The sequence below is a fragment of the Myxocyprinus asiaticus genome, chromosome 41, assembly GCF_019703515.2.
Source record: "Myxocyprinus asiaticus isolate MX2 ecotype Aquarium Trade chromosome 41, UBuf_Myxa_2, whole genome shotgun sequence".
Taxonomy (NCBI): Eukaryota; Metazoa; Chordata; class Actinopteri; order Cypriniformes; family Catostomidae; genus Myxocyprinus; species Myxocyprinus asiaticus.
In genome coordinates this window covers 13,259,447-13,331,535 of record NC_059384.1, presented here as the reverse complement: position 1 = coordinate 13,331,535, position 72,089 = coordinate 13,259,447, and the positions used below count along the sequence as shown (strand labels likewise).

The window sequence follows — 72,089 nt, the reverse complement described above, 5'->3', positions numbered from 1 at the left end:
ACATCTGGGGCTAAAGTGATCTCAGGCCGGTCATCCTGGTATTGCAAGTAATCTTTCCTACTTGTATCACTCTTCATTCTTCGACTCTTTTGATTGCTTACAAGTAAGCAAATAAAAAAAATTCAACTCTAATCAATATTTAATGTCCAATTTATTTATCTGGCAAGTCGTTGTGTAATAAGCGGGATAATGAGCAGTCACACCAACAGAACTGCAAACTGGAGGTGGAATTCAGCTGTTTCTGGAGAACTTTTCCTTCACATAATTATGTAATTTCAACTCAGATCATTATTACAGTCCATTTAATTACTTATTAGGTAAATAGCTGTGAAATAAGCAGGAAAATCTACGGTCATCTGGTCATTATTGAAAAATAAACCCTGACAGGTTGATACAAGACCCTGACCACCCTGTCGGAATTTATTTTGTGATAATGACCGGCTGACTAGTTTATCCCTTAAATAATATAGTAATACCCTGATCACACTGCAAGTACTACATCCAGACTTTCTTTTCATTTCTCTCCAGAAGCAGATGTTTCAGGAACGAAGTGGTCGAATGATCCAGGCTTTATCTCCGCACGGCTCACCCAGCAGTAGCCCTCCAAGGGACTTTTCTCCATCCCGTTCCCCATCGCCCCCCTCCCGCTGGGCCATGCCCAGGACCTCTCCACCCTCATCCCCGAAGGGAGCGTCCGCCTCCATCAGCAGCATGAGTGAAGGCGATGAGGACGAAAAGTGAGGAATGGACCATCACATGCTCACTCTCACTCACACATACACACTAACACACACTGGCAGCAATTATAGGTGCAAACAACTACCCTAATGGGAAAATGTAATGTACTGTACTCAGCGCAGGGCTCTTGAAATCCTGTTTAGTAATGCTGGTATTGCAGCAAATATCTGAAAGCCATTGCAGACCCTTTTATGATGAGAACAGATTTAACAGACATAGTTTTAATGGAGCTTCTCAGTCAGAGTGTAGGAAAACCTGGAAGACTAAATCTACATAGGTTCCCTCTGGACTTTCAAATGGGTTCTTAGAATAGAGGATTTTAAATTATACACTACGTAGCAGACAAGCCTCTTGTTCATCGGAAAGGGAACCGAGTTATCCACCAAAACACAACATAAAACTGCTTTTCAGCATAACCAAAACACACATCGATCGACACACACACACAGTTCCATGTGTCTCCCTCTTTCTCTCTCTCTCTCTGGCATCTCCAGCTCCTTATCGCTCTCTCTCCCACTGATTGGGGCAACTCAGCATCAGGCGTGCATCCTCATGGCCCGGCCACGCCCTGCTCCTCGTCACATACCCCCACTGCCCGATTCAGGCTGGGGAACCAACAGGCCTGACCTACTCCCTCCCCCCCTTCCTGGAGGGGCGGAGTTGCCCCTTCAGCTGTTCCACCACTGGCTGGTCTTCCCCACATGGGGAGGAAGAGGGGAGAGAGATAGAGAAAGGGAGAGGTAAAAAACACTCCAGTTCCCGACCATGTTGGCATACGGTCCTCAGACAGCTGTGCAGCTGTCCTCCATGACGCCGGGCGATGGCACTGGACTTCGCCTCCTGGCGGACGGCAGCGGGCTCCTCCGCCTCCTGGCGGACGGCAGCGGGCTCCTTTGCCTCCTACCGGATGGCAGCGGGCTCCTCCGCCTCCTGGCAAACCACTCCAGTACCACCGGATCATGGATCTTCAGTGACACGATCCTCCATCAGCGGCGAGGACTCTCAGACGGCACGTCTTCCTCCAGTCCCGGGTTTCGGCACCACTGTGGCAGACAAGTCTCTTGTTCATCGGAAAGGAGGAAGCGGGAACCGGGTTATCAACCAAAAAGACTTTTAATAAACAAAACGTAATATAAAACTGCTTTTCAGCATAACCAAAACACACATCAATCGACACACACACAGCTGTGTGTGTGTGTGCTCTCTCTCTCTCTCTCTCTCTCTCTCTCTGGCGTCTCCAGCTCCTCCTTACCTCTCTCTCTCCCACTGATTGGGGCAACTCAGCACCAGGCGTGCATGCTCACAGCCCGGCCGCACCCTCATCTTCGTCACACACTAAAACAGTAAAATAAAGAGTAAAATAAGGTCTGTGGATAAAAAAAATTGAAAAGACTTAGAGGTCAGCAGTATGAGTTCAAGGTATGAAAAAGTCTCTTTAAGCAATGTTATCAAGCACTCTTTATTTTACTCCTAAATTGAAACCCGCTATTCTAAAAACCCATTAGAAATTCCAGAGGAATCATAAATGCTAATTCTCTTCTTGGTTTTAGGACAACAAACTGAACAGCTCTATAGAGGATGAGGACTGTACGAATGATTTTGTCCTCTATTGCTCAGGTCTGACTGGAATATAGGGACTGCCCTACTGTAACATACATTATATCCCTGTCCATTGTTTTCACATTGTAATGTCTGATCCACCTCATGAATATGTATCAATGCAAATGGAGCACATAGGGAGACTGCTAGCATTCGCTGAGCTGTTTGTGCATGAATGTGTTTAGTTCTCATTAATAATCATTAACCTGTTTCAGTGTCTTGTATGTTATTGCAGCCTTAAAGGAACAGTTCTCCCCAAAATGAAAATTTTCATGTCTTTCGAAAACTGTATGGCTTTATTTCTTGCATGGAACACAAAGAGGGTTATTTATAGCAGAATATAAATAAACTATAAAATAAAAAGTGCTCTACGGCTAGATTTTCAGTGAATTACAACTTAAATTTTAGTCTGTTTCTCACACAAAGCTATTGTATGGCTTCAGGAAAGCAGCATTTAAGTCATATGGACTACTTTTATGATAAAAGTTGAGCTTGACAATCCCTGGCCCCCATCTATGTTCATTGTATGGAAGAGAGCAGCTCAGAAATTCTGCTTAGTTTCTCTTTTGATGTTCAATGGAAGAAAGTCATACAGATTTGGAAATTTTTATTTTTTGGGTTGAACTATTTCTTTAACCTCAAAATAAAGCTCTTTCTTTGCAAATTTATGTCACAATCAAAAACTTGTCCAATATGGTACATCAAATTGTCTTCAGGCAAGCTACACCCTAAAAAAATTTCATTAAAGAGATTTAAGTCTGGTTGCTTTTAGATAAAGGTAATAAAATGGACTCAAACTGAGGGAACAGTAGGTCTAAGCTGCTCACTCTACCTTACTCCTACATTGTGTAATCCAGCCTGTCTTGTCTAGTTATGTCATTATACTGTAATCCAGTCTGTCTTGTCTAGTTATGTCATTATACTGTATGTATGCACATGACAGTCACAAAAGTCATACATGTAATCAGCATGATGTTCCAAACCCGTATTACTTTTTTCTTCTTCTGTGGAACACAAAAGGAGATGTTTGGCTGAATGTTAGTCTCAGTCACCATTCACTTTTATTCTATGGAAAAAAGATGCAATGAAAATGAATGGTGATTAAAAATGAAAATAAGCATACGGGTTTAGAACATCATGAGGATGAGTGAATGATAACAGAATTTTCAATTTTTGGGTGAACTATCCCTTTAAGTGTTATGACATGAACCTAGGATCGGAAAGTAACTTCAAATAACACAAATGGATGGTAATACTAGAAGATCTCTTTATTGTTCTTTTTTGAATAGGTACTTCAGATGGAATGCCAATAGATCAATATCTTCATTGCAATAAATGATTTATGTGTGTATAGAGTGTCAGGTTCCAAACTATATCAGCATCACACAAAATCATCTAACACTTGGTTGAAACATTGTTTCAAAACGAAAATTTATCTACAAGCAGTGGTGTTTTGTTCGTCAAGAACAAGAAAAGACAAAAAAAAAAAAGTATCACGAAAACACACAAACAATGTCTGTTCCACCTGAAAAGTTTGTTTCTCGTAGATTTTTGCATGAACCACTAAAATACTAGCTCATATAAAACTGTAAGTAAACAGATTTTCCCAATGTGTTTTTACATTACCAGACTGCATGCATGCACAAACAAGAGTATACTGGCAAAATCAACTATATTTAAGCTTGTGACAAAGACACACACGTCTAAGAAGAAGGCTTGGTTTCACAGGAATATATGCTTGCATACTTCAGTCTGCTCTTCAGAACACATTAGGAGTTCAAGGCATCAAAGTGCTTTCTTAGTTGACAAATTAAACAAAACCAAAACCATTCTACAAATCTTTTAAATAAATACTAAAATATATACAGTACTTCAATAACGTATTACAAAAAGTAAGGTACTATACTCTGATCATCACCAAAAATGTTCCCTTGAAGTCTCAAAAAGACCCTCAAACACCACAAACCAGCATTCAGACAAACAGAAACTTATGGGAAAATGTTGAAATGTGGAAAACTAACAGAACATAAGTTATACTATGTATCTGTTTAAAACAATAGCATGCCTGCTATTTTTGAGGGGGAATGTTACAAAGAAATGTCCAGGTCATATTTCACCCCAAAATCTACAGACAAAATCAAATTCTATTCATGTCTCATTCCCATTAGGATTTTTTGCATAACATTATATTTTCACATTACAGTAATAAAAACTGAGGATGCTTAATTGTCATGAGGGATGTTGCAATTATACAGTTTTACTGTATACAGTTTACTTAAATAACCAGGATTAAAAATGGCATGGTTGTTTAACCGTATTAATTTAGAGTCTACGGTTAAAAAACGTAAAATATTTTATATAATATACAGTATATAAATTAGGGCCGTCAACCGATTAAAAGTTTTAATCCAATTAATCACGTGGTGTGCCGATTAATTAATCAAATTGCCTATAATGCTGAAGTTTCGCTTACTGCCCCCTGAAGAAAACAGGTGGTACTTCAAGCTTGAATTGCTCAGAAATATTCCTCATTACAGTCTGGGGACATGAATAATTGCATTAATTTTTTTAACACGTTATTTTTATATAATTATTCGCACTGAATTACCGTGTTAAATCAACAGCCCTAATATAAATATATACAGTACTGTTCAAAAGTTTTATGCATTTGTGAAAAATGTTGCATAGTGAGGCTGTTTTAAAAAATAATGCCATAAATAGTTTTCATTAATCAATTAACGTCATACAAAGTCCAGTAAACATAAAAAAAGCTAAATCAATATTTGGTGTGACCACCTTTGTCTTCAAAACAGCACCAATTTTTCAAGGAACACCTGGACACAGTTTGTTTTGGTTGATGGCAGATAGGATGTTCCAAGATTCTTGGAGAATTTGCCACAGTTCTTCTATCGATTTAGGCTGTCTCAAGTGCTTTTGTCTCTTCATGTAATCCCAGACTCGATGTTCAGTGGGGGACTCTGTGGGGGCCATGCCATCTTTTCTATTCTATTTGCAGAAGGAAAGTTTGGGAGTCTAAAATGTATATTTCCTATTGACACACTAAAACTGAAGATAAAAAAAAAAAATAAAAAAAATAAAAACAAGACAAATGTTTTTTTGAAACATCTTATGTGCCTAAGACTTTTGCACAGTACTGTGTGTATGTGTATGTGTGTGTGTGTGTGTGTGTGTGTGTATATATATATATATATATATATATATATATATATATATATATATATATATATATATATACACACACACACACACACACACAGGCTGCCAAAAGTTTGGGATAATGTACAGATTTTACTCTTATGGAAACAAATTGGTACTTTTATTCACCAAAGTGGCATTCAACTGGGGCCGGTTGCACCAGCTATATGTAAGTTACGACTTAACCTAGTTGTGGCATAAATGGGCACTTAGTCACAATTTATGCACTACTAAATATTTGAGCGTTGCACCATTAAACTTAGGTAACCCTACGTATGAACTAAATATTTACGGAAGCCTCCGACCAGGAGTAACGGAATAAAAAAGAAGACTGATATTTTGACATCAGTGAGCTCATGTTCTGCATGACAGACTTCAATCCTTTAGACATACAGTATATGGTAATATTTATATTTACACTCGTTTACATTTACGAGATTTACGAATTCATGTAAAAAAAAACAACAACAAAAAAAAACAGCTTGCTTCTTAGAGGCTCTTCAGCATGAAACTTATCTAATGGTGTACTTTCTGGGGTGCGTCGCCTGGTATCAAGTTTCATCACATAAAAAATATATAGGATATTCAAAAATGAACAAATGTAAATTTTTCCAGTGTGTTGTATCAGTATTTATTTATTGCCCCTTATAAATTTTAGACACAGTTCCTGAATAATATTGTCTACATAGGCTATATACTATGAATTAAATCTACTTTTATAACGTGTCGTATTCAACTTGGAATATAATTTATTACAGCTGACATGAGCAAACAAGGTTTGAACATCAACTGTAACAAGATAAAAATAAAATGCATGGCTTTTTAACACTTCTGTGTACAAATTTGAAGGCTGCTTATTGGATCAATACAGGTAAACATCATATTATGCGACTGCGCATCACTTCACAGAGAGCTTATGACTTACTAGCTAAGTCTTGCCTTAAGAACAGGTGGTGCAACCAAATTAAGCACTGACTTAGTTACAAACTTACTAGTAGTTTCTAAGCCCTTAGTGTGAACTTTACATCCCAACTTAAGTGAGACCTTACGGAAAGCTGGTGCAACCCTACCCTGATCACAATGTATAGTCAGGACATTAATAACATGAAAAATTACTATTACAATTTGAAAAAAAAATTAAACTACAAAGATTTCTCATCAAAAAATCCTCCACGTGCAGCAATGACAGCTTTGCAGATCCTTGGCTGTCAGTTTGTCCAGATACTCAGGTGGTATTTCACTGTAGCACTTGCCATAGATGTGGCTGTCTTGTCGGGCACTTCTCACGCACCTTACAGTCTAGCTGATCCCACAAAAGCTCAATGGGGTTAAGATTCATAACACTCTTTTCCAATTATCTGTTGTCCAATGTCTGTTTCTTTGCCCACTCCAACCTTTTATTTTTGTTTTTCTGTTTCAAAAGTGGCTTTTTCTTTGCAATTCTTCCCATAAGGCCTGCACCCCTGAGTCTTCTCTTTACTGTTGTACATGAAACTGGTGTTGAGCAGGTAGAATTCAATGAAGCTGTCAGCTGAGGACATGTGAGGCGTCTATTTCTCAAACTAGATACTCTGATGTACTTATCCTCTTGTTTAGTTGTACACTACCGTTAAAATATTTAGGGTCACTTATTCTTTCTTAAAAAGGTTTTCCACATTTTAGAATAATAGCAAAGTCATCACAACTATGGAATAATAGAAATGGAAATATGGGAATTAAATTGTGACTAAAAAAATCCAAAATAAATCAAAACTATGTTATATTTCAGCATCTTCAAAGTGGCCACACTTTGCCTAGATTTAGCAGAAATGTACTCTTGGCATTTTCTCAACCAACTTCTTGAGGTATCCCCCTGGGATGCTTTTTAAACAGTATTGAAGAAGTTCCCATCTATATGCTGAGAACTTAGTGGCGACTTTTCTTAATTATTCGGTCCAAGTCATCATTTTTTTTAAATACAATTTTAGTTTTGTAATTAAATAAATTAATATTTTGCCACAATTATATTTTTGTCTACAAAACTAATTTCAAACTTTTAAGCATATGCCTTCAGATCAAAAGGTTTTCAAGATCATGAGAAATATTTCAGGCAAGTGACCCCGGACTTTTCCACATCTCTTTCTGTCCTTGTTAGAGCCAGTTGTCCTTTGTCTTTGAAGACTGTAGTGTACACCTTTGTATGAAATCTTCAGTTTTTTGGCAATTTCAAGCATTGTATAGCCTTCATTCCTCAACACAATGATTGACTGATGAGTTTCTAGAGAGTTTCTAGTTTCTTTTTTTGCCATTTTTGACCTAATATTGACCTTAAGACATGCCAGTTTATTGCATACTGTGGCAACTCAAAAACAAACACAAAGACAATGTTAAGCTTCATTTAACAAACCAAATAGCTTTCAACTGTGTTTGATATAATTGCAAGTGATTTTCTAGTACCAAATTAGCAATTTAGCATGATTAATCAAGGATAAGGTGTTGGAGTGATGGCTTCTGGAAATGGGGCCTGTCTAGATTTGATCAAAAATGACTTTTTTCAAATAGTGAAGGTGCTGTTTTTTACATCAGTAATGTCCTGACTATACTTTGTGATCAGTTGAATGCCACTTTGGTGAATTAAAGTACCAAATTTCCTTCCGAAACAGCAAAATCTGTACATTATTCCAAATTTTGGCCGCCTGTGTGTGTGTGTGTGTGTGTGTGTGTGTGTGTGTGTGTATTCACAGATCAGCCACATTAAAACCACCTGCCTATTATTGTGTTGGTCCCCCTCGTGCTGCCAAAACAGCTCCAACCTGCATCATGCCATGCAATTATCTAATCAGCCAATCATGTGGCAGCAGTGCAGTGCATAAAATCATGCAGATACGGGTCAGGAGCTTCATTTAATTGCACATCAACCATCAGAATGGGGAAAAAATTTGATCTCAGTGATTTGGACTGTGGCATGACTGTTGGTGCCAGATGGGCTGGTTTGAGTATTTCTGTAACTGCTGATTACAGATTACAAAATTTTCAGGTCGGGAAAATGTTGTTTTTTAAACATAATCTGAGGTAAAGAAGCACAATTTCCGATTCCAGTGATGTCAGATTCTACTGCTGATTTTAAATATGTTCTTTGATCGTAATTTTGGAGATTTCGGTCTTTCCTCATTCAAGTAGATCGGAGCTGCACTGTCATGACTGGAAATAGCTTCCCAAGAGCGTTCCAAAGATGGCCACAAGTGGACTGACTTACTAGAAAGACTTTGCATGTAGTTACTATCAGCATGGCAGACTTCAAGAAGTTGTGTCTTAAATCGTTCTCATTATTTTAAGCATTGCTTGTGTATGAATTCATGCCATTCAACAATAAATTTCAATTTTAGTAATTTTTGGACTTTAAATTGTGTGTTGTTAGCAATGTTCCTGTTATTATGCATACTCTACAGGATTATTTGTGAGGTGTTGTGAAGAGTTTTGTTTTTTAATGAAGTCTGTTGCCGTTTTTGTGTGGTGGGGTGTCTGACAGACAACGGATTGCTTTTAATAAACTGTTGCAGAAGAAAAAACTGTTAGATGTTGTGAACTACATGTTTCACACCCACAACAATCTTAGGCTATGTTCACACAGGCAGAAAAAATCTGATTTTTTGGATGCTGTCACTCAAATCCGTTTAGGTTTCTGTAGTCTGAACAGGACAAAAACACATTAAATCTGATTTTTGCAAGCCTCATCCAAATTCGTAGGTAGTTTGGAATCCGATTAAAATCTGATTTTTCTTAATGCGTCTCAGTCTGAACGGTCAGATCGGATTTCATGTAGGGTTTTTTTTCCGTCATTTGCTGTGCGTGACGGTTGTTATACATCAGGTTTTGCGGCATAATTAATGCCTTCTCAAGGGACTTCGAATTTAATACAATAATGGTGGCCACGCAGTAGGATCGTTACAAACAGAATTTTCAATAAAAAATTACTTAAAGTGAGTTCAGCCTGTTTTATTACACATTTCAGCCCTACAAAACACTCACAGTGGAAGGTAAACAGGGCATAGAGATAATCACTTCTGAATGAAACACACCCATATGTAATTTATATGTTACAGGGCACGTAAAGCACTGCAAACCTCTTATAATAATACAGACATTGGCTTAACTTACTCAAACAAATATGCTAAGGTGCAGTAACCCATGCCGGTTGCGAGAAACCACAACGTGATAAAGTATTGAATGTCACGTGAATATGACCTTTTTATGATTTAATACAGGACACAAAGCCTTCAATATGGGATGTTTCACTCTCTGCTAAAATACAGGACCCCAAGATAAAAGGCATCCCGTATGGGATGTCGTAGCCTAATTTCGGCCAAAATACAGGACGTCCCCACTAAAATGGGCAGCAACAACACTAGCAGCAACAAAAAAATGCAACAAAATTGCATATGCCACCTCGCTCATTTTTTAAACTGTTGTCTGTGAAGAACGTTCATATTTGGATACTGCCCTCATGAAAAGCATAATCAATGGTAAAAAATAAATAAAAAGAACATCGCTAAAATTTCATGCATGGTGAATATACGCAAATTTGCTGCTTTACTATGACAACTAATGTGGACATGATAGCATAAGCGACTGTAGTGTGAACATAAAAAATTTGATCTGGCCACATATAACTTGCAGTTTGAACAGTCACTCAAAAAAATTGGATTTGAGGAACAATCTGATTTTTCCCTGCAGTGTGAACAAAGCCTTACAGTTATGCACTTTTGAAGTGACTCCAAGCACTCTGGTTACACTGAAGTGCATCATTCCGAGGATGCGTCTAAGCAGTGTTGAGCCCTTTGTTGGAGTGTTTCTTATTATATTCCTCCTATTTATTTGTTGTGTATTTATCATTTTTCCTATTGTAGGGCTGTGCTTAGCATCCATATATCCCTAAGAACTAACGTCCACTAACACGTTCAATCGTTACATATGATTTTATTTTTTTTGCCCTCGGTGCTGTTGCATAATAGGAAAATGTGCAAATAATCGTAGAACCGGTTAACCGCGATTTTTTCTCAAATGGTAATTTAACCGTGGCATCTCTGATGTAAAAACGAACAAACTTGAATGGCCCTAAAAATAGGTTTTTTTTTGTGCAAAATATGATTTCTTATTTTTGTGTTTTGATTTTGGGGTGAAATATGACCTAGACACGTTCTTGACAGGTTTTGTGAGATTAACTCAATTCCTTATGAGGAATTATTTTAAGGTGTTCTGGAAAACATTCTCTCAGGAAATAAGAGTCCTTTCATTAAAAGGAAAGTCTGAGAAGTAGTGGTATGAAAAAGAGAGAATAAAAATCTGAATTCCTAAATCAGTATAAAGCTCATGAAAATCCAGTCTATTCATGACTGCCTCCATTCTTACAGTAATGCACAGTTAACAACACTGATTGCGGACAGTGACCTCATCTAGTGAAATTACTTATATGAGTTTATATCTAGCTATGCATTTATTCTCAAACATACGTTGCTGTTACATTCTTTTCCAACAACGTCTGCTAGCAAATATCTTTCAAATATCGAATGTCACCATGCAGGGGCCAAAATGTTGTAAAAGCAGTATATCGTCACTGTCTGATTAAAAAAATCTCCAAAAAGCGAATTTTTCAAGAGCATGGAAAAACTCTTTTTCACATAAACAATCTTACAAGATACTTGTTAAACAGACAGCCTGATTAAACGTCTTTTCATTGGTCATTTCAATGCACAACTCAAACAGTAGGAAGAGGTCATTTAGCACATTATGTCTACAGTAAAAAAGTCAAAGTTGCCAAAAGTGGAGATACGTGTTTTTCATCGGACAGTGACAATATGCTTTTATCAGAAAAAATAAATAAATTAATCACTATAGCACTGATAGGCTGTTGTGGTGTACGCATTGTTCTTTTACAGTTTTATCACCTTGTCCCTTCATTTAGGATAACAGGAAACTCTGAATTGCTGACCTATAAATTAAATGTAGGAGATGTATTTCTGTCAATTCTCTGCTACCTGCCCTTAAATATGACTGCAGCCCAGCTGAGTTTCTAACATTGCAGAAATGACATTAGTACACCCCTACACAAATGCAAATAAGTCAAAGTAATTTGGGGTAAAATAAATAAAATAAAATAAATACATTTGTATTAGAATCCATTAAGATTTTGTTTAAAAGTGCATTTCTCCATACTTGGAAACATCTGTCATGCATATTTACTAAATTTTGTCAAGTATATTTGGTGAACTTCATGAATGAATGTCCGGGTCATATATCACCCCAAAATTGAAAGAAAACAAAAATTATAAAATTTTGAAAACAAAGATTCGTTTTAGGACCATTAAGATTTCTCATCATTGTGACATTACAATTAAGCACTAAATTCTATTCAATTCTTAATACAATTAATGGGAAAAAATTTCATTTCCATTACTGATCCTGTCCAGACACAAATTATTTTAAAATCAAATATAATTAAAATCAGCATAAATTAAATTCATACTCTTCCATCACTTCCATAAATAATTGAAACTGTGTATATATATATATATATATATATATATATATATATATATAATAATAATATATTTATTATATTTTTTTTCACATTACAATAATTGGAGTTTAACTTTAATTTACTGAAAATGATCCTGTCCAGACACAAATGATTTTAAAATCAAAGGTCAATTAAAACCAGCATAAATCAAATTTAAATACTACCATAAATACTTAGTATAAATTGTGTGTGTATATTAATGTTTACATACATATGCACTGTATTTACTGTAGATATTTTTTTCACATTACAATAATTGGGAGTTTAACTTTAACGTAATAGTTTTAAGATAAAGTCACAATGCAGAAAATCTTAAATAAACTTCATTTTTATAAGGCAAAATATGATTTCTTAATTTTTCCTTTTGATTTTGAGAAGAAATATGACCTGGACATGTTCTTGACAGGTTTTGTGAGATTCACCCTCTTTCTAACAAAATATTTTCATTTCTCCTGAGTCTTTTCAAAATTGTTTCTTCATTCGGCTATTTTGCCAAGAAAATAGCAGTTGTAGTCATGGCAACAGTGGGCAATGGGGTCTCTATTGCCTTCGAATTTCTGAATGGCAGTAATAGAAATGCTCTTTGTTTTGATCATCTCAAACTCCAGGCTTTCTTCTCTGGCTGTTTCAGGAATTCCAACAGGGGCTCTACTGTGTGGCACAATTAAAGGAGAACCAAAGTATCTCACACTCTGGGCACAAAAGTTTCACCCTTTTCCCTAGACTGCCCCGGAAGACACTAAAAGGAGCTCTGTATCTTACGTCTGTAGCTGCACAAAGGAGGAATGAGTAGAGATTTAATGCCGCTTACATCATCTGCTCTGGAAATGCTAACAAGTTAATGCATTAATGTGATGTTGCCATGGAAACAGAAGCTAGACTGAAACGTAGAAGGTCTGTAAATGGGTGCAGAGTGACATTTTGGATGAAGTGCAATTATCTTTTGGCCTTGTATTTGGAGGCATCTCTGGGCTCCTTGCTGGGGTTGCTCCAGTCATCCGCTCCTGGGCCGCCTTGATAGTGCCGCCAAGCAGATTTGTTAAAGACAGGCAGACGCTCGAATGATTCACTGGAGAGTGCCTAATCGGAGAATAATTCAGGGATGGATGTAATTCGAAATCCATTAATAAAACAAAGAGAGCATTAAAATAAAGGCAGCTTCTGCAAAAGAACAAAATCAGAGCTGCTCTTACCTTCAGATAGATGACAGCATCTGTTCCTACTCCTTCCATTGAGTACAGTTTCAGGTCCCCTTGAAAGTAGCGTGCGTACAGTCTCGATATTGGCAAACCATGTCCAAAACCAGCCTATAGGACATGGAGATTAGATTACAAAAAAACAATTCTACAAGAGTTCCTTCAGCTCAACTGGTAGAGCATGGTGCTAGCAATGCTAAAATCATGGGTTCGATTCCCATGTAACACACAAACTGATATGATATATACCTAGAATGCACTGTAAGACGCTTTGGATAAAAGAGTCTGCCAAATGCATAAATGTAAATCTACATTTAAAGTTGTAGGCTGGATAAAGGTTAGTTAAGCCAAAAATGAAAATCCTGTCAGTATTTACTCACCCTTATGTCATTCAAACTTGTATGAATACTTCTTTTATGGAAGAACACAAAAAAAGAAGTTTAACAGGATGTTAATTTTCCATACAATGAAAGCATACAGTGTCAAGCTCCAAAGAGAACTCATAAATGAGACACATATGAATATGAGAGCTATGGCAGTGCAGAAGATTATCAACCCATAACAGCTTAATGTCGTGCGACCCAGCATACACATGCGTGGATGTTGTATTTTGGCTTCACTATACGCAACGCATAATTTAAATTAATTTAAACTGACTGATCTCAGTTCAGGGGACTCTGTGCTGTCAGTTAAGGTTTAAACTTTCAACACACCTATTTTGTTCCTTACAATTCCTATATTTACAGTGCATTATCACAGAATCTGACAAATTTTGCTTTAAGAGGCTTTATATAGGGTTAGGATAAAAAATAAGGTGCATTTTGACCTGTTCTGAGACCTGTGCAGACAAACACTGGAGGTCGATTCATTCACTAAATAGGGAGCAAGGAAGCATTCTATAGCTCTCTATGCAGCTAAGTACATTCACTCCTAAAATCGGACCAAAAGTTCAGTTTCAGGCTGCAGATGATGTTTGGACCACTCAACATGTTTGGCAGACATGGGACAATGGTCTGAGATGTCTGTAACATCTCAAAAACATCAATAACCATGACTCCAGCCAGGTCTCCTAAGCAACCAAATTGGCCCGGTTGCTAAGGAGGGTAGAGTCACATGGGGTAATCTCCTCGTGGTCGCTATAATGTGGTTCGTTCTCGGTGGGGCGCGTGGTGAGTTGAGCGTGGGTGCCGCGGTGGATGGCGTGAAGCCTCCACATGCGCTATGTATCTGTGGCAACGCGTTCAACAAGCCACATGATAAGATGCGCAGGTTGGCGGACTCAGACACGGAGGCAGCTGGGATTCGTCCTCCACCACCCAGATTGAGGCGAATCACTACGTGACCACGAGGACTTTAAAAAAGCGCATTGGGAATTGGGCATTCCAAATTGGGGGAAAAAGGGGAAAAATCCCCCCCCCCCCCCAAAAAAAAACATGAATAACCAACACTCCTGGAAACATAATAAAAAATTTGATTTAAAAAAATCTGACTTTATATAGCTTGGTATTATTTAAAATGTCACAACTTAGTCCCACTGTCCACATACGTGGACATCAATTTTTAGGAAAACTATTTGCTCTAGAATTTTTGTTTTGCATGTTTATTAGGTGCTACTAGTTACATTTTCCATTACCAAAAAGGGTAATGGAAAATGCACACAGCAGTCGTACTCGTGTCTCAGGAGGTTTATGTTGTTCACTCAAAACATACGAGGGCTTTAGAAGATTTGGAATCCTTTTTGGAGCTTGACAGCCTGTGGACTGTATGTTTTTGTGGTATGGAAAAAAGTTACGTCAACATTATGCTAACATCTCCTTATGTGTTCCTCGGAAGAAAGTCAGTCATAGGGGTTTGGAATGAAACAAGTGTGAGTAAATGCTGACAGAATTTTCATTTCTGGGTGAACTATTCCTTTTTTTGTTTTTTTTTGCTCTAAGATTACAGTTATCACACTTTTCTTTACCAATGGCACTTGTTTAGAATCCAGGCTGGGTGTTGGTGCAGTAGAGTAAGTGTAGTTGAACAGCCTGTCAATCTTCCGTAAAGCCACACCCCCTCCCCTGTCACTGATCTAGATGAAATGCACAAGAAGATAAGGGTCAAGGCATGCCATGTGTATATGTTTGCAAAGAAAACGTATCTGCAAAGAAACAGACCTTCACAGACAGATCTTCCTTCCCCAGGGTTACTTTTGCTTTTATAGGGAGCAGACCCTCCTTGCTGCCCTCATGAAGCTCAACCGTGGCACGCATTGCATTCTAAAAACACAAACACAAGTAACATGTCAGGGCCATGAGAAAGAAAACACAGATATGCACCAATAAAACGTCAACTGCATACGATACACATTAAGAATGACCTCATACTGGTGCTTGAATGTATCTAATTCAATGTGTATGTAAAGTTTTTGAAACTTACCTTGAACAATTCAAACAGCATATGGAACAGGTGGGAGGGCACATACACAGCTTGGATGGGTTTTTTAGGAGCCTTGGCTACACAAGTGTAAAATATTGACATTATTTTTGAGTTAGCAGTTAGTTAGTTGAGTTATTAAATTATAATTAGGACATAAATTAACCCTAAAACATATTGCACATTCAGTTCTGTGAGCACAAAAGTAACCTTACATACAAATGCATTAACAAACATGCACAATAAAGGCTAGCTAAGAACATGTACCATTGAATTCTTCTATCTTCAGCTCTGGGGCAGCTAGATAATATTGCTCACACACCATCTTAGCGGTCTCGTATGCATCTGAAAACAAGATTAAGTTGCAGAATCAGTGGAGCACAAAATCCACCCCCCCCAAAGATAAGGATAGTTTTTCTTTAAGAAAAACAGCTCTGTAACAGAGGGCAACAATGAACTTACCGGTCATCACCTCGGCCACACCGCAGTTGGGATCAATACTGCCAATGTGTTTGGGATGGGCTGGGTTGATATCATTGCCAAAGAGGAGAGCTGTAATGAAGAGAAAAGTGATTACAGCACAAAAGAAACACTTGATATTGGCTGTGGTCCAATATGTGGTGTTTTTCTCTGTGACATACTGTGCTGGTTGATGAGCATGCGAAAGGAGATTCGATTGGTGTAGAAGCGGTCCAAAAAGTACTGGATGTTGGAGCTGACAAACGGGTCGAAACCAAACTTCTCCTTATATTCGATCACGCCCTGGGCCATGGTCGGGACGACGTCATTGTGTCTATTTCTGATCTCAATAAGAGTCTCCAGGAAACTACAAAGAAATAGGTTGATAGATATTTGAAGGAATGGTTCACCCAAATTGAAAATTCTGTTATTATTTACTCACCCTCATGTTGTCGTCCTTACTGGTACTTGCACATCAAATCACGTTTGGAGCTTTTGGGAGCTTTTTTAAGCTTAAAAGTGAGTCATTATCAACTGCTGTTGTTAAGAAATCAGGAATTGCAACATTCTTTAAAGGTGCACTCAGAAATGTTTTCCTCATTAAAAAAAGTTTAACTCTTAAAGACATGAATTGTAACTTTGCAATATATGTAGGAAATCATGACCACTCACATTACAATGAAGACTCAAGTCATATCAGTAACCTTATAAAAGCTGTTTTATTCAACATGGAGAGGGTCCGCACATGGAGGCTGCCATGTTAGAATCACATGACCAGTTGAACACTACCCACTTATTCTCAGTAACCACCCTGTTATTTGACACTTTCACTAAAGTTATCATGGCTCACTGAATACTAAATTTCTACAATGGCATCTGAAACTGAAAACTATTGACTTTAAATGATGCCGCATCCAAGTCGCTAGGTGTCAGTGTAAGTCCAAGTTTACACAAAGACAAAAGTTACTTTCAGACCTGTGAGAGAGTGCACCTTTACAATGGGTGCTTCTCAATCAGAAGGCTGCAGCCTCATTAGGCTGGATATCTCGGCTGCCATGTCATCAAGCACCGTCGAAGGCTGTCTCAATTGTGAGGTCACTTGGAAGGCAGCCTCATTTCGCAGCTTTCGCTTGCAATATTTTGGAGGATGCATCGGGTGTATCCTTCGTGGCCTTGAATCACCCACAATCCTTTGCGCATGTCCCAAATTATTTCAAAAAAGGCCGAAAAAGGAGTCGTGTGACCGCGGAGGTGGAAACCTTTCTGACGCAGCCATGCGCACTTACTTTTTTCCTCTCTCTTCAAGTTTTTATTCGCATTTGCAGCAATGAAAATATACAGAAATATAAAAGATGCAAGTAGTTTAGACAATACAACAAATGAGAAGATACAAAGCACAAAAATATAAATAAATGAACTTAATAAAAGTTTTATAGTTTTTACAAGTCTAGGGTTCAGTTTTTTTCATATTTGAAAGAGTTAAATACAAATTCTTTATATTTAAATTTTTTGAGTGTCTAGCTTTGTGAATAAAACATTTTGCTAAAATAATAAAGGGATTAAGGACATATTTCTAATTTTCTGATGTATATGGATTTTCTAAACAAAGTAAAATATCACATGGTTTTAAGCTTATGGTTCGCCATGCGCACTTACTAGACCGTCTCATTGTTAATCTAGCCTACAGCCTATGAAGGACTGGTCTAGGAAGGACACTGTTTGAAAAGCACCCATAAAATAATTTTATGTTCCACAGAAGAAAGTAAGTGATATGTGTTTGAAATGATATGAGGGTAAGTAAATAATGACAGAATTTCATTTTGGGTGAACTATGCCTTTAAAAAAGGTTAATATGAAGGTGTTAACTCCTTAATAAATCATTACACTGTATCTACTAACCTACTGCTGTCACAGAAGACAGTAAGAGAAACCTGCAAGTAAACCAAAATCCTTTTTGATCATTTATAGTATTATTATTTATTTATTTATTTATTTTTGCATAATAATATGCCATATCGAAATTGCATGTGGGGAGGATTCTTTCTCTGGTTTCCAAATTAAAAATATAGCATATGCAATAAATATTTTTAATAGTAGTTTCAAAACAAAAAACTAAATAGTCCAACTCACTCATTGAGGGCATGAGGATCTTCTGGCTTCCTGTTTTCAAACTCTAGCAGTTCGAAGAAACTTTGCATGTACCTGCGGAGAGATTTGGCACATATGCATCGGTATTGGCTTCAATGTAGTGTATACCTGCCATCTTTCATTTGATTAGTTTTAATTAATCTATACTCACCATTTCTGCACCAGTTTGACTGACGGTTGACTAAGCAGTTTATCAGGCAGTAGATTCACCTCTCTCATGGTGTTTGCCAGACGCACCGGCAGCTCCTTACGAAGGAACATGTAAGATGTCTTCTCACATGCATTATCCCTACCTACAAAACCAGAACATGCAGTTAAAAACAAGATATGGGCAGGAGGAGGAGTGTCTGTTCACAAAGGGTTAAGTGATGAAAAATACCTCATCATCCACATCTGAAAACTAATAGCCAGCAATGAGCTTAACAATTATCATGGGGGTTTGAACCAAACAATATCCCTATAAAACAATGAACATAACTAAGGGATCTTTGGAGAAGACATCTGTAGATCAGCACTTCTCTGTAATTCATCATCAAAACGTAATTATTGCATTTTGGCAACTATATTAGATATAACTGCACGTTTAAAATAGGAGCTGTTTTATAATTCCTGAGGTAATTTTAGTACGATCTTTTCTCTCTTTTTGACGGAAACTTTACAACTCATATTAATCCGAGTGACGTATAATTTGTATTTGGAGCGCAACCTCTAACTGGCGACACTCTAAAATTTGTATTTTTTACAGGCATGAAATTTTAACCAGTATATCAGTGGATAAACTTAATCCTGGAACAGCGAACAAACATAGTGACCAATAAGGGGACAGCTTGCTCAAATGTGACTTTTATTGACATAGTTTTGGTCCGTTTTGAAATGTTGCCTTGTGAAAGCGAACCGAACCAAGAACAAATGCAAAATTGTAACAATTTATTCACCATTTCGGAACAAAAAAAAAAAACGGCGTACAGTTCTGAAAACGCCCTAAAACATTGTATGACTGTCCCTAATGTGCCATTAGTGTATTTGCTCAGTGGGCCTTAAAAATTGAATGTGATTAATGGTTGACTGTGAGGTATATAATCCCATTTGGCCTAAATTATAAACAGATTTCATAGAATAAATTCAGTGCAAATTGTCTCTGCCTATTATTAAAGTGTTTAGAATTAATTTTAAAAATGGACTGTAAATGTTTTGAGGGGCTGCTTGACATGATGCAAATGAGTAGCCTATATGACGTCAGCAAAGACTGAAAAATTATGACGCTGCGTCTGAATGACCAACAAGCTTCTCTTTTCCACACATACAGGATACAATTGGCATCGACTGTATGGCTCCTCTACTTCTGCAATCTACGAATGTAAACATATTATGTTTTGCATAGGGGTCCAATCAAAATATAAGACTATAATCATGTTAACACTTTAAAAAATGAATATTAATACAAGTGCCTGTGATTGTTTACATCCCCAAATGAACAGAGGCTCATACGTTGAACATAACGTTTAATAATTTTTATCAGGACAGATTTTTAACACAAAACTTAAGCAAAAACAAACAAACAAAAAACACTATGTTATAAAATTATTATTTTCTAAAGGCGAACAACATAGCTACGTAACAAGTGCTGGTGTCAGTGACCGTCAACACTCGTGAAGGATGCGCGCGCACTTACCAAATTCCAGAAACTGCTTGATTGACAGGGGCGATGGTGAAAACCTCGAATAAAATTCTATCTTTGGTAAATTGTTCGTCAGAAGAAATGCGTACAGTCTCATTGTGGGGAGAAAAATTGAAAGCGACCCAGGCCGGCCTGTTTATGTAAATTTATCTCTAGAATGGGATTATGGCAATGGGATCCTCCATCGGTTACGGCAGACCTTCGTATCCGAACATACAGCTCCGTTTGAGATTATCGATATATTGGGCCACTGCATTAAAAACGAGTGTGTATATGTTTTCCAGCAGGGCCACTGAATAACATTGTTGCGCTAAACAGCACGTACACAACAGCGCGCACACAACCGACCATGATTTCAACAGAGGGCACTGTGATTGGCTGACGACAACCCGGAAAAATAGCGAGTGTTCTGCGATTGGTCAAATCCTTTACCTGAAAACAACGCCTGTCATATGGTTTCAGTTAGGTTGCTGAAGCCAGCGTGCAGAAGTTTTTTAATTGACATAATTTACATTTTATGTATATGCACATTAGAATGATATAATGAACCATTCCATTTTAAACCTTCAGCAAAAGCAAATGGAATATAACGAAGCTCAACATAGCCAACAACTGAAGCTCAAAAAGAGTAAAAAAAAAAAAAAAACTGTAGTAATTTACAAAGTGAAAAAGAAATGTAAATGTAAAAAAAATCTCACTCGTCAACATAATATATTTTATTGAGCTTTTTACAAATCTATATAGAAAATAATTTAATGCATTAGTATTTAGCCCCTTAAATAACACCAGAAGATTTTTTATTTTATTTTATTTTTATTTTTTATTGCTTGAGTGAAAATACAAAGCCACAGTAAACGTAAAACGTAATGCATTCCATCAAAACTAAATAGCAGCACAAAAAAAAAAAAAAAAAAAAAAAAAAAAAAAATAATAAGACCAAAAGAATATTGAATAATATAAGGGGGTTAATCAATAAATTATATCTCCAAAAGTTTACGCAATTTAAGGGCTTTTTTATTATGCATACATTTTAAGGATTTGAGGAAGATCGCCAATTCCTTCTGGAAATGCAAGAGGATGGGAGGATTCTTTAAAAATCTAGATTTATGTATAAAGTAATTGGCCAAAACCACAATATTATTAACCAAAAAATCAACATCACCACTGAGGAAAAAGACCCCAGGTAAGTCAGGTATTACATATTTCAAACTTAACCAAACATGAAGGTCATCCCAGAGTAAAATAAATGTTCCAATGACACAGTGGATAATATGGACTTCCAATGCAGTCCATATTAAATCTATGTCTGAGGAACTCATTACAAGGATAGATGTCATTAATAATTTTAAACTGAACCTCTTTAGCCTTCGGTAGAAGAGGGAAAGAAAGAAACCTTGTTCTAATTTGGACCACTTTCTCCTTACAAAAATCAAAAACAAGGGGTCTCTTTCTGACATGTAAAGGGAAAGTCTGTGCATTTATAGATGTTCTTAATACCTTATTATTACAACTCTCCTCGATAAAATTGAAACTAGAAATGATTAAAGTACTCAGTCTTGGTATCACAGGTGAATAACACAATGCACCTTTAACCAATTGAGCCAAGCCCGCAGGAAAAGCTTTTAACAAAGACATATACAATCTCTGAGTACACGTGATATTGTGCTTTCCACAAAAATCATAATAACTGAGAAAATTCCCTTCCCCTTCCATAATGTGTACAATAAGACACCTTTATCCATCCAATCACGAAAAAACACAGATTTTCTATTAATGGGGATACACCTATTACTCCACAAACAGCAACTATGTGGGGAAAAACTGTGTTTGTATAACATCTTCCAATATAATAATACCTGACTATGAAAAGACGATAGTTTGCATTTTAATTTTGAAGGCTCAAAATCACACCTCAAAAGGAAATCAAGGCCCCCAAAAAATTCAAAAATGTTTGAAGAAAAACAAGACCAAACTGACTGATCATTTCTAAGGAAAGTTTGGAGCCACTTCAGTTTGAGAGTCCCATTCATAACACCAGAAGTTATTTAAGAAGACATTTTTTTTGTCAAGCCACATACACATTACTTGATTGGACTATAACCTGGGCTGAGGTTTTGACACGTCACTAAGGTAACACCATCCTGCAGTGATTCAATGTGTTTGCTTTTTAAAATCTTTATCTTACAGGAACTGTAAAACTCATAAAAATGGAGTTGGAAAATGGATGTTGTTAAGTACCGAAAAGTCCTGGAGGAAAATGTACTGCAATCCTCAACTGAGTTGGGACTTCTTCTTCTTTAATATCCATTCACTCCTTAGGAGTATTACCGCCACCTACTTTACATTTGCATTGCAATAGTTTTGTGAGGATGCGATAACCTCCTGCCAGAGCCCAGGCTTTAGCTGGCACTGCGTGTTCAGCTCCTCCAGCTTTCACACTGGGCTTCTCAAACTCCAGAGCAGGGCAAAGCACTACCATCCATACATATTGTATACTACACCCTAATGCTGTGTTCTGTAAAAATGAAAAAAAGTGCCATATATACGTATCCCTCATGCCTGTTCCCAAAATATCCAAAACCTTCACTGGTCTTCTCTTTATACTACTAAACAGACTACTTCGATATACCTCATATTTATTGCATACAAAAAATACATGTTCTACAGTTTCCGGAACACCAGATTCTCCACACAACCTATTCTCATGCTTACCCATTATTGCCAGAGTAGAATTCAATGCTGTATGCCCCAGTCTTAATCTAGACAATATTACCTCTTCCCTTCTGTTCCCTCCAATACATTGTGTCTTCCCCACTGAATGTACAATACTACAAAACCACCTACCTGTATTACTGCTTTCCCACCTTCCTTACCATGCATTTATTAATTTTCCTTTTATTACAGATTTTGCCTCACTCCTCTCCATCCACCAGATTTTTATCTTATGCTTTTTAGCTAGCTTATGAGCAACTTCATTCCCTAATACCCCAACGTGTGCTGGCATCTAACAGAAATACACCATTACACCAACTTCCTTCAATCTACATTATAATGAATAGACTTCTATCAACAGATCCTCTCTGTCTGATCTTGCAAACAGGATGCTTTTAAGAGCCGAAGAAGAATCTGAGCATATTACGACCTTACCTGGTTTAACCTGTTCAACCCATTGCAACCCTACTATTAAAGCAGTTAATTCTGCAGAATATACAGACAGTTTCTTAGTTAATTTCAAGCTTATCTATATTTTACATTTAGGGACAAACACACCTATTCCAACCTTTTGACTGATTGGTTCTTTAGAACCATCTGTGAACACCTGTAAGACTGAATACAGTTTCTCTCTCAGAAAAGCACTTACTTCACCTCCAGTATTGTATCCTTCTTCCGACTTTTTCCGGGCCTCTAATAAACTCAGCTCAACAACAGGTTCTGGAACCTTCCACAGTGGAGTACAAGGCAAAGGCAAATTAGGACAAAAGATTAAATTATCAAGGCCACATTCCTTGACCCATGCACTGTTCACACTTCCACCCAAAATTGGTACCTTACTTTTATATTCTTAACAGTCCTCCATAACTATGCGAGGACAGTGACTGTTCACCGCTCCTTGAAGATTTACCCAGCATGTTACAGCTAACTTTTTCCTTCTCAAGTCTAGTGGCATCTCTCCTATTTCTACCCTGATTGCGTCTAAAGGGGATGATCTTATTGCTCCACAGCATATCTTTAATGCTCTAGACTGTATAAGATCCAGTTTCTTCAAAACTGACTTAGCTGCAGCCCCAAATACAATGCACCCATAGTCTATACTAGAGCGTATTAGAGCTTGGTGTACATGTAGCCCCCCAGTCATAACTGGCTATTGTATACATCCAATTAATGACATTTTTACACTTCTTTTCAATTTAATTAATGTGCCGTTGCCAGGTCAGTTTCTCATCAAAGCACAGACCAAAATATTTGAATTCTTTCACTCTTTATAGTGGTTGACCATATCTGCCAAATGCATAAATGTAAATGTAAATGTAAATAACTTCAGGGTCATTTGATCCATACTCTTTTCCTTGTAAAGATATTGAGTCTTTGGTACCAAAAACTTTAACCCCAATTCAAAGACGATTCCTCAAACTCTCTTATTGCCTCCTGTACCCTTTTAATTACATTTATTAGATTCCTGCCTCTTTTCTATATTGCTCTTACATCCGCATATAGAGCCATTCCCATATCTTGTTTAACTCAAACACATCAGTACTCATTCAATTAAACAAAATTGGGATAATTACACTGTCCCATTTAAAATATTATATGAAGCTGATAGTTCCTCTCCAATTCTTAATTCGATATGTACACTCAAATAAAAAATCTAGTACCCAATTATAAATTTCCCCCCCATTCCAATTTTTTCAATTTAATCAAAAGTCCCTCCCTCCATTAAGTATCATATGCCTTTTCAGTTTCAAAAAAATACTGCAATTAGATATTAGATATTTCATTATAAGAGCTTTTTTGACTTAATTCTCAAATAATACCAAGGTATCTATTGTAGATCTCCTTTTTCTAAAAACCACTCTGGACCTGTGAGAATATTTCCTTTTCCAAGCTTTAGGTAGGATACCTTCATTCCATATAATTATTGTATAAATTCAGTAACTCTTTTATTGCTATCTTTGGTCAATTCTTTAGCATGTCATAGCTAACCATGTCTTTCCCTGGCATTGTATTTCTTGAATTATTGATAGCAATCATTCATTCAAAATAATTAAACTCATCATCCATTAGATTAGATCTATTAGATTCCTGTTTTTTCCTGCAAATATTATTGTGTGTATTTATTACTTCTTGTCGTCTTTTTAAAAATGTATCATCTACATTTTCAATGCTGTGGGCTTTAGCAAATGTTTGAGCCAGTATTTCTGCATTCTCCTTATTTGTGATAGCCACCACTCCATTTTCTTCAATGACAGGAGTATTTTTGAATCTATCAGTACCATTCATTTTCCTGATCATGCGCCAGACCACATCCATTTCAGTATCCCTCCCAATTGTACTGCAGAAACTTTTTGCATTTTTAATTACCTTTCTTACAACTGTCCTTTTTCTTTGATAATCTATAATTGTACCTTGGGCTAGTGTTCTTTTTCAAACTTGACATGCCTTATTTCTTTCTCTAGTTGCTGTTGAGCATTCCTCTGACCGCCACGGTACATTTTTCTTTCCCCCCCATGCCTTTCAACAACGGAATTGACTGACACTTGGAATTTCTCCCAGGTTGCCTTTTTATACCCCCATCTTACACCATGATTGAAATTTTTATGTTGTACTGTATTTTGGATTTCGCAAATCATCAGAAAGTGATCACTACCCATATTATTTTCAAGTGTTAACCATGTGCACTTACCAGCTTGTGCCGCTGAAGCTATTGTGAGACCCAAGCATGATGTTCCACCTCTTGTTATATCCATCCTTGTTGGCTTTCCATCATTTAAACATACCAGTGAATGTTCTTCCATAAATTCATCTACTATTTTTCCATTATTGCCTGTGTCTTTACTACCCTATAAACTATTATGTGCATTAAAATCACAACATATAATAATTTTATTCGATATATCAACCACAGCCTCTTTTAGAATATCATTATTTAACTCTCTACATGGATTATAGAGACTTACCATTTTAACCATCCCCTGCATTTCTATACTTACACTTATATCATTTTCTCTATATACTCTTCTATATATTAAATTTTCTATGATAAATGTAGCACATCCTCCACCTCTTCCATTTTCTCTGTCTTTCCTAACTACTTCACAGCCAGTTATCTTAAAATTTAAGGAGTTGTTTTGCCATGTTTCCTGAACACAAATAACATCTGGAGACTTATCCATTTCCATGATGTATTTCTTAAATTCTTGCCCATTCACTATCAGACTCCTGGCATTCCAATGAAGCTATAAGAAAGACACGACAATGTTATATATCATTACTTTGAGATGCATCAGAGACAGCAGTTTTGCTTCCTTCATTTAGCCCTTCTTTCGATTTTAAAATCTCATGGACCTGTTCAGCTGATATTCCTGCTAAGTTTAGGAATTTATTGGCACATCCAACCACTATCCTCAGTTTGTCAGATTTCTTTTCTACTTGTGATGTGGCATTTATCACTGCACAATTAAATGCCACAAAATCAATTTTGCTTATCATAAGATTGTCTGCTCGCTCAGTCCTTGAAGGGCCTAACTGTCTCATTGATTTGTTTTTGTTTGTTTTTTGGTGAGAAGGTTCCGTATTAGGTTCTTGACCTTTATGCACCTTTGCTTCTGTTTCCGATATACATTTTACTTTGTGTGCGGCTTTTGCGTATGTCAAATTCTGAGCTGTCTTTACCTTTTGTATTTCTCAAGCTTGTTGTTGTATTGGACAATCTGCATACCCTGCACTATTTTCACCCCCACAATTGCAGCATTTTATCTCTGTTCCCTCTTCACATTTCCCATAATCACGTTCTCTGCATTTTGCAAACTGCATTTACCCTGTGCAGACAGCTGCAGTATGTCCCATATGCTGACATCTAATGCAGCACATAGGTGGAGGTATATATTCCAGTACCGAAAAATGTATGAAACCTAATTTTACTCTTAACGGTAGGGAACTTTCTTCAAACTGAATCATCACAGACAAACTGTCACATCTCTTATTCTCCTTCCATGTCTGTAGTCTTCTAGCTGAAATGACTTTGCCTCCATTCAAATTCCTTTGATTTCATCCATGGTTATGTTAAGGCAAGGATGTAACCACATATTCAGGATTGGGGGGACCAAATGTAATAATTTAATAATCAACCATAGACCACTATTATGAATATACATGTCCCCCCAATGTCTATGGTGGTTACGGCCCTGCATGTGTTAAGGGGTACCCCTGAAATGACCCCTTTGTTTTTCAAACCTGTTTCAGAACAGATTATCTTTCCACCTGCTAGTGATTTCATTTTTAGAATCTTTCCTTTCTGCTTCTCATCCTTATATTTAATCAATACCCTTCCATCACTAAGACAAGATACTGCTTTTACCAATCCTATTTCTTTCTCAATTTCTTTTGATAATTTAACAGAATGCATTTGTTGTTCTGATTGCTTTACAAAAGTGATCATTACTTTGATTTCTCTTTCATCTACCTCTTTTACTGATCCATTTCTTGCATTCCTAAATTTATTACTAACTGTTTGTTCACAGTCAGATCCATCACCCATGCTGTTTTCTTTTTTCCTTTTATTATAGCATACTTCCTGAAAATCCATATCTTGGTCATTACTGTCATCTGAAGTATCATCCGAAGCAGCGCCACCAAAAACAAAAGACGCTTCCCAAAACAGCTGCAACGTCAGTTCCTGCTGGAGACCGGAGAAGCTTCATCTTCTTCTTCTTCTTGATTAATGGCCATTCACTCCTCTGATTTGGGACTTGAAGGGATAGTTCACCCAAAAATGAAAATTCTCTCATCATTTACGCACTCTCATGCCATCCCATATGTGTATGACTTTCTTTCTTCTGGTGGACACTAACAAAGATTTTTAGAAGAATATTTATAGGTGCACTAAGTAATTATTTTCTCATTAAAAAAGTTTTACTTCAAAATAAATTAATTGTAATTTTGAAACATATGAATAAAATCATGAATACTCACATGAAATGAGGACTGTAGTCATATCAGTAACCTTATAAAATCTGTTTAAATCTACATGGAGAGGGTCCCGTCATGGGGGCTGCCATGTTAGGATCATATGACCAGCCGAACATTACTCAATCTCAGTAACCGTCCTGTTATTTGACACTTTCACTCATTGATTAAATTAATCATGGCTGACTGTGAATAGTTAATTTATACAATGGCATCTGTAATTGAAAACTATTGATTTTGAATGATGCTGCATCCATGCCACTAGGTGTCAGTGTACACTACCGTTCAAAACTTTAAGGTCACTTATTCTTTATTTTTATTTTTTTCACATTTCAGAATAAAGTCATCACAACTATGAAATAATAGAAATGGAAATATGGGAATTATGTTGTGACTAAAAAAAATCCAAAATAAATAAAAACTATGTTATATTTTAGCAACTTAAAAGTGGCCACACTTTGCCTAGATTTAGCAGAAATGTACTCTTGGCATTTTCTCAACCAACTTCTTGAGGTATCACCCTGGGATGCTTTTTAAACAGTATTGAAGGAGTTCCCATCTATATGATGGGCACTTAGTGGCTGCTTTTCTTAATTATTCGGTCCAACTTTTTTTTTTTATAACATTTTAGTTTTGCAATGAAATAAATTAATACGTTGGCACAATTATATTTTTGTCTACAAAATTAATTTCAAACATTTAAGCATACACCTTTAGATCAAAAGATTTTTAAGATCATGAGAAACATTTCAGGCAAGTGACCCCAAACTTTTGAACGGTAGTGTAAGTCCAATGACACTGACAAAAAAGTTACTGAGTGCACCTTTAAGCTCTGTAGGTCCTCGCAATGCAAGTGAATGGGTACCAAAATTTTGAAGCTCCAAAATGCACATAAAGTCAGCATAAAAGTAATCCATAAGACTTCAGTGTTTAAAATCTATGTCTTCAGAAGCGATATGATTGGTGTGGGTGAGAAACAGATCAATATTTAAGCCCATTTTTAATATAAATCTCCTCCCGGCCCAATAGGTGGTGATATGCACAAAGAATGTGAATCGTCAAAAACAAAAGAAGAATGTGAAAGTGACAGTGGAGATTTATGGTAAAAATTGACTTAAATATTGATCTGTTTCTCACCCACACCTATCATATCGCTTTTGAAGACATGGTTTTAACCCCTGGAGATTTTATGGATTATTTTTACACTGCCTTTATGTCTTTTTGGAGCTTCAAAATTTTGGTACCCATTCACTTGCATTGTATGGACCTACAGAGCTGAGATATTCTTCAAAAAATCTGTGTGTTCAGCAGAAGAAAGTCATACATATCTGGGATGGCATGAGGGTGAGTAAACAATGAGAGAATTTTCATTTTTGGGTGAACTATCCCTTTAAGTTTGACTTCCTGGGTTTATTTGGCTTCAAACCGAAGAGTAGTTTAAAACTAAAAGCAAAAGGCGTACTGTTCTGTCATAAAAGTCATCAAACCAATCTGTGAAATTGTTATTCACAAATGGTCCAATACATATAATTAATTGTTCTCAATTGTGCTACAATACATGTTTTACATCAATGGACCAGTGACTGTTCCTCGTGAATACTACATCAATCATACCATCAATCTACCATAAAAAATTTTTTTTAAAAAAAGGCGAAAGGTGATTTGCCCACGACAAGGAAATAGACCAAAGTCTATATATACACATTTATTGTGTTGCCCGTCAGTAATGTGTGTAGATAAATTACACGATTATTGGACAAAACAGTATGAAGAGATAGATTTGAAAAAGAACATAATAAAGGCTACAGCAACATACAATAATCCCATTTAATCTTTTTACAATTCCAAAAGTCCATATGTATCATTAAGCCATATAAATGACTTTATCTCAGTTCATCAGGAATATGGACCATGATGACTCATAGGATTTATCAATGCTTTCCCAACAACAACAACAAAACAAAAAAACAATACTGGTGTCTAAGCATCAAGTAAGGAAGTTACATTGTAAGGAAGGAACAAAAACATAAAACAGCATTCAACTAGCTGCTTGTGTACCCAATACAATGCTGATCATTTGAGTTTTATGAAGTATAAACATCAATATCAGTGCCTTTGAAGTCATGATTGACACTCATATTCTTTGGCCCTTTACCTTGCAATAACGTCAATAAAAAACTGATTTGGCACAGTGTATTACACAAGCATGCACTTATATATAAAAGAAAATACAAAGATAATGACCATCATTGTTCACAATTTACTTTGTACAATAATATCCTCAAACATATTATATAATCTCATTCACATGCAAGTTTGGGCTCTGCATGGGTATGTATGAGGTCACGGTTGGAATGGACTATAAAAAAAAAATAAGAATGTAGCTTTAGAAGCTTTTAATTCAGATACAGATCTTGCGGAGGATTTTAATACGTTTCATTCAAGATTTGATGTTCATGATTTTAGTAGGGAAACTACTTTTTTAAAACACAGTCTACAGAATCGTAGCCATGACATTAATTTTTATGTACAAATGGTTGTTAATTCATTTAGGTGCTGCAAAGCTAGGAAAAGTCCTGGCCCTGATAATATTGGGAGTTGTGTGCTCATACATTGTGCCAAGCAAATAAGTCCTATTTTTACATATATTATGTTTATCAGCAGAGGGTCCCGAAGTTATGGAAACAGTCCACTGTTGTGCCGGTGGCTAAAAATAGGCAACCTACAAATATGAATCATTATCGGCCCGTGGCTCTGACCTCTTTAATTATGAAATCATTTGAGAGACTGATAAAACATGAGATTCAGGCTAAAATCGAAAATTCCCTTGACCCACTGCAATTTGCCTATAGAACTTGTAGTGGGGTGCAGGATGCAACTTTAACACTTCTTGACCTTGCATATAAGCATCTAGAAGGCAGAGGAAAATGTTAGGTTAATGTTTGTCGATTTTTCATCAGCTTTTAATACTATTCAACCACACTTGTTAGTTCAGAAACTTATAGATCGTTTTAACGTAGACTCCAACTTGGCTGGTTGGATACTGGATTTTCTTATGGACACGACCCAAAGAGTTAGAGTGAATGACTGTGTGTCTGGGGTGACTGTAACATCTACTGGTTCTCTCCAGGTGTGTGTACTCTCACCTCTTTTATACATTCTTTATACTGATGACTGTCATAGCAAGTTTATGGTGCGGCATATCCTCAAATATGCAGATGATACTGTATTAGTAAGTTTGTTGATGGAGGATGACATGTCTCATGGTCCTGCTGTAGAGTATTTTTTAAAGTGGTGTCAAGATGCTTTCTTAGAGTTGAATGCTTTTAAAACCAAGGATATATGTAATGGTTTTAGATTGCAAAAATCTGCTCCTGCAAATATCCAAATCAATGGTCAATCTATAGATTTAGTAGACAACTATAAATATCGGGGTACTATAATTGACAGTAAGTTGACCTTTGAAATGAATACAGAAAGTCTGTGTAAGAAAAGTTATCAATGCCTCTTCTGTCTGAGGAAACTGGCAAAGCTTCAGATTGATAGGTCATTGATGACTCTATTACAGAACCTATATTGAGTCAATACTTACTTTTTCTTTGCTTTGTTGGTTTGCATCATTAAGTGTAAAACACAAAAATGCATTAACAATAATTGTTAACACTTGTGGTAAAGTCATTCGAGTTCAACAGATACTGCAAGTCTTTTCGACTTGTACGAAAAGCATGTTTTGAGTAAAGTTCAATTTATTCTGTCTGACAGTGCCCATCCTCTCTATCATGCTTTTCAAACCCTACCTCTAGGCACTCTCTATAGAGTTCCCATAGTAAGGTCTAACAGATATAAATTCTCATTTATTCCTTCTGCCATTTCACTGCTTAATTCACAGAAGCATAAAGTTTTTTAGTTTTTGGATTATGGTTTGTATTATGTTTGTTTTTTTATCGTATTGTATTGTTTATATTGTATTTTATTTTGTATGTTATGTTTTTTTTTTTGTTTTGTTTTTTTGCCACTGTAGTGCAAACAATTGCCCCTTGAGGACAATAAAGTTGGAAGTTTGTTCTTCTCAGACAATATCCACTGCATTTTTTGAAGAAAGGGCAGTCTTTGACTCTTCATCACCGTATTCTTGTATGGGGTCATACTGACGTCTATATAAAAGACGAGTCACTAGTGTAATGATGAACATCTCTACGATCAAAAGCTGCTGACTCATCACTGCAAGAAGAAATTGAGAAGTTATGTTTAAGAGACGGTGATGCCAGAGAAGTGGGTGTAGGCAAATTAATCCAGAGTTAAAGGATTATGACATGTTTAATACAAGTTAAACTCAATTGACAGTATTTATGGTATAGCGCGTTTACATGCACATTCTTACACCGTTTATGCTTACTAAGTAAATGCCATAAACGGCTTATAAATACCCGATCGACACAGGTAGATTTTTGCCCATTACGCAGATTTTGCGTGCCATGTAAACACCTTACCGGCTCATCCAATGTGTGCACGTGTTGAGCGCATGCCTTTTCAGGGTTTGACATCAAAAGTAGAGAATAACGTGATTATTTTAAATGTCATGTAAACGCAGATTTCTTGCCTTGTCATATTTTTTAAATAAGATGATTTTAGAGAATAATCAGCATATTGGTGTGCATATAAACAGACTCATTGATTACCACAAAAATTGATTTTGACTTGTCCCTCCTTTTCATAAAAAAAAAAAACAAAAAAAAAAACATAAATCTGGGTTCCAGTGAAGCACTTACAATGGAAGTGAATGGGGTCAATCTGTAAACGTAAAAATACTCACTATTTCAAAAGTATAGCCACAAGATGTAATTTAGTGTGATAAATTCACTTACCTTTTCTATGTAAAGTTATAGCCAATTTTACAACTTGTCAACAAACACTAACACCCTAAAATGACTGAAAAAATTACGATATAAACAACTTTACAGCTCAAATAATACACAAGTTTTAACAGAAGAATTAATGTAAGTGCTTTAATAAAATTGTAAGCTTCACATTTCTGCCTTTAAACCCTCCAAAAATTGGCCGCATTCACTTCCATTGTAAGAGCCTCACTGTCGCTTTGATTTTTGCCTCTTTTTTTAAAGGACGGATGGGTCGAAATAATTTTCTGTGGAAATCAACATTATGTCACAAATACTGTCGATTGAGTTCAAATGGTATTGAATGGTATCATCTCCTTTTTGGAGCTTTTGGAGTTCTGGTCACCATTCACTTGCATTGTTTGGACCTACAGAGCTGAGATATTCTTCTAAAAATCTTTGTGTTCTGCAGAAGAAATAAAGTTATGCACATCTGGGATGGCATGAGGATGAATGAATGATGAGAGAATTAACATTCTGGGGTGAACTAAATATAGGATCCATGCATCCCTATTTGTTAGCAACCCAGATCCATCCACTTTTTGGACTAACACCATGCCATGTTTAGCTGTCTAAAAGTACTCACAGTATCCTCTGGCCTGGGAGGTGTAGGGTGGAGCGCAGGCAATAGTGCCATTGAGTGCCAATATGTTAATGATGGCAGTCTGCAGCTGGCTGAGAATCAGCACCAACTATGGGCAGATATATTCATTGAATCATGGGCAATATTACAAATACAAAGGGGTACAATTTGAAATTGTGAGGCACTTCTAAGAATAAGTTAAAAAACACATACCTGATACATGGCATATTTAGGGATGATTTTAAGGGTGCGTAACGACACTCGCACATGCATGAACATGATTGCAACAGGCCAAAGCGCAACAACAAGGAAAAAGCCTAGAAATGAGTTTATCCAAATGGCTCCTCCATTCATTGCCACCTATGAACCAGAGAACTTTATTTAATCAATTAAATTAGCCAACTTCTGAAATTAGTTGCATTGTCTATACTTACATCAGCTACATTAAAGTTGCCATTAGTCCAGAGGACAATGGAAAGGATGGTCAAGACCACTTTTAACAGAACAAATTGGTAGGAACCCAGTTTCAATATGAACAGAGACCGTCTGAAAAAGCAAGGCACAATTTTTTCAGAAAATATCACCCCACCCACAGATATCGCATAAAAGTCTTGCATTACACTGATTATACAGCCAATGGTTCTAAGAGGTGCAAACCGCTCCTTTCTCCAAAGGGAGAAACAACTCATGTTTGCTTCTGAATATATAAAAGTACAGAGTAGTATTTGAATCAAGAGTCTGGCAGCACATTTTAAGGTCTAATTACCGCGTGACAGCGATATCTGGCAAGCATGGGCAGCAGCAGCAGCAGGGTCCTGTGCTGATCTTAAATGACTTTTTCTCAGAGCATTGCAGAAGTGCATCGTCACCGCCAAGCTCTTCAATCATAAGAATCAGGAACTTAAAGATCACAATTGCAAAGTATCTGCCAATTGAGTGAGAAATACATTATGAATACCTTCTCTATCTCGCTTTATCTATCTGCATTTCTCACTTGCTCACACACACACACACACACACACACCCCACATATACACAGTTGAAAGAACTTTTTTTGGTAAAATTCTAGACCCATGGTTAGCTATCTGCAGTGGGCTGTTTTCTGTTCTTTCAACCACTTCAAACTGATTTTTGGAGTTTACAAAACTTAACTACATCTTATTAAAGGATATTAAAGGATACTGTACCCAAATCGGAAAATTAAGTTATTGTTTACAAACCTTCATGTCATTCCAAACTTGTATGACTTTTTAGAACACAAAAGGTGAATTTTGAAAAATATTTTGGTTGCTTTTTTCCACATAATGACAATGAAAGGGAACTGGGTTTGTCAAGATGACAAAAAAAAAACAAAAAAAACTTTGTGCCATGAGGGGAAGATTATCAGTAAATAAAGACTTCAATTTCAAACTGTTTTTATCTCAAAACAATAGTATGGCTTCAAAAGACTTGAAATATAATGGAGTCATATGGACCACTTTTATAACATTCTTACGGTGCTTTTTGTCATTTTGGAGTTTGACCCAGTTTCACTTTCATTCTCTGGAAAAAGTGTCAAAATGTACTTTTTGTGTTCTACTGAAGAAAAAAGTAAAACTGGACACTATGACAGAGGAGCCAGTTTCAGGGGCACAACATCATTTTTGAAGAACAAACCGAATGTTTGACAGTTACTGGATTACATATAATATATCACATATACATTTTTATACATCATATATGAGCAGTTAACTCACGTGGTTGAGGTCATGTCAGTGAACATTGTGGCCCTTGGAACCCACATGCCCATACAAGACGTGGTAGCAATAACCTGAAAAAGATAATGTCTCCAAAGTTCAAACTTGATACTCATAATCATTCCTCCAGCCAGTATTGCACATATGAATGACTAACTGAACCACTTGCTTCAGTTTTCTGAGTACTGATAACACTCAAATTTCTCATGTCAGTTCCAAATAGTACTGTTAAATTATTAACAAAGATTTTTAAAATACAGGACGACTGGCAGAGACGCAAGCGATAACAAACAGAGCAGATAGATAGGAATGACTGGTAGATTAGATTCACAAACAAACAGAAAAAAGGATGCAGGAACAGATACAGCAGATAGGTGTTTCTTCAACTTATGTTAAACTTTTATTAAAAGAAACAGAATAAACAAATAGATTTTTCTTTCAGTGATATAAACATAACACTGTTATTAGTAAGTGTTGGAAACTTTTATTACTTATTCGTTACTTTTCAAATGCCTTTTATGATTGAAATGAGAGATGTAATGGGTCTTCTTTACAAAATAAGACAAATATCACTTATGAAAATCTTATTTTTTTATGTGCAGAATTCCCATTCAAGCTGTAATTCTGTCAAATTATTCAACAGCATGAAAATATAACTCACTTGTTTATTTAGAATACAAAAATGCTACCAACGAAATTAGCCTAAGCAAGACAGAGGAGCCTCCCATTTTATCTAAAAAAATCACTGTCATTTCCATCTCAGAATGCATAGGAACTTCCAAAAATAAGTAGAAACACACAGGCCCGATACATGATATACTTAGGGATGATTTTAAGGGTGCGCTATTAAACTCACACATGCATGAACATTATTGCAACCAGTAATGCATAAACAGCTATTAAAAGGATAGTTCACCCAAAAATGAAAAATCTCTCATCATTTACTCACCCTCATACCATACCAGATGTGTATGACATACCTTCATTTGCACAACACAAACGAAGATTTTTAGAAGAATATCTCAGCTCTGTAGGTCCATACAATGCAAGTGAATGGTGATCAGCACTTTAAAGCTCCAAAAAGCACAGACACACTTTTTTCATAGTAAAAGTAATCAAAATGAATATATGACTCAGTGGCTTAATATATGTCTTCTGAAGTGAAGCAATCACTTTGGGTGAAAAACAGATCAATATTTCAATAATTTTTACTATAAATCTCCACTATTACTTTCACTTTAATGTGAAAGTGAAAGTGGAGATTTATAGTAAAAAGGACTTAAATATTGATCCGTTTCTCACCCACACTTATACTGCTTCTGAAGATATTGATTTAACCACTGGAGTCTTATGGATTACTTTTATGCTGCCAATATGTGATTTTTTGTGCTTCAAAGGTCTGGTCACCATCCACTTGCATTGTATGGACCTACAGAACTGAGATATTCTTGTAGAAATTAGAGAATTTTCATTTTTGGATGAACTATTACTTTAAATTAGCCTTAGCAAGACAAAGAAGCCTTCCGTTTTATTTTATTATTTTATTTTATTAAAAGTTTCCATAGTTAAAGCAACAATATAGTTGTAAACAAACAAAACAACTTACCGGTGCTGCTCCAGTTACCCATATGATTATACTTTTTTTGTTTGCGGGTACTTTCTTATAGATGTAGATGCATTCTTCAATGAAAACCAGCATGGACACTGTGGCCATTAAAGTCAGCACAGAGAAGAGAACTATGCCAAAGATGTCCAGCTCTGAAGAATAGAAAATTCTTTCATCAAAACCATAATTCAATCAGGTTTTTATCCACATGGTAGTAAAGTGATTGTGGGAATATATCATTATCATTATTTATTAAAACATACACAAAAACATATTTTAAGATCTGGGACCTGTCTCTTGCTTTAGACACCAAGACAAATAAAAATACCCGATTCAATCTGAGAAAGACATGTAGTAAGGCGTAACAGGAGTAGGAGATTTAATAGAAGAAAGCATTTACATATACATATGTGTGAGGAGGGTGGGGCTGGGACGTGAGTGCGCATGCCCGGTCCCCAATCGGGCTAATCAGCTGAGGAAAGGGATAAAGATGAGCCATCAAAGTAATATTTAATGAAAACTTAAACAAAAAGACACAAATATAAACATAAACACACAAAGGGCAGCTGCGTGTGGCTCTCTCTCTCCTGAACTGCTGCATCCGGCTCTTCTTTATCCCTCTCCTCTGCTGATTAGCCCGATCTCCTCCTCCTCCTCACACATGTTACCTCATAAATCTTAATGACCGTCCATGTGTTTTCGATAAGAATGAAGCAAGTTGGAAATTCATGTGAAGGTTTAATTCTGAACTTCAGGGAAAAGCAATTTCACAAATTTCACAAAAAAGAATGCATGTTGAAATCGGTACAGGAATTTAAATCTCCTAATCATAAACCCTTAAGTGACCTTAGATGAGGTCTTATTCGCCAGAAATAATATTACATTTTAATAATACTCAAAAGACACTTTTAGTTTTACACAGTGTGCTAGAATGTAGTTTTATGGAGACCAAGTGGTTTTATTAACTTGCGTTATCCAATCAAGTATTTGTCAAAAACACAATCATGCACTTTCTTACAAGTGGTTTCAATACGAATATGAACTGTACACATAATTGTTAATGTGTACAGTTCATCTGAGGACAGACTGACTTATTCAATCACTGCTGTAATCCATAAAATCGGTTTCATTCACTGTGTTTATGAGAAAAGTAATGCAATGCATGTATGTTTAAAACACATTTCCTGGAGGGTATCACATAGAAAAACTCATGTCAAGGTGCACTGACCGCAGTTACAACCACGGTATAATTAGCAGTAGCGGTTCTAGCTTGTATGGCGCCCTGTGCGAAACCCGCTTCAACACGCCCCCAAAGTTGTTGACCGGGGCGGTGTGGGGGTGGTGATGATTGTAAATGAGAATGCCCCCGAAGTGGGCGGGGGGGGTTGCGAAGTTGTTGACCTCATGCCTCATGCCTTCCCCCCCACAAGATGCCACCCTGGACAACTGCCCATGTCGCCCATGCCTAAATCCACCACTGATAATTAGCTATAACCAACAATAACTGGGAAGGCTGCAAATAAAAAGGAGGGATTTCTTCAAGTGTACAAAGGTGATCCTACTTGTTTCATATGCGCATTATAAACATTTCTTCTGTGTCTCAAAATGTTTATTATAATCCACAAAAAATTTAAGTCATTATTATTATTCTGTGTAAAGGATAACTACAGTAATTTACGCCATTTAAGAGAGTGCTATAGTAAATCATTGTGTAAAAAATATGGAATTATCAAATAGATTCACCCTTACAAATTTACCATGGTAACTGTAAAACCAAAATAAATATATGGGTTCTTTTTAAACGGTGTATGAAGCTTTCAGAATATTTCTATTATTTTGTTTAATTTCACTTTTTGTTGACAGTGGAGGATAATACCAAGACAAAACAGTTATACTGTAGCAATGGTATTTTGACGGACACTGTGGTTACCACGGTAAATTTTAAGGACAAACAGCGACTTCGACTATATGAGAGTGTCCTAAAGTAAATAGATACAACTTTAATAACATTTAAAGTAACACTTTACAATAAGGTTCCATTTGTTAACATTAGTTAATGCAACAATGAACAATATATATCTTTACAGCATTTATTAATCGTTGTCAATGCTAGTTAATTGTTCATTATTAGTTCATAGTGCATTAACCAATGTTAACATTTACAACTTTTTATTAAAAAATATTTTTTATTCATGTTGAAATTAACATGAACCAAGCTAAATAAATGGTGTAGAAGTATTGTTCATGTTATTAATTAATGTAAACAAATGGAACCTTATTGTAAAATGTTACCAGAATTTACATGGGGGCAATTTTGGGGGAAAACAACATAAATTAATGTTACTCACGCATAATAACATCTATTGCGTATGGAGACTCTTGCCTGCATCTCGGATCAAAAAGTGTGTGATTGGACCCGTCCATCTTCACAATCGCTGTTTATGTGCAAGATCCAGGAAAAAGTTAAATATGTAGAAACCCGACTGTCCTCACCACCAGTTTCTTTCTGCAGGCATGAAAGTGACTGCGGAGAAACTAGATTAGTGTTTACTGAACTCTGTGCGGAAATAAAGTTGCCAGAGTGTGTAGAGGAATCCCTGTGAGCCAACACTTGTTAACAAGGGGCCGTCCGTTCACGGGGTAAATTGTTATGGATCCTGACCAATTACAATAAGGCTCTCTAATTCATTCGACCCCCACAATGCGGTTGCGTAATAGAGTCACGCTCGTAACAGCTATAAAAAACAAAATGTCAGAAAAAAAGGCTTTGAGTGTGTCATTGGAAAACTGGCGGTGCAAGTCTGCTTGTTAATTTGCATAAAGTCATTAATGATTTTTGCATGTCACCTAACAGGAATGTTTACTCAATTAATAATTGAAACATACATGGAAATTATGCAGGCTGATGTGGCTCATCTTTAAATCAAAAAGGGTCACAGTATTAAAGGAATAGTTCACCCAAAAATGATAATTCTCACATTTACTCACCCTTATGTCATCACAAACTTGTAAGACTTTCTTTCGTGGAATGCAAATTTGAGATATTTTAATGCCAATATGATGTCTGTTTGTCCATACAATGCAAGTGAATGGTGACCAAATTTTCAAGCTCCAAAAAAATAACAAATAAATAAATAAAAAAGGATATAAAGGTAATACATAAGACTCCAGTGGTTTAATCCATGTCTTCTTAAGTGATCCAATCGTTTTTGGTAGAGAACAGACAAAAAATGTAACTCCATTTGCACTGTACATCTTGCCATGGCAATCTCTTGGCACGATCATGATTTCAAGCTCGATTACACTTCCTAGTCCTTGATGCATGGGCAGACCACTAGATGGTGCTAGGAATTGTAATCGAGCTGGAAATCATGATCACCAAGGAGACTGCTGTTGTCACAATTTAAAGTGAAAAAGGAGTTACATTTTGGTCTGTTTTCACCCAAAACCTATTGGATCACTTTAGAAGATATGGATTCTTCTATAAAGCACTTTATATGCTTTTTGGAGCTTGAAATTATCACCATTCTCTTGCATTGAATGAACAAACAGACATCATATATCCATTAAAATATCTTTGTGTTCAGCAGAAGAAAGAAAGTCATACGAGTCTGAGATGACATAAGGGTGAGTAAATGATGAGAGAACTATCATTTTTGGGTGAACTATTCCTTTAAACCGTATAACACCATTTGAACAAATAATCATCACAAAGTGCTTTGCAGTACTTTTCCAAGTGCATTCGCCCAATATTCCAGAATATGCATAATCATATTTATATGTCATTTAAAGTGGATATGGGTGGGACATGTCAATTTTATTTACTGTATTTTACACCACAGATAATACAATAAAATAATGGTAACTAGGTATTAGCTACACTACCACCATCCCAAAAAAGAAAGAAAAAGAAATAGAACAAAATGACAGAAAGCTTATTTTACTATTTGAAGTGGATGGATGGGTGGATGAATGGATAGATAGATAGATAGATAGATAGATAGATAGATATGACTCATGTATTTTTGAGCTGGAATTCAGCTTCCACAGAAGTTGATCTGCCTCATCTTGCTGAATGCCTCAATGCCTGCATTTCTGTCCACATATTCATCCATATTGTTGAAATCACCTGGGATGTATCCAAGGTGTTAAGACTTGAACTTCTCTGCTCTAAATGTGAAGAAACACGTGAACTATAACTGGGAGTGTTTGAGAGTAACTAATTCATACAGATCAAAGTTCACACAAAAGACTGACAATAAATGTATACATGTTTACAAAGCAGTGTGAAAGAAGTTTAGGAGGATGAAAGAAGAGTATATTTAACACGCCAAACTTTTGATATGCAAGAGTTGAATGGCCTCAGTGCTAAAGAGCTGGACAGAGTTCAGGGTAAAGAAAGGCCCTTGAAACTGTGTACACACACACACACACACACACATTGTACAGTATGCCTTAAAAATAAAGAGTGGGCAGGATTTTATAAAAGGACATTTATTGTTACTTGTTACATATAGGCATGTAATTAATTCACAAAATATCCATGTTAAATGCAAAAAAAAAATTTTTTTTATTTGTACGTTATCTGTAACATGTATTTTAAATGATATAATTCAAAACAAAATTATAAACTCCAAGCTTGCACATCAGTAGATCAAACATGTAATTGTTGACATGCAGTTAGACACGAGGTTTCAGTTTTTTATTTTTTTTATTTTGATTGTAACAGAAAACTAAAATGCTACAAGGACAGCAACAGTTCTTCATATTAATTTCATTATGGCTTCATGTTTACTTTAGCTTTATTAAAAAAAAAAGTAATTAAAGACACAACAAATATTTGTTTGCTGTAAATAAAGTAAAAATAGTTTTAATGCCATGCTTTGAGGCAGGATCAAGATGCACCAATTCTTAACTGTTATAAGAAGGCTTTTCAAAAGAGCATTCTGTACCACAAGGGCCTTAACACCAAAAACAGCTATACCATTTTACATAGAAAAATCTGCGTTCTTGGTAACCAGCAAGAAGAGATTAGAGTGTGCTAACTAAGCTGATGTATTATCACTGATGGTAAATGCTTTGATTTACACACTCAAAGTAAATAAATTATAACAATTTTCTCAGCACTTAAACAGTCACAAATGTCTGCTTAAAGGAATATTCTGGGTTTAATACAAGTTAAGATCAATCAACAGCATTTGTGGTATAATGTTGATTCCCACAAAAATGTATTTTGACTTGCCCCTCCTTTTCTTAAAAAAAAAAAAAAAAACCACAAATCTGGGTTCCAGTGAGGCACTTACAATGGAACGGGCCAGTCCGTAAACATTAAAATACTCACTGTTTCAAAACATAGCTACAAGATGTAAACAATGTTTGTTAACATGATTTTAGCATTATAAAATCACCTACTAACCTTTTCTGTGTAAACTGATTGCCAGTTCTTTGCAATGACGACATAAAACCATGATTTAAATACGTTTACAGCTCAAATAACACGAGTTTTAACAGAAGAATTAATGTAAGTGCTTTTATAAAATTATAAGCTTCACATCTCTGCCTTTAAACCTTTGCAAAAATTGGCTCCATTGAAAGTGCCTCACTGTTTTTTTTTTTTTTTTTTTTTTTAAAAGAAGAGTTGAAAATAATTTTTGTGGTAATCAACATTGTCACAAATGCTGTCGACTGAGTTTTACTTGTTTTGACAGGAATATTTCTTTAAAAGGATAGGTCACTCATTCTGTCATCAGTTATTCACCCTTATGTAATTCCAAATCAATATGACTTTTATTCTTCCATGGAACAGAAAAAACATATGTTAGGCATAATGTTAACCTCAGTCAACATTCACTTCAAAGCATTTTTTCCCCTTACAATGAAATTAAATGGTGAATGAGGCTGTCATTCTGTCTAACATCTCCTTAGCTGGAAAGCAAGTCATACTAGGTTGGAAAAACATGAGCGTGAGTCAAGGATGACAGAATTTCACTACTGGGTGAGGTATCACCCTCTCCACTAGATCTAAACTAGTTCAGATCTGAGAAACGAAAGTTTTCAGAAATGCTGCCATAGATGTGACTGATAAAAATAAAGATTATCTTAATCCAGTTTCCTGTCGTTTCCTCTTTTTACTGTTGTATTTACTTGTTTTACCCTCATTTGACATTCATTTTTACAAAGTTTAACAGCATGTTCATCAAACACGCTAGAACAGCAACACTCTGGTGCCTGCATCTCTTGATTTGTCGAGGCAGTTCTTCTATACATTAGAACACAAAGTACACAAGGCAGCAATTACTGCGGTTCACTTTGTAGCACATAAATACACATCTGGATTTCCACACAAGCTCACGCAACAGTCACGGAGACCTGTACAATTATTTCACACCATGTTCCAACTCAACCAGGTTTACAACAAGTATAAACACACAAAAAGAACAAATCACTTTTACTGCTTTACCAAAGCACTTGCTAAAATTTATATTCTTAAAGAATACAAGAACAGCTATTAACAACATTTATGTATAGAAAAATAGAAAGACAAAGAAAAAACAATGCACTGAGGATTGAGATGAATGTACAGTCTGGTGATACAATACCAAAAATCATTGACTCTGCAATCCTGTATTTTAGTGTTGTAAGTGCCGCCTGCTGGCCAGTTCTAATACTGCAGGAGGAACCTGCAAAGTTTAGTGGGCTTTACGCCACAGCAGTTTCATTTGGTTTCCAATGTGACACTGGCTACACAGCGACAGCAGAGAGGTATTACTAACATTTTGTAAACACAGGGCTATGGTATTAAGCCCTTTATTTGGCATACGTATAGTGGCCAACATGTGTACAACATTTCACACCCGAATCATCTCAAAACAATGAAAAAATAAGATGTCACCATACAAGTGGAGCAGCTTAATAATAACACAAGTATTTTTTTAGTCTTTTGTGGGTGTCTAATGCCCTGTCACACTCTGTTGAACTTTGTAAACTTGTGTGTTTATATCTTTAAAAAAAGAACTGAATGGAGTTTCAAAAGGGAAAACATTCCAAAAAAAATTCATTAGACTCTAAAAGTGTGAATGAGACATCTTGGGTTCTGCAATGTTCTTCTACCCTTAAACTGAAGCCATCAACACACTGGATTCTAGATGAGCTTAGTCAGACCTTTCAAAGAAAAAAAAAAGAAAAAAAAAAAAGGGGTTGTGTCTGTTTTTCCATTGCCCTCTTTGTAAACAGCAGTTGGTGCCAGATCTTGGCAGCTCTATTGTGTTGACTGAGGACTGAAGAGCAGCACTGGTGTTTTTCTTGTTAAACACTTAGGGGACAGTTTTTGAAAATTTCTATCTGTATCAAATCTCATGCATGGTTGAGAATTCTGTGGTTGAGAAGTCCTGTAGGTCTGTGAAGCCTGAGCAAAGAAAGTTTGCTGTGCAAAAAGATAGATGCAAAAAGTCAGGTGTGCAAATCTCTGTGTTAAAAGAGTGCAGCTGCTACGCATGAATGAGGGCTGAGAACAATTTTACAGACTTGATGTAATGGAGTGATTTGGGACTTTCCACAAGCGATGGATGTAGGAAAGTTTTAAGAAGCATTCAGAGAAAAGAGCTGTTTAAGGCTTAAGCTTTGATGGCTGTGATTCTCCTCAACAGTCCCCAGTACTGGGAGTCAAAGGCACGAGACCACTGAGGACTCACTCCACACCAGCTTCAGTCCTAGGAAAGGAAATGACATTAGCTAGTTCATACATATTCCAAAGTTGGTCCACCAATCAGTGCTTAGGGTAAAATGATCTTACCTGGCTATGACTCAGTCTCAATGGAGATGGTGATGGCCTCACTCTCATCTGAAAAGCAAGAGGAAGGTTAATTCTCAGAGGTTTTCAACTTTCACCTGCTTTACTGGAGCACAGTGAGGTCATTTCAAGCATACCTGACTTTAAGAAATCTATCTTTTTGTGATCTTCTTCACTGTGGTAATCGTTACCGAGCAGATGGTTTTGTGATTCACTAAAAGGCCTACATTGTTCAGCAGATCCATCTACAGCACTGAAGGTATAAACAACACAGAGAGTTACAACTAGGCTGAAAGTTGGTTTTGCACAAACAGTGCCCCCTAATGGTGATGAAATGGCAGCTCACCCTTTATCCGAAACGTCAGGCTGGAGACATTCAGTGGGCTGCTCCGGATCAATAGTGACCAACCGTGTAGGAAAAGAAAGGCCATCTCCCTGACTTTAAAAGACAGACAAAAACAAGATTTCTTTCAATTAATTTTTTTCTAAAGCTGTCGATTTTAAATGTTAAAGGGATAGTTCACCTAAAAATGAAAATTTTTTCATCATTTACTCACCCTCATACCATACCAAATGTGAATTACTTTATTTCTTCTACTGAACACAAATGAAGATTTTTAGGAGAATATCTCAGCTCTGTAGGTCCATACAATGCAAGTGAATGTTGGCCAGAATATTGAAGCTCCAAAAAGCACATAAAGGCAGCATAAAGTAATCTATAAGACTCCAGTGGTTAAATCCATGTCTTCAAAAATGATATGATAGGTGTGGATAAGAAACAGATCACTTTTAAGTCCTTTTCTCCTGTAAATTCTCCCTGCCCAGTAGATGGCGATATGCACGAAGAATGTGAATCCCCAAAAACAAAAGAAGAAGAACTCTTAGGAGAGAAGATAGTGAAAGTGGACATTTATAGTAAAAAAAGGACTTAAATATGAATCTGTTTCTCACCCACACCTATGATATCGCTTCTGAAGATATGGATTACTTTTATGATGACTTTATATGGTTTTTGAATCTTCACAGTTTTGGTCACAATTCACTTGCATTGTATGGACCAACAAAGCTGAAATATTCTCCTAAAAATCTTTGTTTGTGTTCAGCAGAAGAACGAAATTCATACGCATCTGGGTTGGCAGTAAATGATGGGAAAATTTTCATTTTTTTGGGAACTATACCTTTAAGTGTGATTAATTACATAAAATAACACACAAAAAAAGTTACTGCAATTAATCAAGCCTCCTGACTATACGTTAATTCCATAATAAGGGATTTTGCTACCAAAGGAGCCATTTCAGTTTAAAGTACCACCTTTATGATTTTGCAAATACCAGTCAGCATGGGGCAGTTGGTGCAAACATAGTTGTACAGGAAACACAGCTGTACAGGTAACACAATTGTGCAGGCAACAAACCGACAGCTGTTGAAAGACAGCTGCACAGCGTATAACAGAATGCAGGGGTCTCAATCTATGGATAGGCGATATGGCTACAAAAATAATTTCAATATTTTTCAGCCTGTTGACAATATTCAATATATACTGTATCTCGATAATTATGTATGTGTTTGCTCTGAAATGGCTTAAAAGTTATTTTAATGAATTGGTTGCTTACTGGGAAAAGTCAAATAAGTCCATGCCAAGCCTCTGATATTCGCAACCCTAGATATGACTGGGGTTCCTCCTTCAATGCGAGTCTATGGAATTTTAAGCCCATTGTATCGTCTGCCAGGAGGAAAAGTAATAGCACATCTCTCCTCGACAAGCCTCATGTTGTGAGGTATCGTTTATGTCCGTAGCACAAACTGTGCCGGATAAATTACCCGCCTAAGATTAAAAAATAGGGTTAGGGGTTTGTTCAAATCCCTAACCCTAAACAAGCAATATTAGTAGTGATGCTTGCCTTAGCACGCACCACTAATAAAAACACATTACTATTCAGACTCACCTGGTAAAGACAGGAAGTAGCCAGTACTTTTTCTGGTCCCCAAACACTTGAGCAATATTCTTGCTGAAGCCCAGGGAGAATCCATTTTTATCAGGGCCGTTTCTGAAGACTGGAGCTCTGAATGCTTCTGAATATAAAATGACAATCCAAAAGAGTTAAAATGCACAGATATATGATAAAATGCACATATACATGCTATATAGTATATAATGCTTGTGCCCAGGAGCTGACTGCATCCTCAGATGGATTTATGCTCAAACAAAATCAGCATCCAGTCTTTTTTCCAAACTAAAGAGGCTAATGGGGAAACAATCAGGATTTGCTTCAAAGACTTCAACACATGGACATTTGAATTACCAGTTTGCCAAAAATTTGTCTCAAGGTCTATCTTGCACACAGCAAGCCCACTGCTGTTGCTATGGTAACTATACAGAGCACACTCTCTACAAGCATTACTGCTTTGCATTCACAAAGGTTTTGGCTGTTTTAGAAACATGTATCTATTCACGCATGTGGACAACAGTACAGAGAGACGAGTATGGTCAGGTTTGTTACCTATGGTGGACCTGTTTTTTCCCACAAGCCACAAGTGGTATGTGAAGAGTGAAAGAATGCTGATGCAGAACATGGCCGCCACAAAAAAGAGAAACAAGACATGGAATTTGGCGTGAGACTCTGGCAGGTCACTCTGAGAGAGGGGGGAGAGAGAAAGGAGAGCTGTGAGACAAGAATCAACAACGAGCAAGACATGGGCAACCACAATATGTCACTCTGACACAACCTGACGAGTATGATAGGGTCACAGGGGTTAAGACAACACAAAAAACAGTGATCTTAACCTAATGTGCTAGCGTTTACAGAACATAACACCGTGAGGAATTACCTTTGGACAATTCTCTGCTGATTTCCTCCGGCAAAGCTTAGTTTAAACAGAGACAGACTGTTAGACACAAGGAGAGCACAGCAGGAGAGCAGAAGATTATCAGACACAAGCAAGGAGGGACAACAAAAGCCACGTTTACACCTGGTATTAAGATAGGTATCAGGTGAACCCAAGGTGTAAATGGGGTCCAAAACGTTTTGTGATTGGATCACTCACACTCCATTCGGAGGAAGTCAACAACGCATCTGACCACATTGCATTTGCAATCGCTAATCTGTCCTGATGAGTCCCGGACAGCAGAGGAGGACCATTGGGCTAAAACGAGGCTAAAAATAACCATCCGACCGAAACATTTTAAAAGCCCATATACAATCACAAGACTTTACTGAACTTCTTCAGTATGCCTTATATCAACATGCAGTAACACAGACCCTATGTTAATACAGGTACTCCACTAAAAAAACCTGAGCATTCTGCTCAAAACATCACATTTGTGATTCAAATTCAAGTATATTAGGAGAAACGATGTGCCGATTTTTGTACACTTTTACTGTTTGCACTTTATCAAAACGCAATAACACACCGACGTAGTTTGATGTATGCAGTCATGAAATCAGGGACCCTCCGCTCAAAATCTAAATACAAGTGGAGATGCATTTAAGATGCATATGTGGAGAATTCACTAAGATTGAATTGCGGCTGTTAAAAGCAATGGTTATTTGCACGCGCTGTCTGCACTGGTTTAGCGCTCGAATCACTAAAGGAACTATGCAGATCAGGCAACAGCGCAAACGCGCCCTTAAAATCGCTGCTGAACGCAATTTACATGCACAATCCCAATCTTGCGGGCCGATCCGGAACGCTATATAGGGTAGGATGCAGCAGACCACTGTTATCAGACACAATTTGGCAGGACTGAACATCATCACTGACTACTGTGATCCAGATACCTGAATCATCTCTTTAACATGTTGAAAGTGTGCTTGACTACACCACGCATCTGGATATAAAGCAGGTTATAACACTCTTCTCCATCATTTGATGGATCACTGCTGATATAATCAATAGAAAAATTACACGAACATATCTTATCTTTTTTTTTTTTTTTTTTCTCCCAATCTGGAATGGCCAATTCCCAATGTGCTTTTAAGTCCTCATGGTCACGTAGTGATTCGCCTCAGTCTGGGTGGCGGAGGACGAATCCCAGTTGCCTCAGTGTCTGAGATCGTCAACCCGCGCATCTTATCACGTGGCTTGTTGAGCGTGTTGCCACAGAGACATAGCGCGTGTGGAGGCTTCACGCCACCCACCGCGGCATCTACGCTCAACTCACCACACGCCCCACCGAGAACGAACCACATTATAGCGATCACGAGGAGGTTACCCCTTGTGACTCTACCCTCCCCAGCAACCGGGCCAATTTGGTTGCTTAGGAGACCTGGCTGGAGTCACTCAGCACACCCTGGGATTCGAACTAGCGAACTAGCGCCAGCCACTTCAGGGTCTTTACCACTGAGCTACCCAGGCCCCCTACACAACCATATCTTTTAAATAAAATTAATTTTACAATAGCACGATGTAAATTACAGTGGGACATTTTTGCAAATTAAGCGCAATCTAAAACGAGCCTAATTTATTTGGAAAGAAGGTGTATTTGCGTGGAAAGGAATGACGATTACTTATTTAAATACTCAAGACGCAGCACTAGATTGGAGGTTAGTGAATAAGATGCAGATTTTGCATCGAAATACCACACGCAAAAGTGCCGCAGCTGTTTAGTAAATTCGCTTTGCATATTACTACCAAGTGTAAACAGGTTTTAGAGAAACTTGGGCAGCTGAAAAAGATAGGACAACATTAACGAAGGAATGAGGGCAGCAGAATGGACAGATGAAGGTGAGTGAAGGCAAGTAAATGGGAAATATACTGATGGTTAATATGACACTGAAAATAAATATATGTTCTGTGCATCATCTAGTGCATGGAGATAATGCAGACAGGAAACCGCTGATCTATAATGGGAGATCCATGTCCACCCACTCGTATAACACATAATGACTTACCTTTATACTACACAATATGGCAGTGAAAAGGTTATATACAAGGAAGAATTTTACACAAATGAGTATGTTGAAAAGGTGATTAGACTTCTGCAGGATCTACTCACTGTCCAGAACTTTATGAAGTATTGTAGGACAGAGGCTGCTATGAATAAGCAGTAAACAAGCGAGTAGGTCAGGAACAGGATGAAGAACTTGTAGTTGGAAAATCCCACACAATTATTCACCCTTTGAAAGAGAGAGGGAAACATGAGATGTGAGCTTTGTGTTATAGATTTTTATATACTGTATGGTATAAAGTAGGTAAACCTACATCATAATATTTTATTATTAAACAGGGGTCTTCAACATTTTCAGGCCAAGACCCCTTGGTGGATAGAGAGATCAGGGACCAGAGTAGGGACCCCATGTTATATATTGTATTAAATAAAGTGTTGCATTTTAAGCCTGGCTTATAATAATATGTGTACCACATACTTTGTTATGATGCTTTGATTACACTCCAAACAAGCCATTTAAATAATCATCATTGATGTACAGGGTCATATACTTCAGAATACATTTCCATTTTAGTTCATACATTTTAATGTGGAAAGGACAATGAAATATTATCTGAAGCTTTCTTAGTTTTGGTTGAGGTTGAATTAATATTGTATTTTTGTTAAACACACATTTTCATTTTATCCGAAAAAATTTAACAAATGAAACCTCAGAGCCAAATATCCCACATTTCACTCACCATGGACAGTGATGATCCATCTTCAGTACACACCTGTTTATAAACAAGTAATAATGTGTGAGATCTTTAGCAATAAACTTGTTTAACAAAATTAAAGAAACCAAAAGTGGAAAAATTTAAAATACATGTGGGGAGACACACTCACATGTCACATGCAGAACAATGATGACATCTGTCTGGTTTGATCACTTGGCAGCGGTCACAGTAACGAGCAGCTACAAAGGCAACAAAGCAAAAAAAAAAAAAATACATTTAAGTAAATCATACAATCTATGACTATTTGGACGAGTAAAAAAAAAAATGTATCTTCATATATTTCCAAATTGAGATTAATATATTTTTTAAATGTTTATTAGCACAGGACTACCGTGGTTTCCATCTAAACAAAATTTTTAACAGGTCATCTTTAACAGACCGTAAACAGGACATTTGTTCCGAACAATTAAATTAAATCCTGGTTAAAAGTTACTGTGCATTATTCAAAATTAAAAACACCTCTTAGTCAATACAAAGACTTAAAATGGCAATCCAGGGCATGACGGATGATCTCTGACCTCCAGCCCCAGTGCGGGTATAGAGGGGCAGACTGCTGGCCACTCTCTTCAGGATCTCCTGCTGAGTCTCTGGCCGCTGTTCTGTCTCATACTGCTCCTTCTCAGCTTTGGGTAGACAAAACTGAGAAACACATTATACAAACTGTGACAAATCTGCTGTAAGAAAACCATCTTGTTCTATTCAACAACAATAGTAGGTGATAATTCTATGTAAACAAGTATTTATTCCACTGAAACTAACAAACAACGGACTATTGTGTATATTTATTCAGTATATTGTCTTGGATAACATGGAAAACAGATCAGCCTTTGTTGTATGCATATCAACAATGTGGCATGTTACCATGGGCTGCATGTACAAAACAAATACAAAACTGTTTGTTTTATACTTGCTGTACCTCTTTGGAAGGGTTGGCTGGTCTTGTAAAAATGGTTTTCCAGTAAGACCACACAAACATGATGAATGACAGGTGAAAGACAACTAGGTAGATGACTGCAAGGAACAGAGAAATTACTGTCATTAAAAAGAAGATACTCTTAGTGCATAAACCTGCAGAGAAGTTTCCCAGAAACAGTCCAGAGTATAAATCTGTCTCTAGAAAGCTGTTTTTGATTACTGAAGCAGTCTGACTGTACTGGACGGCCTGTAGTAAGCACAAATACGGATAGTATAAAGCCATAATAGCCTCAACTCTGACTACTGTGCCAAGTTTTCCTTTTCAAACAATCTGACATAATTAATCTGGGACTCTTGAAAGAAGTGCTCATTCTGCTAGGTATAATGTATGCTAAAGAGTTTTGTGGTGTGAGAATTAATGAAGATAAATGGCATTTTATCTTCAGTAATATGCACAGCATTTGTCTGAAAAACAAGTAGTGTACTTACCTTTTTCACCAGTGCTGGGAATAGTAACTGCAGAGGTTGCAAAACAGAAAAGAGATAGAAACTGTTTAGCTGACATGACTCATGGCACTTTTGCCTTGTTTTTTGGAAACATAAGTGTGACATATGAACACATTCCTGCTCAAACGTGCACAAAAATACCAGAAGTGACTATTAAGTCAACTGAATAACGACTGTGTTTGCATTAAAGGAATATTCCGGGTTCAACACAAGTTAAGCTCAATTGACAGCATTTGTGAAATAATATTGATTACCAAAAAAATGAATGTTGACTTTCCCCCTCCTTTAAAAAAAAAAAAAAAAAAAGCAAAAATCTGGGTTCCAGTGAGGCACTTACAATGGAAGTGTATGGGGCCAATCTTTAAATGTTAAAATACTCACTATTTCAAAAGTATAGTCACAAGACATAAACAATATGTGTGTTTACATGATTTTAGTGTGATAAAATTGCTTACTAACCTTTTCTGTGAAAAGTCATAGCCACTTTTACAACTTCATTGCCATTATGAAGTAATGTCAACAAACCCTAAAATGACTGTAAAAATTACGATTTAAACAACTTTACAGCTCAAATAATAGATGAGTTTTAACAAAAGAATTAATGTAAGTGCTTTTATAAAATTATAAGCTTCACATTTCCGCCTTTAAACCCTCCAAAAATTGGCCCCATTCACTTCCATTGTAAATGCCTCACTGGAACCCAGATTTTTGCTTTTTTAAAGGAGGAACGATTCGAAATAATTTTTTGTGTTAATCAACTTTATGCCATAAATGCTGTCGATTGAGCTTAACTTGTATTGAACCCGGAATATTCCTTTAATTGCATAAACAACAATGATGACAGAAGTCTCACAGAGAGGTAAAGACTTATAAATTAAAATAGACATCTTCCCATGTATAAAAGGTGGTTTATGCAATTATTTCTCAAAATCAAGAAATTCACACACACAAAATTCTCAGTTCTTCAAAAATTGTGGATAGTAACCAGGGCGAAGCCCTTCTGAAAACGTCAATAAACATTTAATGGGTTTCCTACTATAACGTTAATGTAAAATATACTTTTTATAATAATAAATGCCATGTTTTATATGCCAAGAGGCTAGATGTAAACACGAATGTACATATTCAACAGAAATAAACTGTACACTAAACTAATAAGGTAGTGAGCTTGTGGGCAAGCTTTCCTAATTTTGTACATTGTTTACAACATAAATTATGCTTCAACATCATGAGCCTCGCCGTTCTGTTGTTGTTTTCCAATCTTAAATCAATAAGCTAATTATCCAGTTAATGTAAACAGATAATTCATTGCTGTTTGAATTCAGGGACTTCCGGTCAGCAGGTGACGCTCGGGTATTGAAAATAATAAAGCGCACTTACATAGACACAGCTCCACCACGTAAGCATAATAAGACCAGCACACCACTAAGGCAATAAATATCACCGGTATCCAAGCCAGACCTCTCTGACAGCATCTCAATACATGTGTAGGCGCCATCTTTCTTCTTCCTTGAATAGAAAAGACAGGAAGGAAGGGATGAAATCCGTCTGTTCGTGCCCCACCTCCTCAGACGGCTTGGCCCCGCCTTTGCACCGCCTCTTATTTGTAGTGACAAGGAAACGCCCATCTATCCCACTACTGCTGAATGGTTGGCTCATGAATATTAATGACGTTACGTGATATTCACCCAGGAGGATTTAACAGATTTGCTGAATAGCAGATGTTGGTAAATAGGCGGAAGTCTACTGGCGAATCATCGAATCCTTCATTAATATTAATTATCATACATGACTGTTGACAGCTTATTCAGCAGCCCCACCCCTTTTCCATGATCCGCTCTTCCAAATTTTATCATCTAACTTCCTGTTTGTATTGAAGCTACTGAGAAAATGGATTACGTGTGGGAGCACATAAAGTATTTTTCACCAAGAGTTGATGGTGCGAGTCTACAGCACCCCTTTACTACGTGAAAATGCTAGTGAGGTGTTTTTTCTGTCACTCTAAATGTTCGTTTTTACCAAGGTAAATTGGACCTGGCAGACCACATTCAGACAGCTATGACACACTACACGTTTTAATAATACAAACGTTTAATTGTTATACGTGTAACTCTGCTTAATTTTTAGGTTTCAACTTGTAATAATTTGTTAAAATGTGTAGTTGAATTAAAAATAAAACATACACTGACATGGGAATGTGTATAAACATAGTTTGTTTTAAAAATCTCCCAGGTCTGCTTCCAGTTGTTATGACATCCCCTGAACACTTTAAAATACTCATGATAGCTTTTGACATGTCTAAAACCTGTAAATCCAATAATTGCACTTTGAAATCAACACCATAGATATAGATATTACCGCTAGAACGGAAGTTTCGAGACAAAATTTTCAAGATGGCTGCACACTAGAGTTTCTGGCGCATAACCTACCGATAGTAGGATTCGTAATTTCACACCTAGTTTAGTCCAGACAGCCATCCAATGAAACAAGTCTGACAGGAAACAAAAAATATATATATTTTTTTTCCCTTCAAAAGTACTTTTTTATTCAAAATTTAAAGGGACACTTTTATCAAATGCATTTTTATCAAACACTAATGACCAAGATTATTTTGGTCAAATAAAAGTGACGCAAGACATGATTTTGGCAGCTTTCTTTTAATAATAAACATCTCTTTCAAGTCGAAAAATACTTATTTGAACAAAGTTTGCTTAAGTATAGAAAAACATTTCACTATTTTGTAATGAAAACAATCAGACAATATAGGGTAAACAAACTTGGATCTTTACATACAGGTTGACATCTATTTGGTACATTTAACTAGGGGGTGGGGTGGAGAAATCATCTTTATGGGATGGGATGGGATGACACATTTACAATTACAGAGCATGTGGTTGAAAATAAAGCAACAAACACAAAGGTAAACTCAGTTCATGAATATCTTAAATCTACATTGAAATCCGTTTACAGGTTTTTTGTGCAGGACAACATACACTGCATTCAACTGTATGCAATTCATTGGCCACTGGTCAGGTTTTACAATCTTTTGTTCTCGCCAAATATCAGTGTAGTCGATGGTCAACAAGTAAAGAGAACACAGCAGTAACAAGAGTGAAAGGGAAAACCGAACAGCACAATCTCAAATATCCCTTAATGGCATCCAACAGTGAAAATATATATATATGCAGACACACATATATACTGTATATGTATAAAAATAAAGATCTGAGACACACATTGTCTTTACCTCATGACATTTCCCCTTACCACCAACATGCTGTTTTATCTCTTGCCCCTCTTGTTGCCCGCTGGGGGCTTTTTAAGCTGTAGCAGTGGCCCTCCTGTCCCAAAACCAGGAGTCTGTGTGTTGGAGACGCCAAAAGTCAGCCCAGCCGATGCGTTAATGCCCGGGTTACTGAAGTTAAAGCCTGAGGTGTTGGAAGTTCCAAACCCTGAGAAGAAAAGAGAGGTTCAAATGTAGGCAGTAAAAATCTCATCTTTATCTCAACTTTTGCTGCTAGCCAAAAGCATTATTGTGCATTTAAGCAAGCTTGGTCACACAGCAGCTAACAACATTCAAATTACAAAACATGCAAATTATACATTCTAAACAAACATTTTAAACTCCTATGCAGTCCTTGCCCTAAAAAACTAAATTCTGTCACCATTTGCTCACCCTCATATGTTCCAAACCCATATGACACTGTCTTACGTGGAACACAAAAGGCAATTTTAGGTAGAATGTTATCCTCAGTCACCATCCACAAAAAGATGCAATGAAAGTGAATGGTGACTGAGGCTAACATTCCTTTGTTTTCCACAGAATAAAGAAAGTCATACTGGTGTGGAACAACATGAGGGAAAGTAAATGATGAGATAAGCACAGTTTAGGCATAGCAGGAGAAAAGGGTGATTACAATAGAAGAGGAGCGGTTAGTGTTAATGAAAAGCAGGGAAAATGGAGGAGGGTGCTCACGAACACACCTGCGCTCAGGCTCCCTCCAGATGGCTTGCTAGAGGAAAACCCGAACGACAAACCTCCTGTTGCCACGCCCCCAAACCCAGGGCCACTACCAAACGCTGCCGAGAGACAGAGGTGGGCATTTAGCTGCTGCTACTAAATATACACCATAGTCAACCTCTCAATCACAGGGCGGGGGAATGTGGGGCAGGAATGAATAATGAGTTACATTTAAGAAAGTAAATTAAGGATAAATACAAAAAAAGATTGGAAGAGGAAAAAAAAAATTACATGTTTTTTATAACCCAACCAATGAAAACACTGATATCTGGCTACATCTACATTAATTGGCATTTTAAATTTGAAAACTACATTTTCGTTTTCGAAACGCTGTCTGTCCACACTGCCGTTTTTGACTGTTTCATCCCCACTGAAACGTATGAAAATTGTTAAATCCCCTTAATGCGCATGCGTAAAATCGGCATCCCACATATGGTCTGAAACGCAAACATCCTCGTGTTACGTTGCTGGACAGCAATTCCGAGTAAACTTCCTGATGTTTTTGAAGGAATGCAATGTGAAGGTTGTACAAAGTAATATTTATCTTCAACAATGCTATCAAAGTGAATAGCAGGCAGAACAACACCACTACAACATGGGCCGCCATCTTGATAGTTTTGGGTTGAATGGATCATATGACTGCGTTACGTGACAACAAATACGTCATAGATTTCAGATATCTCCGTTTTCACTGGCCACACTACAAGACGAAGACAGCGTTTCCAAATTTATCCACTTGGGATATCGTTTTCGAAAAGCTCCGCTTTCACTGTCAAAAACGCTGTCTCGGTGTGGACGAAAGAACAAAACGTAGAGGAAAAAAAAAAAAGACTCATTTTCAAGCGAAAATGTATTAGTGTGGACGTGGCCTAAGAGTACTTATCAGGCCATCTCCACACTTACACATTTTCGTTTGAAAAGCATTGATTTTGCTACATTTTCGCCTCCTCGAAATGAAGAGTTTTCCTTTCACCAAAGATTGAGACTTTCGCTCTCTAGTACCACATACTTTGGGGAAGGAGAAAAAAACCCATGCTGTTAAGAAATGAGAAAAGGGTTTCAGTCTAAAATATATTAATGTGTACATTGCCTCAGACTGAAAGTGTGTGATTTCTGTACCACTAGCATCTCCAAAACGATACTGCAAAAATAATGACCATTTTCAAACAGGTTTCCCCAAACACTCCTGCTGTCTTCTATTGGTTGGAAAAACAGATAGTCCCCTTCCAAACTCATGCTATTTATTGACCCAGTGTTACTATGTCAAGTTTGGATCGAGATGTTCAAACAGAGTAAAGTTTCGAATCACCAGTGTTTAAACTTTTCGGGCAAATAAAATCTATGAATGGCTTAGTTATGTTGTCTCTAAATATTAGGATATCAGAAAAAGTATTTTAACATTAAAAAAATAACACACATCACCTTTATGATTCAAAGTGAAAGCATTAGAGTGCAGAGATAGAAGTAAAAGGAAAGCTTTATCAAAGTAAGTACCTCCAAGGCTGGATGAGCCCATGTTAGTGCCAATACCGGATGAAAATGAAGTGCCAAAACTGGCCCCCAGGGGCGCCTGTGGTCCTGGGACAAAGAAAGAGATCAGAAGAACTTAATCTCATGTACACCGTATCTCACCGAGACCCTTTCTTGTATAGTAAATCCACTTTTCAACATGCATGCTCAAAAACCACATGTTCTGAAAGCATATTTTGGACACAGTCCTCATTGACAGTGAGTGGCTCAGTGTATTCTGTTCTTGTTAAATCACTTAAGTCCGCAGAAAAGCCTTATCAGTGTATTCAAAATTACTGCTCCTAAAGATGTTGGATGTAGTCCAAGAGAAATGCAATATATAATAGTCACTAGATACGGCTCTCTCTTTAATGTACTAATGTGAATCCAGTGCACTTACCTTGGTGTCACACTAATGACTTATTTGTGTAATATGTAATAATGTCTGTTTTTAATTTTTGTGTCAACTAAGTCACAAATCAGGTCATAAATAAGGGATACAATTACCCATTTCTTAAGGTACATCTGCAGTAATTAGATTGACCTGCTGCTACTGAATGCGTAAAATGTGCTCCTGTCTCGTTTCCTTTTAGCTGGATAATTTTTTTTTATTATTATTTGATTGGATTTTTAAATTTAAAGATGTGATATGTAAATAAATCAGCATCTCAAATGTATTATCTTTTAATCCAATTAAATTCATTGACTTATCAGTCAAAAAGAAACAAAGACAAGGGCTTTTCTTTAAAAAAAACTGATTTATTGTCAACGTAAAGCAATTCAAATTACATTAAACATGAACAATTGAGGACAAACCGATTCCTAATAACTATGGCATTAACACGTTTCAAAAAACGATTCATGATTAAAGCCAACCAGTGCCAAAAATGCATTTCAAACAATGGTTAGGCTAAATGCTATATCTAGTTCAAAGGCACACCATTTTATATGCATCAACAAGCATCATCTAAACAAAAAAACAATCAAATTATAAATTAGATTATAGAATTGCCTTATGTTATCATTTGTAAACAACCAAAAATATTAAGCCCCATATTTGCTGGAATGGCAACGTATACTAAGTGTCAGAGATGTCTATAAACAGACATCCTGTATAAGAGCTTGATAAAACTACCAACACACACACACACACACAAACCTTTCTAAAAGCTTTTTTTTTTTTTTTTAAACTGGACATGCAGCAAGATAATTTGTTTGTATAGCAGATTGTAGATTAAAATCAAAACAAAGACTGTGATATCTTAATTTGCAATGGTCTGATTCTCTGAGATATGCATGTTGCAGCAAGTGGAAAGCCTGTTATTTTCTCCAGCAAATTTACGGCCAAAGTAATTTGAAAAAATGTTACAAAAAAAGGTATTACCAACTCCACAATTACTCAGACCTTATGATAGCCAAGAGAACCTGTGAGGAACTGAATCTAATCAGCCATGGCAGAGAAAGATGAATTTAAAGATGAATAGCAGCTTTGAGCCACCAAAAGACCAAATGATAAAAAAAACTGCACTTCTGAACATTGAAATTTGGCACAGTCTTTCACTGTGGACCCTTAACTGTCCCATAAAGCAGCATGTTCACTCAAACTGAAGACTTAAAACACTAGCCCTTAAATAAACCGAGAACATGAATAACGGCAAGTTTCTGTACAGGAGTTTCATCTCTAACAGACGTTAATGCAGTTTCTTGGGCTGATTTATTGAGGAAAGAATTGCTTTATTTGGAGAATGCCGAGAATAATCTCTCTCAACTGGTGAGTGCGTAAGTGTGTGCGAGTATACTGTGCAACTAAAGTCATGCCATTGTTTTAACGCTCTACATATTTACAGTTTGTTTAATATGCAAAAGCACCCACAATAGCCTAGACTTTCTTAGGCACAAAAGGCACAATCAATTTCCAATTTAAAAAAATTAAACATGTAAAAAATTATCCACACCGGAAAACAACAAAATGGCAAACAAACCAAACAGTCAAATTTTCAATTGCGATGATTTTGGCTAATGGTCTATCGCACACTGAAAAAGCCCTTTTGATGCTTACTTATTCCTACTAAAAAAAACAAACAAAAAACCCCCCACAAAATCAACAATTTCTGTAATTGATAACTGCGTGATGATTAGTCTACGTAGACTAAAAACTCAAAACAAAAAGCGTAATTCAATTCGGTGACGACGCCTGCTCTTGGATGCAGTACAACTCACACCATTTCCCACACAACATACAGTTATTGCCAGTGCGTCTCCATGGAAAACACGAATGCAACCATGGTTACAGACAGATGGAGTATGTCACCAAAGCAAGAAAATCTTCAATCAAGGACAAATACCCAAATACCCAAACACATATCGTATCATATTCACTGAGATGTCTTATGAAATACAATAAATGACCAAAATATGAATAGCCTCTAAGTCAGTAGCTTACACACTTCCTACATATATACACTCATATCTATCCATGCATATGCAAACACCATGGAACTCATGTTATTCTGAATCATCGCAACCACAAAAGGAAGAAAAAGAATATGTATTTGGGAATCAGCCATTGTCTTTCGATCGCTTAAAAGAACATTCCAGGTTCAATACAAGTTAAGCTCAGTCGACAGCATTTGTGGCATAATGCTGATTACCACAAAAATTTATTTCGACTCTATTATTTTTTTCTTTAAAAAAAGAAGCAAAAATCAAGGTTACTGTGAGGTACTTAAGGCCCGTGTTGCTGATCATACCACGCACATTATGTGTGACGCAAACTTCGTCATCTGCACAGCCACCCAGATTTTCTTGACCTGCGGACACAGTCCTCGTCTGTGTGCATTGTTGGCACATGCACCGGCCATTGACTGTACTAAAAGAGTATAACAAACCATAGTAGTGAATACTATTATGATGCTAGTGATACTTTGTAATACAGCACTTTTCATACCACTGTCTCCTAAGATGATTTGCTTATGTTTTCCTCTTTTGTAAGTTGCTTTGGATAAAAGCGTCTGCCAAATGAATAAATGTAAATGTAAATGTAGTAGTGCGCATGCGTCGAACGCATTCGTATTCGCTCACAGTACTTACATTAATTCTTCTTTTAAAACTTGTTCATTTTAGGGTTTTAATGTTTACGCCTTTACGTCGTCATGGCAACAAAGTTGTAAAATTGGACATAGCTTTACACATAAATGTTAGCAAGCATTTTATCATGTTAACACATTGTTTACATTGTGGCAAAACGTTTGAAACAGTGAGTATATTAATGTTACGGATTGGCCCCATTCACTTCCATTGTAAGTGCCTCACTATAACACAGATTTTTGCTTTTAAACAAAATAAAAAAAATAAGGGGCAAGTCTAAATAATTTCTTTATGGTAATCAACTTTGTGCCACAAATGCTGTTGATTGAGCTTTACTTGTGTTAAACCCTAAATATTCCATTAACCAATAAGCACCTATGTTGTTTATATATATATATATATATATATATATACAGGTGCATCTCAATAAATTAGAATGTCGTGGAAAAGTTCATTTATTTCAGTAATTCATCTCAAATTGTGAAACTCGTGTATTAAATAAATTCAATGCACACAGACTGAAGTAGTTTAAGTCTTTGGTTCTTTTAGTTGTGATGATTTTGGCTCACATTTAACAAAAACCCACCAATTCACTATCTCAAAAAATTAGAATATGGTGACATGCCAATCAGCTAATCAGCTCAAAACACCTGCAAAGTTTTCCTGAGCCTTCAAAATGGTCTCTCAGTTTGGTTCACTGGGCTACACAATCATGGGGAAGACTGCTGATCTGACAGTTGTCCAGAAGACAATCATGTAAGCCACAAACATTCATTGCCAAAGAAGCTGGCTGTTCACAGAGTGCTGTATCCAAGCATGTTAACAGAAAGTTGAGTGGAAGGAAAAAGTGTGGAAGAAAAAGATGCACAACCAACCGAGAGAACCGCAGCCTTATGAGGATTGTCAAGCAAAATCGATTCAAGAATTTGGGTGAACTTCACAAGGAATGGACTGAGGCTGGGGTCAAGGCATCAAGAGCCACCACACACAGACGTGTCAAGGAATTTGGCTACAGTTGTCATATTCCTCTTGTTAAGCCACTCCTGAACCACAAACAACGTCAGAGGCGTCTTACCTGGGCTAAGGAGAAGAAGAACTGGACTGTTGCCCAGTGGTCCAAAGTCCTCTTTTCAGATGAGAGCAAGTTTTGTATTTCATTTGGAAACCAAGGTCCTAGAGTCTGGAGGAAGGGTGGAGAAGCTCATAGCCCAAGTTGCTTGAAGTCCAGTGTTAAGTTTCCACAGTCTGTGATGATTTGGGCTGCATTGTCATCTGCTGGTGTTGGTCCATTGTGTTTTTTTGAAAACCAAAGTCACTGCTTTGAAATTTTGGAGCACTTCATGCTTCCTTCTGCTGATCAGCTTTTTAAAGATGCTGATTTCATTTTCCAGCAGGATTTGGCACCTGCCCACACTGCCAAAAGCACCAAAAGTTGGTTAAATGACCATGGTGTTGGTGTGCTTGACTGGCCAGCAAACTCACCAGACCTGATCCCCATAGAGAATCTATGGGGTATTGTCAAGAGGAAAATGAGAAACAAGAGACCAAAAAATGCAGATGAGCTGAAGGCCACTGTCAAAGAAACCTGGGCTTCCATACCACCTCAGCAGTGCCACAAACTGATCACCTCCATGCCACGCCGAATTGAGGCAGTAATTAAAGCAAAAGGAGCCCCTACCAAGTATTGAGTACATATGCAGTAAATGAACATACTTTCCAGAAGGCCAACAATTCACTAAAAATGTTTTTTATATTGGTCTTATGATGTATTCTAATTTTTTGAGATAGTGAATTGGTGGGTTTTTGTTAAATGTGAGCCAAAATCATCACAATTAAAAGAACCAAAGACTTAAACTACTTCAGTCTGTGTGCATTGAATTTATTTAATACACGAGTTTCACAATTTGAGTTGAATTACTGAAATAAATGAACTTTACCACGACATTCTAATTTATTGAGATGCACCTGTATATATATATATATATATATATATATATACACACTAGATAAAAGCCTGAAAATACCAAATCATCCCTTGCCAAAACTCCTTTTCAAGAAAATGCATCACACAAGTGTATAAGCATATCAGTCCCCAAGTGGTTTTGAATCTACTCTACATTATGTTTGGCTACTGTGTGTAGTGACGGCTACATTAGTGCTGTTGGAATAGAGTCAGATATCAAATGCCAATACATTCTGTGTGAAAACCTGTTCCTCTTGTACAAGCCAATCAGAATGGGAGCCAAAATACTGTAGAAGGCCCCCCTCGAAAAAGAAAATCAAAAACAGGCTTACTCTATTCAAGACAAAACCCCCATCTAATGAAAACCTTGACTTGATTCGGAATGCTCCCTATAAAACTGCTCAGTTAAAAATTCAGCCAAACACTGACGGTTTTTCTTCTCAAGCGAGGAAAAGAAAGAGACACACAGCAGTTGGGCAGGACAGTCAGCATCTAAAACCTCACAACAGGCTAATTGGCACACGTTGAGTCACACGATTAATGTTAAAGAACCCTGTTGCTCCATATTACCGAGAAAAAAAAAAAAAAAAAAAAGAGAGACATGGCACTGACTGAATTTACGGTTTATTCTTGATTTGTTTTGCCCTATCTGCCTCTCTCCATCGTCCTCCCCCTCCCGTTCTTTCTTTTGTCACTCCCTTCATCTTTCTATGAGCCTAGAGGTCAAGAGGTCTAGAAGTTGAAGGTGGTCAGACCTGGAGCCAGCTGCTGCTGCTGAGTGAGAGTGGCAGCCATGGCAACGGCTGCTGCATTGGGAACACTGCCAAAGGGGGCGGGGCCTGTGGTGATGTGCGGAGAGCTCTGCCACTTCTTATTAGCGGCACGCTTGGACTCAAACACGTCGGTGGAATCCTCCAGGAAGGCTCGCCTGTAGTTCAGGTACTGATGTTTTAGGGTCTACAGAGAATGAGAGAGGAAGTTAACATTAGTTGGGCCACTAGAGAAGATATATACAGCTTTACATTTACAGCAATCATTGATTGACCAAAACTGACCTAATATAATTAATATAGGGATGCTGCAGAATTTTTAAAATCAAATTTAAGACTTAAGACTTTTTTCCAAGACCTGAACAAATAAAATGTATGCTGTATCCCCATACCAAAACAAACCCACAAAATCTCAAAATAAATCATGTATCACAGACTCTTACTTAAACAGGCAGGGGGACACATTCAACATGGCCTTAACAATGCTTATCAGTAAAGCAGGGTAGGCTATATTCAAGTTAAAAATACTCAAGGCATGTTTTCCACATATATATCACATTAAAATTGGTTTATGTACCATTATATAAACAAATGTATTTAGTCTTTTCTGTGATGGGGAGGGCCAGACAGAGGCTACAAGAATCCAAATTGGCATTTAAACGTATGTAACGCATTTAAAGGCACTTTAACTTTTAAATACACCGGCGACTCTTATTTTGAAATGTTTGTGCTTCACTGTTTCCAGCTGCTCATTCAAACAAATAAGGGATATCAAATGTGCATTCCTACAACAATCTACAACTTTTTACAATATAAACAGTTAAAAGTAAATATTGTAATATTAAAAGATAATATTAAACAATTATATTGTACTCAAATGTTTCATCCCCTCACATTATTCATTTTATGTCATTTTATGTTGTCTTTAACATGCGACTGACAAAACTACAATAGGGCTTATAAAAATGTGTTTCATTCCAGATAGAGGCCCTCGTGAGGAAAGTTCTGAGCTTACTTTAACATTCTCATGAACTCCCTGCAACTGTGCTGCCAGAGCCACAAATGTCTGGTAGAGTTTCTGCATGGCCTGGGACAAATCTACAGGATAGACCACATCATCAAGTCAGAAGAATAGAAGAGCTATTAAAACATTTCCATCATATGAACTTGTATTATATGACCTTGAGGGGTGATGAGGGAGCCACTGCTCTGGGTGGTCAGATGATTCTCCAGTTCTTCGATCTGCTGACGGTACTGCTGTAACTGCACTTCATACTGCTCCACCAGAGCTCGGAAATAACTGAAGGGAGGAGAGACAGTGCATTGGCAGAAAACAATTCATAGTAAGCAACATTTTCTGCTAAGGAATGAAATTGAATTGTAAGAACGTAAAGATTCTGTAACAGCAGACATTTAAAGGGATAGTTCACCCAAAAAATGTAATTCAGCCATTATTTAGTCACACTCATTGTTATAAACCCATATATCTTTTTCTTAACACAAAGGGAGAAATTGTGAAAAAAATGTTGAGTTCAGTGATGACATAAAATGGCAGTTTATAGTGACTACCTCTTCAATCTTCAAAAGGACGCAAAAGCATAATTCAGAAGTCTAATAAATTATTTTATGCGACTCCTGCCTTATCCTGAAGGCATACGATAACGTTTCGGTCAGAAACAAACCTAAATCTAATGTATTATTTAGTGAAACTCTTCACTGGCCGTTGTTCTACTGTGCGCGTTCATGAGAGCAACAGAATACACAACCCCCACTCGCAAGATGGGGTATTCAAGTGAAAACGTGTTTTTTTTTTTCAATCTAAAACAGGACCACCACAGTGATAGTAACAACAGAACACAACACAGCAAGAGAACAGAACTTACAAAACATATCTGAAGAGTTTGGAGTCAAAGAAGAGATGCATTTCTATGCCCAGCCTTATTTACAGTCAGACAGAGTACAGCAGACTGCAGTGTTGTAGAGGTTTTGGATGTTTCACTTACCAAAAGTAAACTGGAAGAACCGGAGAGAAAGGCGGAGGGAGCAGGAATGTCTGTCATGTCTTCTCCATTCTGAACAGGTGTACGTGTGACAAAACTCAGATTGAAGTAAGCGAAACCTCAGCAGAACATTTGGTAACAACAACAAAGCAGTTTCTCACATGAATGGCCCATCTCACAAGTGGGTGCTGTGTATTCTGCTGTACTCGTGCACTTTCATGAACGTGCACAGGAGAGCAATGGTCGGTGAAGATTTTCACGAAATAATCAATTCGATTTTGTTTCTCACCAAACCATATTGTATGCCTTTGGAACAAGGCAGTCACATCCAATAATTTATTAGACATCTGAATTATTCTTTTGTGTCCTTTTGAAGTTTGAAGCTTTTATGGTCACCATAAACTGCCATTGTATGGCATCACTGAGCACAACACTTTTTCAAAATTTCTCCCTTTGTGTTAAGAAAAAAAGTTAAATGGGTTTAACACAACACAGGGGTGCGTAAATAATTACTAAATCTTCATTTTTGGTAGAACTATCCCTTTAAATCAGAGCAAAAGCAGAGACACTCACTCAGAAGGTGCTGTGTTCTCATGTTGAAGTCCAGGAGGGGTTTTCTGGGTGCGGAGTGCAATATCTGCATTCTTCAATTCCTGCATGAAGAAAAATATGGATTGCAATATTATTATTGTATAACAACTTGCATCTTGGTTAGGGCTGCACCGATTGATATCAGCTGATCTTCATCTCAAGTCTGTGATTGGCCGATCATGCCTAGAATCAGGGCTAATCTTTTTGCAGCACACAGGGAATCACACACACATTGCTACTCTAATGAATGAGTGCTTTCTCAGCCCTTGATGCATATGGCAGTGTGGCCTCTGGAGAGTGAATTGTTGGCAAATCTAAGTATTCACAAATTTAAACTTTCAGACCTGCTGTTACTCATTTTAATCTACAGGTTTGTTTTTAAAAATGATTACACGTGTATTAATATTAAGTTGCTTATTTTCTAGTCATTACGGTACTAATTCTGGCTCACTGCACTGTGAGCACGGAGAGGATAAAGAGACAAATTAAACAAACAACCGTATACAATTCTGAGCATACGTGATGTAATGTGAGTCGTGACAATCAGACGTTGTGTTGAGTGACAGAGACTGTTTGAGTGATCGTGAGCACTTTCAGCTTCACTCCCTTCAATGTGCTCACTCGCGGTTCAATCAAACATGCGCGCTCTCCAGGTGCTCTCAATATCTCAGTCAGTCACTCATCTCAGCACTATTCTGTGAGGATCCCAATTTAAATCAGATTAAAATTGGTCACATTACCACTAATCAAAGCAATTACATTTTATCCATAAAGGCACCGCGTCTTCACACATTTGCTTAATAATTAGTGATTTGTCTTACAGCAAAACGCCAAAGACAGTAAACAAATCATAGATATTAATGATCTCTCACTGGAGCAGTTTTAGAGCTTGTAATGGATATATTTTTCTGTGCATGATGTTCTCATGGTTTTTACTGCTTACCAGTATGTCACAATGATCTTTTGATATTGACAACAGAACTATTCATAACTGTTTCAAAACAAATAAATGTTAGCAATTCACAATTAATGTAATTTTGGTAACTTTATAAAAGGGTTCCATTAGTTAACATTAGTTAGTATCATGAACAATGAACAATATTTTTACAGCCTTTATTAATTGTAATGTTAGTTACTAAAATTACAATTGTTCATTGTTAGTTCATAGTGCATTAACTAATGTTAACTAATACAACTTTTGATTTTAAAAATGTAACTATATGTTGTAACTAACATTAAATTCATTAGTTCACGTTAACTACAGTAATGTTGTTAAATAATGTTAACAAATGGAACCTTTTTGTAAAGTGTTACAGTAATTTTACTGTGTGGGGCATAAACATAACAGCAGCATATAACTTGCAAAAGTGTGGCAAAGGGCCCTTATATATATATATATATATATATATATATATATATATATATATATATATATATAAAAATAAAAATAAAAAACAAAAGAGATCGGTTTCGGCCTCAAATTTCCTGATCGGTGCACGACCAATCTTGGTCTGTTCCTTACACAAAGCTATCGCATGGCTTCAGAAAATGTTGAATATAGCAAACAAGTCATATGGATCACTTTTAATATATTTTCATGGTGCATTTGCATATTTTTTAAGCTTGAAAGCTCCAGTCCCTAATGTAATTGCATGGAAAAGAGCAACCAGTTCATTCTTCAAATTTTCTCCTTTTGTGTTCCACAGAAGAAAAAAGTCATACGGGTTTGGAACAACATTAATTTTAATTTTAGGGTGGACAATTCTTTTAGGCATGTTCAACAGACATGTTTGTGCATTGGAATGGCCTGATTTTTTCAAACCTGTGAAGTTTCCATCTTCAGTTTGTCTATTGAGAGTGAATTTCTCTGCAGTCCACTGGCACAGACAGACAGCAGCTGTCTGAGGGTTTTGATGTCCTCCTGAACTTTGACAATGGCTTTAGAGGACATCCGGCTGATCTCCTCTTGCACTTGCCTCTGTTCCTTGACAAACTTCCTGTGGACAGACAGAAATACCGATGTTAAGCACAAAATAAAACAGTCATTTTTAACCACAAATAGCACAGCACTTACTGAAAGCTGTCCACATCTTGACATATTAGACCTGGTAAGTTTTCATCTTTGAGAGCTTTACTATCCCTGCAGGCAGAGGTAAAAAGCAGGATAAGAACATCTATAATAAACTCAGATGATTCTGAAAAGTAATATTATGTTGCTGTTCTTACTCAGGTCTGGTGTTGGATAATTTGTCATTACTCTTTTCAGAGGAAGTACTAAAGTCGACTCCACCCAGGCCAAGACTGGGCGCAGGGGCAGTGGCAACAGAGGTAGAGACCAAACCGCCCAGACTCAAACCTCCACCTAAAGTGGACTGTCCCAAACCTAAAAAAAAAAAAAAAAAAAAAAAAAAAAAAAGTGTGTTAAAAAGATAAACAAAATGTCTTTTCTAAACTAGTCTGACTTGATAATTTATGTTTACATTCAAGATCTTACAGTGATTGATTAGCCAAGAACTTGTAATTTTATGCTGCCCATAAACATTTTAAACAAAAACCAAACACATTTTTTCCCCCCATTATTTTGATTTCGCTCAGCACGTATAATAAACACCTTTAAAGGCATTCTGTCAGCTTATTTAAATGTAGGCATGTCTGTTTACAAGACGATTTCAAGACCAGAGAAAAAACAAATGATTTCAAAATCACATGTATATGCACTTATTGTAGCATCATCACAAAGGCTGACCTGTTGAGGCGGTGTTGGAGAAGAGACCAGAACCAAAGGAAAAACCAGAGGCAGGGGTGGAGGAAGTTGTGGCTGCTCCTCCCAAGTTGAGGGAGAAGCCAGTGGAGCTGGTCTGGGGAGCTGTGGAGGTGAGGATGGATCCTAGAGTCAGACCTGAGCCTGCAGGTGCAGCGGTAGTGGTTGTCAAAGAAAAAGGTGCAGCTGAGGCAGCTGGCTTTCCAAAGCCCAGGCTGAACCCAGTGGAAGCATTGGGAGCCGTAGAGGTAGTAAGACTCCCTAAGAACAGGCAAAAACACAATCATATCGAAACATCAGCAAAACATCATGAATGGGACTAAAGAGACTAAATAAAAATGGAACAAAATCTATTTTTTGTCAGCTTACCTAATGTAAGGCCAGCAGATGATGCAGCAGCCCCTGGAGGTGGAAAATAGGTTAATTAGCAATGAAAATTAACCATAAATCACTGTTATTTACAATTAAAGCAAGAAAAATGCCTTGATGTGAAACAAAGTAATCAAATAAGATTAAGCTTAAATAAATCTGAATTTTTGTTTTCATTAAAAAGCTGCCGGGTACCAGAGGCAGGTGTGTTAAAGCCGAATCCAGTTGTTGGTTTCTGTGCAAATAAACTGGACCCAAATCCTAGTGATGAGGTGGTATTGGTGGTAGCCGGTGTGGAGGCAGCTGTACCAAAACCTCCAAGCGTGAATCCACCTGTGCCTGCAGCAGGTGTGCTAAGGAAGAGATATTAGAAATTAACAATCATTAACAACTTCCATTTCTTTTACTACTACAAATGTCATCACCTTAAAGGAATAGTTCATCCAAAAATGAAAATTCTATCAATTAATTATGCACCCTCATGCCATCCCAGATGTGCATGACTTTTTCCTTCTGCTGAACGCGAAGATTTTTAGAAAAATATCTTAGCTCTGTCCATACGATACAAGTGAATGGTGGCTAGAACTTTCAAGGTACAAAATCACATAAAGGCAGCATACAAATAACCACACGACTCCAGTGGTTAAATCCAAATCTTCAGAAGCTATAATGATAGGTGGGGGTGTGAAACAGATCACTTTTTTAAGTCGTTTTTTATTATAAATTATCCTCCCTGCCCTGTAGGTGGCGATATGCACAAAGAATGCAAATCAAAAAAATTGGAAGTGAAACTGGATATTTACAGTAAAAAAAAAGGATGTAAATATTGATCCATTTCTCACCCACACCTATCATATCACTTCTGAATATATGGATTTAACCACCGGAGTCATATGGATTACTTTTATGCTGCCTTTGCATACTTTTTGTACCTTCAAAGTTCTGGCCACCATTCACTTGTATTGTATGGACCTACAAAGCTGAGAAATTGTTCTGAAAATCTTTGTTTGTGTTCAGCAGAAGAAAGAAAGTCATACACATCTGGGATGGCATGAGGATGAGTAAATGATGAGAGAATTTTCATTTTTGGGTAAAATATCCCTTTAATGGTAAAAAGGGTCAGAGTAAACAATTAGGACATTTATTTCTGCTGGCTAATTGGAAGAACTCTTAAATGTGACCTTGAAAAGCAAATACAATTTTTACTTCAAACTCACATATCAGACAACAACACTTGAAACTGAACTTAAAGACCAAGCAACATTCTTGAAAGCTGACATGGTCTGTTTTGTTTCATCATACCCGGTCGCAGCTCCAAATGAGAACCCGGTGTTGGTAGACCCGAGTGTGCTTGTGCCGAAGTTGAAGCTGGACATTCTGGACTTCAGTTTCCAAAACGTGACAATCAGTAGCAAGCGGGTCCGACCTCGTGGAGGCCTTTAAACACTAACAGCTATGACATCAGCCTATAAACTATAACGGCCACAAAATGTTGAAGCTTTAGAGGATAAAATATTGATACAAATTTCTAAGCAATGTGACCAAAAGCTGGGTTAATATATTTAAAATCCGTGCTGGATTTCTGATAATGTCGTTTCACCTTGTTTCCGCGCACTATCTCTTCTTCGGTTTCTATGGTTTTGCTGTGACGTTTAAAACAATATTTGTTGCGCCCTATTGCCATCTACCGGCGTGGAAAGTGCATGCTACTTTTTTTTTTATTATTATTTATTTTTTTTATTTTTTTTAATGCTTACAAAACTTTTACAACAATAGCCAGGAACTATATATAAAAAATAAATAAATAAATAAATAAATAAAGATAAATAAATAAACATTTTAAATAAAAATATCAAATTGTTTACATATTTCAATACACTTTACAGCTTTATTGTTTCTCAAATTGTTCATAGGTATTGCAGAACCTCATAAAATAATGGTTTATAACCACCATACTTACATTTATGAATACTAAACTTTGCCAACAAAAGCAGCAAATTAATCAAATAATATTCCTTATGTCATAGAGACATGTCATAACTTAAAAAAAAACCAGAATAAAAAATTTTCAAAACAAAGTTGAAAGCTGGGAATGATATGATCTCTAACAATCATGCAGAAATCAAACCAAAAACAAGTCGAGTAAGGACAACTCCTACTAAAATATATGAAAGATAAATGAAATAAATGAAAAAATGTTTCCGCCGGCAGACCACAGAATGTATAAAATATATCAACATCACAATTAAATCTCTCTACAAGAAAATAATTAGTGGGGTAGTACTTATAAAAAAGTTTGAAGGAAATTTCTTTGATTTTATTCGTGATTAAATATTTATGGGGTAATTTCCAAATTTTGCACCATCTCAGTTCAGCCACACAGCTAATCCAAAAAGTTATAGACATAACTTTTAGACATGTAGACATGTTGATTATTATTCTTTACAAGAGAAGAAAAGCAAACCCGACCAACTACAGTGTGAGCAGGATCCAAAGACTGCAAAGGAGACTGAGGACAATTATTTTAGAGCATTCTTATCCCAGAGGGGACAGCATCCATAACTACAGCATAATCTTAAGGAAGAATTGGAATTTTAAATTTAGACAAAAATTCTGAGTAAGTCAACAAAAGTCCAGCTTGGTTAAAAAGTTGGCTCACCAAAATTATATTATTCGAAAACCATTGCTCACAAAATAACGACTTATATTTATACAAAATATGCTTATTATTCCAGATATAACATCTATTAGGCGAGAAATTATGTTTATAAATCAGATTCCAAGAAAGAAGCATCTGTTTGTGAAAATTAGATTAAAATTAAACTCGGAAGTTTGGTAATGCTGTAGTTACAGAATAAAAGAAAATGAAGACCACCAACCTGTGAAAAAATAAAATGAGGTATAATATTCCAAATACATGTTGGCTTTTTCAAAAATTGCTTGATCCAGTTAATTTTAAAAATATGGTTAAGAGTGGTAAAATCCAGAAAGTTCAGACCTCCATTTTCAGTTACATGCCACTTTTTGTATTAAGGTGGGTTGAAAGGATTTTTACTGCCAAGAGCTTTCTTCTTCTTCTAATTCTTCTTCTTCTGTTTCTTCTTCTTCGTCTTCTTCTTCTTCTTTTGTTGTTGTTGTTAGATTTGGTGACGTGACATGTTAACAATGATTTTTCTTAGTCACACTGTGCAATTAACAAATATTTATATTCTCTTTTGTGTTCTTGTGTCTGTCATTGGACTTTCTCATAAAGTGATAGTTTACCAAAAATTGAAAATTCTATCAGAAATGTACTCACACTTGTTCCGAACCCATATGACTTCATTGGAACACACGAGGAGAATTTTTGAACAATGTTAATGCTGCTCATGCCCATACAATGAAAGTAAAAGGTGACTGAGGTTGCCAGTCCCTAACATTTGGTCTAACATCACCTTTTGTGCTTCATATGCATATAAAGTCATATGCAGAGGCTAAATTTAACACCATTTAGTCACATTACAAAATACAACATGAAATATTCACTATATGATGATATGACTTACCACATGTGGATTATCAAATTAGTTATGTGAAATAGACCATGTCCACGCTAATATGTTTTCATTTGAAAAAGCATTAATTTTGCTACGTTT

At 36.7% G+C, this 72,089-nt stretch overlaps 5 protein-coding genes across 11 annotated transcripts in view; 1 reads left to right on the top strand and 4 right to left on the bottom strand.

Annotated features, from left to right (window-relative positions):
* The window catches only part of LOC127432131 (choline-phosphate cytidylyltransferase B), a 14,416-nt gene extending 10,493 nt beyond the window's left edge, over positions 1-3,923 (top strand). For 4 of the 6 annotated variants that reach the window (XM_051682960.1, XM_051682962.1, XM_051682958.1 and 1 more), the window contains one exon: positions 529-3,923. In XM_051682960.1, the coding sequence (XP_051538920.1) occupies positions 529-741 (213 nt within the window). In that variant the 3' untranslated portion in view covers positions 742-3,923. The remainder of the gene's footprint in view (positions 1-528) is intronic. The other 2 variants (XM_051682959.1, XM_051682964.1) reach the window with 1 other exon arrangement.
* An 8,218-nt stretch (positions 3,924-12,141) lies between these two features.
* LOC127432129 (pyruvate dehydrogenase (acetyl-transferring) kinase isozyme 3, mitochondrial-like) lies at positions 12,142-20,353 on the bottom strand. The gene is made up of 11 exons (XM_051682955.1): positions 20,000-20,353; positions 18,479-18,620; positions 18,310-18,381; positions 16,362-16,546; positions 16,183-16,272; positions 15,988-16,065; positions 15,724-15,800; positions 15,462-15,563; positions 15,269-15,376; positions 13,303-13,416; positions 12,142-13,189 (listed from the first exon to the last, which is right to left on the bottom strand). Exons 1-11 carry the CDS (start codon positions 20,100-20,102, stop codon positions 13,046-13,048), a joined length of 1,215 nt encoding a protein of 404 aa, XP_051538915.1. The 5' UTR covers positions 20,103-20,353; the 3' UTR covers positions 12,142-13,045.
* Positions 20,354-29,378: 9,025 nt separating this feature from the next.
* slc51a (solute carrier family 51 subunit alpha) lies at positions 29,379-39,090 on the bottom strand. Its single transcript, XM_051682931.1, has 8 exons — positions 38,857-39,090; positions 36,509-36,660; positions 34,903-34,976; positions 33,933-34,091; positions 33,601-33,712; positions 33,380-33,526; positions 33,170-33,275; positions 29,379-31,909 (listed from the first exon to the last, which is right to left on the bottom strand). Exons 1-8 carry the CDS (start codon positions 38,930-38,932, stop codon positions 31,758-31,760), a joined length of 978 nt encoding a protein of 325 aa, XP_051538891.1. The 5' UTR covers positions 38,933-39,090; the 3' UTR covers positions 29,379-31,757.
* Positions 39,091-42,616: 3,526 nt separating this feature from the next.
* On the bottom strand, positions 42,617-52,893 carry zdhhc20b (zinc finger DHHC-type palmitoyltransferase 20b). Its single transcript, XM_051682763.1, has 13 exons — positions 52,764-52,893; positions 51,366-51,392; positions 50,878-50,972; positions 50,480-50,600; positions 50,071-50,140; positions 49,926-49,958; positions 49,294-49,414; positions 46,799-46,931; positions 46,244-46,370; positions 44,644-44,736; positions 44,435-44,550; positions 44,301-44,348; positions 42,617-44,217 (listed from the first exon to the last, which is right to left on the bottom strand). The coding sequence occupies exons 1-12, from the start codon at positions 52,879-52,881 to the stop codon at positions 44,305-44,307; spliced, it is 1,098 nt and encodes a 365-aa protein (XP_051538723.1). The 5' UTR covers positions 52,882-52,893; the 3' UTR covers positions 42,617-44,217; positions 44,301-44,304.
* A 1,128-nt stretch (positions 52,894-54,021) lies between these two features.
* nup58 (nucleoporin 58) lies at positions 54,022-70,085 on the bottom strand. Of its 2 annotated transcripts, XM_051682621.1 has the most exons (14): positions 69,757-70,085; positions 68,650-68,807; positions 68,455-68,487; positions 68,071-68,346; positions 67,551-67,707; positions 67,399-67,464; positions 67,147-67,321; positions 65,307-65,386; positions 63,915-64,033; positions 63,749-63,831; positions 62,719-62,920; positions 56,899-56,982; positions 55,368-55,463; positions 54,022-54,835 (listed from the first exon to the last, which is right to left on the bottom strand). In XM_051682621.1, the coding sequence occupies exons 1-14, from the start codon at positions 69,828-69,830 to the stop codon at positions 54,666-54,668; spliced, it is 1,773 nt and encodes a 590-aa protein (XP_051538581.1). In that variant the 5' UTR covers positions 69,831-70,085; the 3' UTR covers positions 54,022-54,665. The 2 variants fall into 2 exon arrangements, with proteins under 2 accessions (XP_051538581.1, XP_051538582.1); XM_051682622.1 differs by lacking the exon at positions 55,368-55,463.
* Between the last annotated feature and the right edge of the window lie 2,004 nt (positions 70,086-72,089).

Coding starts and splice junctions, on each gene's coding strand:
- LOC127432129 (XM_051682955.1), bottom strand. CDS start 20,102: ATGAGACTGTACGCATTTCTTCTGACGAACAATTTACCAAAGATAGAA. Junction 15,564..15,723: donor TGCTGTTTGAATTGTTCAAG/GTAAGTTTCAAA, acceptor TTGTGTTTTTAG/AATGCAATGCGTGCCACGGT. Junction 13,417..15,268: donor ATTCTAAACAAGTGCCATTG/GTAAAGAAAAGT, acceptor CATGTCCTATAG/GCTGGTTTTGGACATGGTTT.
- slc51a (XM_051682931.1), bottom strand. CDS start 38,932: ATGGACGGGTCCAATCACACACTTTTTGATCCGAGATGCAGGCAAGAG. Junction 34,977..36,508: donor GGGTAACTGGAGCAGCACCG/GTAAGTTGTTTT, acceptor TATCTTTTTCAG/GTTATTGCTACCACGTCTTG. Junction 31,910..33,169: donor CTCCCAGGCCAGAGGATACT/GTGAGTACTTTT, acceptor TTCTTCTTGCAG/TGATGAGTCAGCAGCTTTTG.
- zdhhc20b (XM_051682763.1), bottom strand. CDS start 52,881: ATGGCGCCTACACATGTATTGAGATGCTGTCAGAGAGGTCTGGCTTGG. Junction 50,973..51,365: donor TCCCAGCACTGGTGAAAAAG/GTAAGTACACTA, acceptor TGTTCCTTGCAG/TCATCTACCTAGTTGTCTTT. Junction 46,371..46,798: donor AAAAAACAGGTCCACCATAG/GTAACAAACCTG, acceptor TTTTATATTCAG/AAGCATTCAGAGCTCCAGTC.
- nup58 (XM_051682621.1), bottom strand. CDS start 69,830: ATGTCCAGCTTCAACTTCGGCACAAGCACACTCGGGTCTACCAACACC. Junction 67,322..67,398: donor CAAGATGTGGACAGCTTTCA/GTAAGTGCTGTG, acceptor GTCTGTCCACAG/GAAGTTTGTCAAGGAACAGA. Junction 56,983..62,718: donor GCAGCAGCAGCTGGCTCCAG/GTCTGACCACCT, acceptor TCTTTGTCCCAG/GACCACAGGCGCCCCTGGGG.